General features: G+C 37.6%; 1 protein-coding gene and 6 pseudogenes across 1 annotated transcript; 3 read left to right on the plus strand and 4 right to left on the minus strand.

Moving 5' to 3' along the window:
* Nucleotides 1-20605: 20605 nt before the first annotated feature.
* On the minus strand, nt 20606-24797 carry LOC100918103 (annotated as a pseudogene).
* A 669-nt stretch (nt 24798-25466) lies between these two features.
* LOC116420830 lies at nt 25467-27092 on the plus strand (annotated as a pseudogene).
* Nucleotides 27093-30462: 3370 nt separating this feature from the next.
* On the plus strand, nt 30463-32338 carry LOC105749648 (annotated as a pseudogene).
* Nucleotides 32339-42853: 10515 nt separating this feature from the next.
* LOC100923839 lies at nt 42854-48115 on the minus strand (annotated as a pseudogene).
* Nucleotides 48116-48629: 514 nt separating this feature from the next.
* LOC100923574 (crooked neck-like protein 1) lies at nt 48630-50709 on the minus strand. The gene is given in 4 exon segments (XM_012542493.2): nt 48630-49536; nt 49539-50187; nt 50189-50649; nt 50652-50709. Coding segments are annotated over 4 exon segments (2034 nt in total). The 5' UTR covers nt 50698-50709; the 3' UTR covers nt 48630-48658.
* Nucleotides 50710-61732: 11023 nt separating this feature from the next.
* LOC116421458 lies at nt 61733-63225 on the minus strand (annotated as a pseudogene).
* A 553-nt stretch (nt 63226-63778) lies between these two features.
* On the plus strand, nt 63779-65027 carry LOC100917838 (annotated as a pseudogene).
* Nucleotides 65028-66116: the final 1089 nt, after the last annotated feature.

Genomic DNA, 66116 nt, shown 5'->3' on the forward strand with positions numbered 1-66116 from the left:
ATGCGATGCGATGCGATGCGATGCGATGCTCTTCAACAACGCGGCCTGAGACCTTCCTCAGCAACTGGAACCCCCGCCTGATTGCTGCTTATTTAAAGAGGCTACGAGTTAACACCTGGTTCTAGGAGCCTACGAGTTAACACTTTGTTCCAAGTAGCTAAGACTTAACACCTTCTGGAGAAGAACTTGGGAACCCTAACCAGAGAAATTCTAAATGGAAAGGTTTCCTCTGCCCAGATTGCTAGAAGCAACTTGCCTAAGATTCTCCTTTGTAAGTCAGAGACTTACAGGGAAAGGGACCCACATGTGCAAAAATTTTTATGACAGCTCTTTATGTAGTGGCAAAAAACTGGAAACTCTTTGGATGCCCATCACTTGGAAAATGAATGAATATGGCATGGTATATGAAAGTTAAGGAACGATTATTGTTCTATAGGAAATGATTGGCAGGATGATTTCAGAGAGGCCTGGGGAGACTTGCATGAGCTGATGCTAAGTGAAATGAGCAGGACCAGGAGATCATTATACATGGCAACAGCAATATTATACAATCACCAATTCCAGTGGAAGTGACTCTTTCCAACAATGAGATGATTGAAGCCAGTTCCAATGCTCTTGTGATGAAGAGAGCCCTCTAAAATCCAGAGAAAGTACTATGGGAACTGAGTGTAGATCACAACATAGCATTTTCACTCTGTTGTTGTTTGCTTGCATTTTGTTTTCTTACTCATTTTCTTTCCTTTTTGATCTGATTTTTCTTGTGCAGCAACATAATTGTATAAACAGGTTTTCATATATTGGATTTAACATAGATTTTAACATGTATAACATATATTGGATTACATGGGAACACAAGGGTCAATGTTGAAAAGTTATCCAATCATATGTTTTGAAATTTAAAAGCTTCAATAGAAAACTATGGGAAGGTGGAGCCAAGATGGTGGAGAAGGCACACGTGACTTTCTAAGCTCCTCTCATCCCCTCAACCAACTATTTAATTCAGCCTCAAAAATAGCTCTTCACTGCTAAAATTCATGAAGATTAGACGCATACAATTTACCAGCAGAAGATAATCTGGAAGATTGCCAGGAAAGGTTTGTCCTGAGGGGTCAGGAACAGACTAGAGCGGGCAGCAAAAGGCCAGCGCCCTGAGCAGACCAGTGGCAGGGGTGATCTCTGTGGCTAGAGAAGTTATAGAGACGACTCTGCTATAAGCTAACTGTGCTGCCTTGATTACAAAGCAATAAACTGGCAGAGAAATTAAAGCCTAAAACAGAGGGTACGCTAACAAACGCCAGAACCTAACGAGATCTGGCTGTAACCACTCAAACCCAGAAGTGACCAGGCAGACCTGTAACACAGCCTTGGAGCCACATCCTACAGTTTGGGGCTTTTGTGGAGGCAGTTACAAATCTGCACCACAGGGGCCACAGCCCAGTGAAGCCTGTAATCTGCACAGAGAGGGGCTAGGCCTGGGGCAATAGAATTTCCCCTGCAGGACTGTGCTTTCCAGAGCAGAAACGCTTCCGGTCCCTGCAGGGCCATTCACTGCTCAGCTGCTAATACCCACAGCCCCAGGTCAGGATTTGGCTTGGGGCAGTGAAACTCTCACTGCAGTTGTTATCCTACACAGCAGGTTCTTTGCAGGGCACTTTCCCAGCTCAGCCCTGCAGGCCTGAGTTACTTACCTGTAGGAAATTCTTTCCCAGAGCACTCCAGTACCTCGTTGCTTTTTGTAGCTGGCTGGCAGGAGAGCTACCGATCCATACACCTATGACTGCTCTGCAGAGGAAGCTGGTAACCTCCTGGCCCTGAAGGCAGAATCTACAGGCTTTAAAAATGAGTAAAAAAAATCAGACAGAAATCAGACAAAACCAGACAACTGTTGGTCCCCAATACAAAAGACTCTCCTAGAAGAGACTATTAAAAACCTTAAAAGAGGGGAGTTCCTGCCAAGATGGTGGAGAGAAGGCACACAGCTGTGTAAGCTCCACATTTTCTCTCAGAATTCATTTCATGACAAGCCTCTGAATTAATGTCTGACTGAAAAAAACCCACAAATAGTTACCAGGAGAAGACATCCTTGAAATTCACCACGAAAGGTCTGTTTTTGCTTGAGGATGGAGACAGTTTTAGATCATGCACAGGCTGAGGGCAGGCAGTGGCAGCGAGAGCACAGGAGGCAGCTCACAGCGGAGCAGACCGGAGCGGGGTGGGGTGTGATCTCAGTTGTCTCTGTGGGGAGAGCTTTGCTACAGTGTAATGGGCTGAAGCTCCAGTTGATGCACTGAAGTCCCAAGCACGTGAGGCTAAATAGTAATTGGACCATACTCTATTAATATATATGCTTGGAGAAAGAATGACTCCCACCCACTCTTTGTGCAAGTCCTGATGTATTGCATAGGAAATGACGATTTTGGTGGGTGGAGGCAGAGGGGAGGAAGAGAGGCAGGGAGAGACTGCTGGCTGGTTCCTGTTGCAGCTGCACACATTGCGATAGTGACCCGCCCTTCACCTCTGATCCCCCTTCACCTCCAATCCTTCTTCCCCTCTACTGAGAATAAAGATTGAAGATTTTTCCTTAATATGAATTCCTGACTCCAGCTGATTTTAAAATACACAGTCATCACACTACAGGACTGGATACTTTGCCCTGGCAGCAAGTCAGTAGCCCAGCAGAGAAGCTAAAAACACCGGGGGTGAAGATTACAACCCCAAACAGCTAGAGTCTCTCGGGACCTGGCCACCCATCCCCCACAGTGTCTCAGCATGCTCTCAGAGTCTCAAAGAGCAGGTGAGGCACATCCATTACTGTCCTGTTAGGGCCTCGCTGCTGCCCCCTGCAGTCTGTAGAGGAAGCTTGGTAACACCACCCAGCCCTTCCCCCCCAAAAAGCAGATTCCATTTGTTTGTTTTTTTCTTTTTTTCTTTTCTAATTTGTCTTTGATTCTTCTCTGACAAAATGAGCAAAAAATTGAAAAGGACCTTAACTATTGGCAGCTTCTATATGGATAGAGAGCAGACTCTAAACCCTGAAGAGACTAAAAACTGACTGTCTCCAGGTGAATCCCCAAAGGAGGAGATCATCTGTTCCTCAGCACAGATGAATCTCATAGAAGAAATTAAAAAGGCTCTCACAAGAGAGCTAGAAGAAAAATGGGGGAAAAAGAGGGAGGCTTGGCAAGAGAGTCTGGAGAAGTCATCCCACTCATTTAAAGACAGAGTGGATAAAGAAATCAAATCCTTGAAAAATAGGGTTAGTGAACTGGAAACAGAAAATAGCTCTCTAAAAAATAAAATTGGTGAAATGGAAAAAAATTCCATAGTACAAAACAACTCAATTGGACAATTAGCAAAAGATATTTTAAAAGTGAGTGAAGAAAATACTTCATTGAAAATCAGAATTGAACAAATTGAATTGAATGACTCGAGGAGACAACAAGAATCAGTCAAGCAAAACCAAAAAAATCAAACAATGGAAAAAAATATGAAATACCTTTTTAGGAAAACGACAGACCTGGAAAATAGATCTAGGAGAGACAATCTGAGAATTATTGAACTCCCAGAAAAATATGATGAAAAAAAGAACCTGGATGCTATTTTCCAGGAAATTATCAAAGAGAACTGCCCAGAAGTCATAGAAACAGAGGGTAAAATAGACATTGAAAGAATTCATCGATCACCTACTGAAAGGGATCCTAAAATGAAAACACCAAGAAATTTAGTGACCAAATGCCAGAACCCTCAGACGAAGGAAAAAATACTGCAAGCAGCTAGAAAAACCCAATTCAAATATAGAGGAGCCACAATAAAGATTACCCAGGATCTAGCAGCATCCATGTTAAAAGATTGAAGGGCCTGGAATATGATATTGTGAAAGGCTAAGAAACTTGGTATGCAACCAAAAATAACCTACCCAGCCAGAATGAGCATCTTTTTCCAGGGAAGAAGATGGTCATTCAATGAAATAAGCGAATTTCATCTATTTTTGATGAAAAAACCAGAACTTAAGAAAAAGTTTGATCTACAAATATATAACTCAAGAGAAACCTAAAAAGGTAAAAAGAAATCTTGGTAATTACATTTCTGTTATAAATATGTATAAAGAATGCATGTATACCTTGTTCTAGAAACTAGAGGTGGAAAGGACATTGTACCAGAAAAAGGATAAAGAGGGGGTACTACATCTCACGAAGAGGCAAAGGAATCCTATTATATCTGAGAGAAAGAATGGAGGGGGATGAATATAGTGGGTATCCTACTGCCATCATAATTGGCTTTAAGAGAAAAACTTTAGACATATTCAATTTATGGTGAAACTTCTCCCACCTCATTTAAAAGTAAGAAGGGAAAAGTGAAAAGGGAAGGAATACGCTAAGTGGAAGGGAATATGGAAACTGTGAGGGAAAGGAGTAAGGTGGGGGAGGAACTCTAAGGCAGGGGAGGGGAGAGATACTAAAAAGGGGAGGGCTGTGAGAAGCAAGTGGTGCTCACAAGTTTAATACTGGGGAGGGGGGTAAGGGGGAAATAAGGGAGAAAAGCATAAACAGGGGTTAACAAGATGGCAAGTAATACAGAATTGGTAATTTTAACCATAAATGTGAATGGGGTAAACTCCCCCATAAAGAGGAAGCAGTTAGCAGAATGGATTAAAAGCCAGAATCCTACAATATGTTGTTTACAGGAAACACACCTGAAGCAGGGAGATACATGCAAAGTAAAGGTAAAAGGTTGGAGCAGAATCTATTATGCTTCAGGTGAAGTAAAAAAAGCAGGCATAGCCATCATGATCTCAGATCAAGCAAAAACAAAAATTGATCTAATTAAAAGAGATAAGGAAGGGCACTATATCTTGCTAAAGGGTAGCATAGATAATGAACCATTATCAATATTAAACATATATGCACCAAGTGGTGTAGCATCCAAATTCTTAAAAGAGAAATTAAGAGAGCTGCAAGAAGAAATAGACAGCAAAACTATAATAGTGAGAGATCTCAACCTTGCACTCTCAGAATTAAATAAATCAAACCACAAAATAAATAAGAAGGAAGTCAAAGAGGTAAATAGAATACTAGAAAAGTTAGATATGATAGATCTCTGGAGAAAACGAAATGGAGACAGAAAGGAGTACACTTTCTTTTCAGCAGTTCATGGAACCTATATAAAAATAGACCATATATTAGGACATAAAAACCTCAAACTCAAATGCAGTAAGGCAGAAATAGTAAATGCATCCTTTTCAGGCCATGATGCAATGAAAATTATATTCAACAAAAGGCCCGGGGAAAGTAGACCAAAAAATAATTGGAAACTAAATAATCTCATACTAAAGAATGATTGGGTGAAATAGCAAATCATAAACAAAATTAATAACTTCACCCAAGAAAATGACAATAATGAGACATCATACCAAAATGTGTGGGATGCAGCCAAAGCAGTAATAAGGGGAAATTTCATATCTCTAGAGGCCTACTTGCATAAAATAGAGAAAGAGAAGGTCAATGAATTGAACTTACAACTAAAAATGCTAGAAAAAGAACAAATTAAAAACTCCCAAACACTAAACTTGAAATTCTAAAAATAAAAGGAGAGATCAATAAAATTGAAAGTAAAAAAAAACTATTGAATTAATTAATACAACTAAGAGTTGGTTATATGAAAAAACCAACAAAATAGACAAAACCTTAGTAAATCTGATTAAAAAAAGGAAAGAGGAAAATCAAATTGTTAGTCTTAAAAATGAAAAGGGAGAACTCGCCACTAACGAAGAGGAAATTAGAGCAATAATTAGGAGCTACTTTGCCCAACTTTATGCCAATAAATCCAACAACTTAAATGAAATGGAAGAATACCTTCAAAAATATAGCTTGCCCAGATTAACAGAGGAAGAAGTAAATATCCTAACCAGTCCCATTTTAGAAAAAGAAATAGAAGAAACCATTAACCAACTCCCTAAGAAAAAAATCCCCAGGACCAGAGGGACTTACATGTGAATTCTACCAAACATTTGAAGAACAATGAACTCCAATGCTATATAAACTATTTGAAAAAATAAGGGTTGAAGGAGTCCTACCAAACTCCTTTTATGACACAGACATGGTACTGATACCTAAACCAGGTAAGTTGAAAACAGAAAGAAAATTATAGAGCACTCTCCCTAATGAATATTGATGCTAAATTCTCAAATAAAATATTAGCAAAAAGATTACAGAAAATTATCCCCAGGATAATACACTACGACCAAGTAGGATTTACACCAGGAATGCAGGGCTGTTCAATATTAGGAATACTATTAGCATAATCGACTATATCAATAACCAAACTAACAAAAACCATATGATCATCTCAATAGATGCAGAAAAAGCATTTGATAAAATCCAACATCCATTCCTAATAAAAACACTTGAGAGTATAGGAATAAATGGACTTTTCCTTAAAATAGCAAGGAGCATGTATTTAAAATCGTCAGTAAGCATCATATGCAATGGGGAAAAACTGGAACCTTTCCCAGTAAGATCTGGAGTGAAGCAAGGTTGCCCACTCTCACCATTATTATTCAATATTGTATTAGAAATGCTAGCCTCAGCAGTAAGAGTCGAGAAAGAGATTAAATGAATTAGAGTAGGCAATGAGGAAACCAAACTATTACTCTTTGCAGATGATATGATGGTATACTTAGAGAACCCCAGAGATTCTACTAAAAAGCTATTAGAAATAATTCATAACTTTAGCAAAGTTGAAGGATACAAAATAAATCCCCATAAATCCTCAGTATTTTTATACATCACCAACAAAATCCAACAGCAAAAGATACAAAGAGAAATTCCATTCAAAATAATGTCGACAGAATAAAATATTTGGGAATCATCTACCAAAGGAAAGTCAGGAATTATATGAGCAAAATTACAAAAAGTCTTTCCACACAAGTAAAGTCAGACTTAAATAATTGGAAAAATATTAAGTGCTCTTGGATAGGCCAAGTGAATATAATAAAGATGACAATGCTCCCTAAACTAATCTGTTTATTTAGTGCTATACCAATCAGACTTCCAAGAAAATATTTTAATGATCTAGAAAAAAATAACAATAAAATTCATATGGAAGAACAAAAGGTCGAGAATCTCAAGGGAATTAATGAAAAAAAAATCAAATGAAGGTGGCCTAGCTGTACCTGATCTAAAACTATATTATAAAGCAGCAGTCACCAAAACCATTTGGTATTGGCTAAGAAATAGAGTAGTTGATCAGTGGAATATGTTAGGTTCACAAGACAGAAAAATGATAGCAATCTAGTATTTGGCAAACGCAAAGATCCCTAAATTTTGGGATAAGAATTTATTATTTGACAAAAACTGCTAGGATAACTGGAAATTAGTATGGCAGAAATTAGGCATGGATCCACACTTAACACCGTATACCAAGATAAGATCAAAATGGGTCCATGATTTAGGCATAAAGAACAAGATTATAAATAAATGAGAGGAACATAGGATAGTTTATCTTTCAGACTTGTGGAGGAAGAAGAAATTGTGACCAAAGATGAACTAGAGACCATTATTGATCACAAAATAGAAAATTTTGATTACATCAAATTAAAAAGCCTTTGTACAAACAAAACTAATGCAAACAAGATTAGAAGGGAAGCAACAAACTGGGAAAACATCTTCACAGTTAAAGGTTCTGATAAAGGCCTCATTTCCAAAATATATAGAGAACTGACTCTAATTTATAAGAAAACAAGCCATTCTCCAATTGATAAATGGTCAAAGGATATGAACAGACAATTTTCAGATGATGAAATTGAAACTATTTCCACTCATTTGAGTGTTCCAAATCACTATTGATCATAGAAATGCAAATTAAGACAACTCTGAGATAGCACTACACCTGTCAGATTGGCTAAGATGACAGGAAAAAATAATGTGAAAATAATCTTGCTGTTGTTTTTTATCCTTACTGAAGATGTCTGATAACATTACTGAAAAGCATGGGAAATACTGACTGCGAAACCCTACTTCACTTTGTGCCTTGGAAAGCATAAGAATATTGTCCTTCATCCAGAACCTATGCAAATATGCTATCATGAAACTGGTGTACGATGCTGATGAATTTCTCCAGCAAGTTAATTTTTTCCATAATCTTCCATAGGTCTCATTATTGAAAGTTTCAAAAGGCTTGGTTCAATAAACAAATGTTTTGTACAGACCACTATTTTCTCCTGAGTTATTACTCCTGGAGTTTTGGGGCAAACATCATATTGACCATAGATGACCATCTTCCTGATGAAGAATCATCCTATTAAAAAACACTTGGCAAGAATCTTGCCATTAATGACTAAGAGAGATATTCCTTCCCCTGTGGTTTTCACAGAGTAACCTGTTTCCTTTTCTAAAAAATGATAGCATCCTTAAGCTCCTGGGAGATGATTTTCTCTTACCATAGAATCAGGAAGATTTCAGACAGCCTCTGTAGGAGTAGTGGGCTTTCTGTGATGAATTTCCACTGGGATGGAGTCATCAGCAGATGCTTTTCCCTTGGGAAGAGCTTGATGGTGCTCAGTGCCTCTTCTTCAATTGGAGATTTAGCTAGAGAAGAATTGATAGCAATCTGAGGTATATGATCAGTGACTTCAGCATTGATTGATGACAGTCAGTTAAGAACACTATAGAAATAGTCATCTTATCTCTTCAGGATCATGTTTTTCTGATCATTATGACTACCGATGCTGAGTATTTCAGATGCACCAGAGAGCTTGGTCCATAACCTTCATCCTATCATAGAGGACCTTGGGATTACTGCTCTCAGCATAAATTGAATTTTCTCCACATTCTTGCTGAGCTGAGAATTCTCCATCTCTCTCTAACCTTCACTTGCACTCTTGATGGAGTTAAATGCTGTCTTTTTGGCAACGGACAAGCTATCTTGCTAATAAACCTAGGGGAATTCTTATTTCTTGCTTAATGGCTTCTGAATTTTACCATCATTTTCTTCTAACCAGGACTGGTGTTCTGGTCCAGATAAGCAAAAGTTATACAGTACACCAAGTCTCTGAAAGCTGCCCATTCCTCTTCTGCTTTACTATTGTTGACTGTGTATTGACTCAGCTTTTCCTTCAGTTCAGCAACAAACTGTTACTGCATGGGAGAATATCTCTAATCTGTTGATGTCTAATCTTCTGACAGTTATCTTGCCTAAGACATGCTGCTTTTTTCTGAATTTAAAGTTTTAGCTTGGAGAGGATGAGTCTGTGATTAGTCTAGCCCTCTGTACCACACATTGCCTTCATCATTCTCACATCATTCCTATCTCTTCTTTTTTCATCATGATTTTGGGTTTTTTTTTCTTTATTAATTTTTTTTTTTAATTTTCAAAACATATGCATGGATAATTCTTTGATATTAGCTCTTGCAAAACTTTGTGCTCCAATTTTCCCCCTTTCCCCCCACCCCTCCCCTAAATGGTAAGTAATCCAATATATGTTAAACATGGTGGAAATATACATTAAATCCAATATATGCATACATAGTTATACAATTATCTTGCTACAAAACAAAAATCCAATCAAACCAGAAAAAAATGAGGAAGAAAATAAAATACAAGCAAATAACAGCAAAAAGAGTGAAAATGCTGTGTTGTGAACCACGCTCAGTGGTTCTCACAACCATGCTAGGAAAGATTTGTCCTGAGGGGCCAGGAACAGACTAACGCAGGCAGTGAGAGACTAGTGTCCTGAGCAGACCAGGGGCGGGGGTGATCTCTGTGGCTAGAGAAGTTATAGAGACCACTCTGCTATAGGCTAACTGCTCTGCCTTGATTACAAAGCAATAAACTGGCAGAGAAATTAAAGCCTAAAACAGAGGGACAGAGGGTACTCCAAAAAACGCCAGAACCTAACAAGATCTGGCAGTAGCTACTCAAACCTGGAAGTGACTCAGGCAGATTGAAATGCAGCCCTGCAGCCACATCCTGCAGTTCGGGGCTTTTGCAGGGGCAGTTACAAACCCACGCAGCAGGGGGGCACAGCCTGGGCAGCCTCTAATCAGCACAGTGTGGGGCTCGGACTGGGGCAATATAATTTCCCCAACAGGACTGTGCTTCCCGGGACAGAGACACTTTTGGTCCCTGCAAATCCATTCACTGCTCAACTGCTAATACCCACAGCCCCAGGGTGGCATTTGGCTTGGGATAGTGAAACTCTCACTGCTCAGAGTCTAGCCCCAGGGGAGTCATTATCTCACACAGCGGGGCTTCTTTGCAGGGCACTTTCCCAGCTCTGCCCTCAGACCTGAGTTACTTCTGGGTGGGGAACTCTTTCCCAGAGCACTCCAGTACCTCGCTGCTTTTTGCAGCTGGCTAGCAGGACAGCTACCGGTCCATACACCTTTCACTGCTCTGCAGAGGAAGCTGGTAACCTCCTGACCCTGAAGGCAGACCCTACAGGCTTTAACAAAATGTGTAAGAAAATCAAAAGGACAATTGATAGTTTCTACTCAGAAAGAGAACAGCTTTTCAACCCTGAAGAGACTAATAACAGACAGTCTCCAGACAATTGTTGGTCCCCAATACAAAAGGCTCTCCTAGAAGAGACTATTAAAAACCTTAAAAGAGAACTAGAAGAAAAATGGGGAAAGGAAAGAGAAGCTATGGAAGAGAGTACAGAAAATACATATAACTCACTAAAAGAAAAATTTGATAAAGTGGAAAAAGAAAGCAACTTCTTGAAATATGAATTGGAAAAGGTAAAAAACTCCCAAGAAGTGCAGGGAAACAGAATTTGTGAATTGGAGAAAGAAAATAACTCACTAAAAAACAATTAGTGAAATGCAAAAAAATTCCATCAAGCAAAACGACTCATTTAAAAATTCAACTGGACATATACAAAAAGAAGTAAAAAAAAGCTAATGAAGAAAATAACTCACTAAAAATCAGAACTGAACAAATAGAAATGACTGATTCATTGAGACAGGAAGAATCAGTCAAGCAAAACCAAAAAAATGAAAGATTGGAAAAAAATGTCAAATATTTACTTGGAAAAACAACAGACCTGGAAAATAGATTTAGAAGAGATAACCTAAGGATCATTGGACTACCTGAAAATTATGATGAAAAAAAGAGCCTAGATACTATTATACAGGAAATCACTAGAGAGAACTGCTCAGAAGTAATAGAATCAGAAGGTAAAATAGGCGTTGAAAAAATCCATCGAATACTTTCTGAAAAAGATCCTAAAATAAAGACCCCAAGGAATATTGTGGCCAAACTTCAGAATTTTCAGACTAAAGAAAAAATTCTACAAGCAGCCAGGAAAAAACAGTTCAAATACCAAGGTGCCACAATAAGGGTCACACAAGATCTGGCTGCCTCAACATTAAAGGATCAAAGGGCCTGGAATCTGATATTCTGAAGGGCAAAAGAACTTGGATTAATTAAAAATTAAATGCAGGAAGGCAGAAATAGTAAATGCTTTCTTTTCAGATCACAATGCAATAAAAACTACATTCAACAAAAAGTTAGGTGTAAATAGATCAAAAAGTAATTGGAAACTAAATAATCTCATTTTAAAGAATGATTGGGTGAAACAGCAAATTATAGACACAATAATTTCACTCAAGATAATGACAACGGTGAGACATCATACCAAAATTTGTGGAATGCAGCCAAAGCGGTAATAAGGGGAAATTTTATATCCTTAGAGGCTTACTTGAACAAAGTAGAGAAAGAGAAGGTCAATGAATTGGGCTTGCAATTTAAAAAGCTAGAAAAACACCAAATTAAAAACCCCAATCAATTACTAAACTTGAAATTCTAAAATTAAAAGGAGAAATTAATAACATTGAAAGTAGAAAAAAACTATTGAACTAATAAATAAAACTAACAGTTGGTTTTATGAAAAAACGAATAAAATTGATAAACCTTTGGTAAATCTGATTAGAAAAAGGAGAGAGGAAAATCAAATTAGTAATCTTAAAAATGAAAAGGGAGAACTTTCAACCAATGAAGAAGAAATTAAAGAAATAATAAAGGGTTACTTTGCCCAACTTTATGCTAATAAATTTGATAACCTAAGCAAAATGGATGACTACCTCCAAAAATATAGGCTTCCCAGATTATCAGAGGAGGAAGTAAGTTGCTTAAATAGTCCCATTTCAGAAAAAGAAATAGAACAAGCTATTAATCAACTCCCTAAAAAAATCCCCAGGACCAGATGGATGTACATGTGAATTCTACCAAACATTCAAAGAACAATTAGTCCCAATGGTTTGTATACTATATGAAAAAATAGGGAATGAAGGAGTCCTACCAAATTCCTTTTATAACACAGTCATGGTACTGATACCTAAACCAGGTAGGTTGAAAACAGAGAAAGAAAATTATAGACCAATCTCCCTAATGAGTATTGATGCTAAAATCTTAAATAAAATATTAGCAAAAAGACTATGGAAAATCATCCCCAGGATAATACACCACAATCAAGTAGGATTTATACCAGAAATGCAGGGCTGGTTCAATATTAGGAAAACTATCAGTATAATTGGTCATATTAATAACCAAATTAACAAAAACTGTATGATCATCTCAATAGATACAGAAAAAGCATTTGATAAAATCCAACATCCATGCCTATTAAAAACGCTTGAGAGAAAATGTTTGTGGCAGCCCTGTTTGTAGTGGCCAGAAGCTGGAAACTGAGTGGATGCCCATCAATTGGAGAATGGTTGGGTAAATTGTGGTATATGAATGTTATGGAATATTATTGTTCTGTAAGAAATGACCAGCAAGATGAATACAGAGAGGATTGGCGAGACTTACATGAACTGATGCTGAGTGAAATGAGCAGAACCAGGAGATCATTATATACCTCAACAACGATATCGTATGAGGATGTATTCTGATGGAAGTGGATTCCTTTGACAAAGAGAAGATCTAGCTCAGTTTCAATTGATCAAGGATGGACAGAAGCAGCTACACTCAAAGAAAGAACAATGGGAAATGAATGTAAACTGCTTGCATTTTTGTTTTTCTTCCCAGGTTATTTATACCTTCTAAATACAATTCTCCCTGAGCAACAAGAGAACTGTTCGACTCTGCACACATATATTGTATCTAAGATCTACTGTAACCTATTTAACATGTATAGGACTGCTTTCTATCTTGGGGAGGGGATAGAAAGAGGGAGGGGAAAAATTGGAATAGAAGTGAGTGCAAGGGATAATGTTGTAAAAAATTACCCTGACATGGGTTCTGTCAATAAAAAGTTATTTTAAAAAATTAATTAATTAATTAAAAAAATAAAATAGCTTTTTATTTACAAGATATATGCATGGGTAGTTTTTCAGCATTGACAATTACGAAACATTTTGTTCCAATTTTCCCCCTCCTTCCCCCCATCTGCTCCCCCAGATGGAATGTAGACCAATACATGAATCATCTTATTGTTGAAGAGAGCCACATCCATCAGAATTGATCATTGTATAGTTTTTGGTTGCCATGTACAATGATTTCCAGATTCTGCTCATTCCAGTTAATGTCAGTTCATGTAAATCTCTCCAGGCCTCTCTAAAACTATTCTAATTATTATTTCTTATAGAACAATAATCATTCTTTAACATTCATATACCATAACTTATTCAGCCATTCTCCAATTGATGGGCATCCATTCAGTTTCTGGTTGCTTGCCACTACAAAAAGGGCTGCCACAAGCATTTTGGCACATACACGTCCCTTTCCTTCCTTTAAGATCTCTTTGAGATATAAGTCCAAAAGAAACACTGATGGATCAAAGGATATGCACAGTTTGATAACTCTTTCAGCATAGTTCTAAATAGCTAATCCAGAATGGTGGGATCCATTCACAATTCCACCAACAATGTATTAGTGCCCCAGTTTTCCCATATCCCCTCCAACATTCATCACTAACTTTTCCTGTCTTCTTAGCCAATTTGAGAGGTGTGTAGTAGTATCTCAGAGTTGTCTGAATTTGCATTTTTCTGATCAATAATGATTTAGAGCACCTTTTCATATGACTAAAAATGGTTTCAATTTCTTCATCTGAAAATTGTCTGTTCATATCCTTTGAACACTTATCAATTGGAGAATTTTCCTGTCCCTTCTTCTGACAATGACATAGTCTATTTAAATGCCAGTTCTTGCTACAAGAACTTACTACTGTTAGGTAGGCATAAAAACAGTGTTGGTGATGAGAATATCATGAGGTTCATAAGTCTTCAGTAGTAACCATTGCTATTTCCATTTCCAACTTTAGTCTTCTCAAGAACTTCATGTCATATCTCACAGTTTGTGCCTTCTCTCACAATAAAGTTACTCAGAATTATAAGATTGTCCTCTCTTAATACATTGATGATGAGGACCTCCAGATCTTCAGAGAATTTTTCTTTGACATTTTCAGGGTTTGTCATGGTTGAAGCATACACACATATCATGTAATGTGACACTTTTCTGCAAGTGATAATTGCATTGTCATGAGCCTGTTATTCATTGCTTCTGGGAAGCATGCATCTTACTGGCTAGATTAGCTCTGATTGCAAAAATCACCTCCTCCTTAACATGTGCTCTTCATCAAAGTGACCACTCCAAAAAAAAAATTATCTTGTTTCAACTTCAATATACTAGCTTTAATTTGTCAACCTTGTTTCATTCTGATAGCTAATTGGACACGGTATCTCTCACAACAAGAGCTGTTTGTTTCAGGTCTCCTGGATTTCATGATCATTGACAACCTTTCCAACTCTCAAATCCCATGCTGCTAAAGCCCCAAGACTAGTATTGTCATATTGCACAGATAAGCAATCAACAACGATGAGATAGACACAGGATTGGTTATTTACATATTATTTGGTTAGATTAGTTCCTGCCACAATTGAGTTAGCTAGATGGCACAGTAGATAGAGCTTTGGGCAAGGAAGTCAAAAAGACCAGAGTCCAAATCTGGTCTCAGACACTAAGTGATCTTAGGCATTTTTTTCTTTTCTTTTTTATTTGCTAAGGCATTTGGGGTTAAGTGACTTGCCCAGGGTCACACAGCTAAGAAGTGTTAAGTTTCTGAGACTAGATTTGAACTCAGGTCCTTCTGACTTAAGGGCTGGTGCTCTATCCACTGGGCCACCTACCTTCCCCTTAACCTCTTTTTCAATCCAAAAAAAAAAAAAAAAAAGAATAATAGCCCTTATTTACCAAGGTTGCTGTAAGAATCAATGAGATATTTGTAAATTGTTTAGAACAATTCCTGGCACATAATAAACACATGTATAAATGCAAGTTATTGTTGTTATCATTATTGTGCAATGCCTCGTTGGGTACTTTGCCTATCTTTGATCTTGGAGTTTCTTTTGTGTACAGAAATATCCACTTGCACATAACCAAGATGAAACCCATTTTGCTGGAAAGGGGTATTAAAGGAATTGTTGGGGTTTGGTGCAAAGGTTGAGGAATACCCTGACTTGAGTTCTTTTATAAGGCATATGGGTGGTGCAATAGATGTAAGGACTAGAATTGGAGGCGAGAACACATAGGATCAAATCTATCCTGTGACACTTAATGTCAGTGTGATCTTGTCCCTATGTCTTAATTTTAGCTTGAGGGATGTTATTTTGCTTGAAGACCAAATGAGATAAGTAAAAGCATGTTGAAATCTGACAGACATTTATTCAATCATTACTGACTTGACTAATCACAAAATCTTGGAGAATATTTCTGTACTTATTTTTAGTATGTAATCTATTGGAAAAGAAGGGATTAGATAATAAGATTATAAATGCAGACACCAGATCATGATTGGGAAACTCAACTAGATATTTCTCACTAAGAAGCTTTGCTTGAATTCCCATCTTTTAATTCCTAAAATGGAAACTCCATTAAGCTTTACAGGAAGACATCAGAGAAGAGAATTTGGTAGATCTGTAAAACAGGGTCTAAAAGATTCATTTTGTGTATTAACTCCTATCATGAAGAAGGGATGTGTACTTGAGGAATAAATTAATAGAGATGTTGATTTCTTTGAGAATTTTATGTCCTTTAGATATCTGAGGATTACAGAAACTATATTTTGGTAAGAGATAAGAATCAGTGTAGGGGTACGCATTTGAGAAGGTACATTATGGACGTGAAATACTGAATCACTGGGATTTCCCAGAAATACCTATTTAGTAATAATGCTAAGTACCTTGGAGTTTATTAAATTCTCAACCAGCTCACTTCCCAATGAAACTTATATCTCCTACTGACAGAGTGTGAATATTTCTTCTGTTAACACTTTTTTTTCTTAATACACAGAACTTGTCACATGATCTATAGAATATTTTTGCCACATAAACCTCTACTAACTTTTCTCAGAAGCCAACAAGATATAGAAGGATATTAGGACCACACAATATAAATGGGATGACCAATGATTCCAAGTAGCCATCCACAATTTTAGAAGATAGCATTCTAATCCTCTTCTCATTCTGATCACATTCTTAACTATCCTCTTTTTCAGGGCTCATTTGACGTTAATGTCCTTTACTTATTAGACACATAGAGAAGGCTAAGATTATTCTCTGGCTCCTGGTTCCTTTGAGAAAGCTAAGAAAGTGAAATCACTACCTTTTCCGGCAACAGAAAAAGTCCAGAGAAATACAACAGATTAGTCTCATAATTCTCTAGGATGTATTGTTTTTATTTAACCAACAGATCCCAAATTGAATATGAATAATCAAACAAGCAAGGGGCAAGTCTTTAAGACTTTAATAATATATGCCATGGGAAAATACATAGGAGAAAGTCTTCTTTAAGTGCTTTCAGCAGAGACTTGGTCTAATTTATCCCCCACTGTTTCAGTATTGGATACATTGAGAAAAGGGAGAGGGGAACAAGTGAATGCTGGCAGAAACTGGAAAGGCAGATTTCTGGGGAAGGTGAAATATAAAGAATTCACCAATAGCCATGTATGTGGAGTCTTTTGTTATGGGCCAGAACTCTGAACTTGAAACAAAGGAGTGTTACAAGATACTAAGTCAGTGGAATTGATAGAGACAATAGTTGTCTCATTTAGCATGGTTCAGTATGATTGATTTAATTCTACAAGGAGATGTCATGGGCCAGAACTTGAAACAAAGTACTAAGTGGAATTAAGAAGACAATGGTTAAATCTAGTTTAGCACTGATTTAATCCTACAACAAATAATGGTTTCCTAGTGATATAATGATTGGTTTGTACTCAGTGTACAGCATATAAGCAAGAAGCTCTCAGGGCCAAAGAGAGACAAGTGCATTAGAAGCTCTCAGAGCCTCAGCCAGGATTCATTTGGGGATATTCAGAAGTCAGAGAAGGCAGGTGGGAGTGTAGGCTCTCAGAAGCGAGGAGAGAGGAAGACCTAGCCAAGCCCCAAGTGAAGGAGACAAGATTCTGAAGGAGACAATAAAAGACTTGGACTTTAACTCCTGGCTGCACTTGTGTAGTGATGACTGAACTGAAAGAAAGGCTGCCTCCAGAGACCCCAAGAAAACCTTAACAAGAGAATATTATATTTTAGAGAGTATTACAGTCTTTTCCTCTCATTCTAAGAATTACAAGGGGATCCTTTTACTTTTTAAAGAAATTCTTAATGATAAACTTCTGAGGAATCACTTGGGATGAGGATCCTAGTGACCTAGAGATCATAAGAAAGGGGAAAGGACATACCTGTATAATATACATACATACATATATATATAAATATATATATATATATATATATATATATATATATATATATACATAGTAGTTCTTTGTGTGGTGGCAAAGAATTGGAAATTAAGGGATGACCATCAATCGGGAAAAGACTGAACAAGTTGTGGTGTATGGATGTAATGGAATAGTATTGTGCTATAAGAAATGATTAGCAAGAAGATTTCAAGAAAAACCTTGAAAGACTTACACATGAACTGATGCCGAGTGAAGTGAACAGAACTAGGAGAATATTTATATAGTAACAGTAATATTATGTGATGATCAACTGTGAATGGCTTCAGCAATACACTGATGCAAGACAATTCCAAAAGACTCATAATAGAAAATACTATCTTCATCAAGAGAAAGATTATGGAATCAGAATGTAAATCAAACCACACTTTTTTTCATTTTATTATCTATTTTTGTGTGTGTATGTATATGATTTTCTCTTTTGTTCTGTTTCTTCTTTCACAACATGACTAATGTGAAAATATGTTTAAAATGATTCAATATTTATAACTTAGATTATATTTTTTGCTATATTAGGGAAGGGGACTGAAAGGGAGGGAGGAAGGGAGAAAAATTTTGAAACTCAAAATTTTATAAAAATGAATATTGAAAACTAAATAAAATAAAATAAATAAAATCTTGCAGAGAAGAGATGGGTAAAGCCTTAATTATTTCCAATTCCATAAGAAATTTGTTAGCTGATGTAATGTTTTGTAGTACCCAGGTCATTGTTTAAAGAAGGAAAAGAATCATACATGGTAGCTTTCACTATTTATACAGATCAATCAATACATTTTAATTAAATATCTCCTATGCTTTAGGCATTGGAACACTCACAACAGAAACATCTGCCTCAATTGACCACAAGCTTCTTGAAGATAAGGAATTTTATAAATGAAAAATGAACAAATTTATTCAAAATATCCTTAGAGGGGAAGACTGACATTGATTGTATGTATGTATATGTGTGTGTTTTGGGGATTAGGAAATGAGGACTAAGGAAAGGCTCCTATAAGATGTTGAATTGAATTCTAAAGAAAAAGCAAGGAAGGAAGTAAAGTATACATGGAATGGGGGTGTCCCATGAAAAAGAACAATTGAAGAAGATGAGGGAAAGATCATTATGGTTGGACCATAGATTACACAGAAGCTGACATTGTATGAGAAGTATGGCCATGTTATTGAATTAAGTCACATATGAAATCAAATTGAAATGCTTTCCACATTACTTTGTCCAATTCTTCCTTTCCTCTCTTTTCAGAGACCCGCTACCTATCACTGCTATTTTGAAGGCTGCCTGCCTATCTATTCCTTCTCTGCTTATACCATAACCAATCTATATTGGATAATCATCCAATTAGTGTTCTAATACTTTTATGATCTTATCACAGAAATAACGGGAGGTTATGCCAGGGAACAAGGGTGAAGGTGAGGCAGGCTGGAGGGTAATATCATATGGAGGCATAGGAGAGGATTCATACAACTGGAGGTCCTTCTCAGGACAGGGCCTTTGATTTTTGCCTTTGTAGCTTTGATGAATGCTAAGATAAAAAATGTGATAACTCATGCTTTGAGAATTATTTCCCATAGCAGAATTCTATTCTGGGTACTTGGCCTGAGCCATGCTTCCAGCAAAAATATGACTTTATTTTCTTCATTTAGTGCATTGGTACCAAAGTAGCCAAGTCTCAATGTAGTGATTAATCAGTATAGCTTTCTAGTCTCATTGAAGACAAAGCAATTTGTTACATATAACCAGAATTTGTTTTACTCTGCTCATACTAATCTACAAATGTACTAGAGATTATCAGATTTATTTAGGCTTTCTGACTGATTTTGAACAGAGTTTGTGATCATTTACCACTGCTTTGGGTATCTTACTAATCATTTCTTGACACAAATATTTCCTCTTGTCTCCTGTGTCACAATTTTCATCGCTGTTTCAGCTACCAGAGAATCTGTCCTTGTGGGCTACCTGTGTGGGCTACAATGAAGGAGAATTTCATGAGAATTCACTTTTTTCTTCCTGTGGCTTGATCTTGGGAATTTTATTCATTTTGATTTTGAATTTGATGAATCAATTTGATTCACTGATATTTGGAACTCCTGGATTAAAAATATGAAAATCTTGACTCACCCATATTCCTCATTAACTTCTATGACTCTTCAAGGGGCAGGGAGAACATGGTTATTATCTCTTGGTATTGAAATGCTTTACCTATGTCTGTTTTTTATAAGAAAAAAATAACTACTATCTTTACCTCTAATCTTTTCCATTTTTCCTATTGCCCCATTAACTTTGTCAAAGCCCTTGGGTATACTCATAGCCCATCTCATTGTCTGGAGAAGACTAATTGCTTGGCAGACTCTTCTCTCCTATTTCCTTTTATTCTGTCTCAGAGATCTTAGTAAGTAATGAGTATATGTCAATATTCATAAGCTCTAAAGGTAAAGTTCAATGTGAAGTCATCCTTTAAAATTGAATAGCTCATCCCTAAATTGCCTGCTCCTACCATTTCTTTTGACACAGATACTATATCTTTCTTGGAGACCTCATGCTATTCCTGAAATTTTGATTGGCATCTTAATATGCTTCTAAGGTTCTATCCACTTGTCTCTCTCTCCAGCAAAGAGAAAGGTTCTGTTCTTAGGGAACATGAACCAAAGGATTCAGAGAATATAGTTGTAACTCTCCATTCATTTTGGCTATATATTGAAAAGGAGACCTAGAAGAGCAGGACATTAAATACTCGTAGAAAGGTATAGTTTCCTTTTAGGTTGTTATTTGTTACTAGGCTATTGCTAAGGAGAATTTCTGGTAGAGGTTTAAGAATAGAAGGCCATGTGCTGATCAGTTTGACAATCTATCGGAATTTTTTTTCTGATTTAACGTTCAATGCTGATAGGATGAGTGATGCCAGTTCCAATGATGTAAGGATTGAAGAGAACCATCTAGACCCAGAGACAGGAACAGAATGTGGATCACAACATAACATTCACACTTTTTTGTTGTATATTTGTATTTTGTTTTCTTATTCATTTACTTTCTTTTTTGATCTGATTTTTCTTGTGCAGCAAGAGAATAGTATAAATATGTTTATACATATTGGATTTAACATATATTTTAACATGATTAACATGTTTGTTATCCAAGTGATGGATTGGGAGGGAAGGAGGGGAAATCTGAAACACAAGGCTATGCAAGGGTCAGTGTTGTCAAATTATCTGTGCATGTTTTGAAAATAAAAAGCTTTTCTGTACCAGATCTAAAACTATATTATAGAGCAGCAGTTACCAAAACCATTTGGTACTGGCTAAGGAATAGATTAGTTGATCAGTGGAATAGGTTAGGTTCAAGGGATAAAACAGTCAACAAATATAGCAACCTAGTCTTTGACAAACCCAAAGACCCCAGCTTTTGGGATAAGAACTTACTGTTTGATAATAATTGCTGGGAAAATTGGAAACTAATATGGCAGAAACTACACATTGATCCACATTTAACACCGTACACCAAGATAAGGTCAAAATGGGTTCATGACCTAGGCATAAAGAATGAAATTATTAATAAATTAGAGGAACACAGGATAGTTTACCTCTCAGACCTGTGGAAGGGGAAGGACTTTATGACCAAAGAAGAACTAGAGATCATTACTGATCACAAAATAGAAAATTTCGACTATACCAAACTGAAAAGTTTTGTACAAACAAAACTAAGGCAGACAAGATTAGAAGGGAAGCAATAAACTGGGAAAATATTTTTATAGTCAAAGGTTCTGATAAAGGCCTCATTTCCAAAATATATAGAGAATTAACTCTAATTTATAAAAAATCAAGCCATTCTCCAATTGAAAAATGGTCAAAGGATATGAACAGACAATTCTCAGATGAAGAAATTGAAACTATTTTCTAGTCATATGAAAAGATGTTCCAAGTTATTATTAATCAGAGAAATGCAAATTAAGACAACTCTAAGATACCACTACACACCTGTCAGATTGGCTAAGATGATAGGAAAAAATAATGATGATTGTTGGAGGGGATGCGGGAAAACTGGAACACTGATGCATTGTTGGTAGAGTTGTGAACGAATCCAACCATTCTGGAGAGTAGTTTGGAACTATGCTCAAAAAGTTATCAAATGGTGCATACCCTTTGATCCAGCAGTGTTACTACTGGGCTTATATCCCAAAGAGATACTAAAGAAGGGAATGGGACCTGTATGTGCATGAATGTTTGTGGCATCCCTTTTTGTAGTGGCTAGAAACTGGAAACTGAATGGATGCCCATCAATTTGAGAATGGCTGAATAAATTGTGGTATATGAATATTATGGAATATTATTGTTCTGTAAGAAATGACCAACAGGATGATTTCAGAAAGGCCTGGAGAGACTTACACGAACTGATGCTGAGTGAAATGAGCAGGACCAAGAGATCATTATATACTTCAGCAACAATACTATATGATGACCAGTTCTGATGGACCTGGCCATCCTCAGCAATGAGATCAACCAAATCATTTCCAATGGAGCAGTAATGAACTGAACCAGCTATGCCCAGAGAAAGAACTCTGGGTGATGATTAAAAACCATTACATTGAACTCCCAATCCCTATATTTATGCCCACCTGCATTTTTGATTTCCTTCACAAGCTACAGCCTCCTTCACAAGTACAATATTTCAGAGTCTGATTCTTTTTTGTACAGCAAAATAACGGTTTGGTCATGTATACTTATTGTGTATCTAATTTATATTTTAATATATTTAACATCTACTGGTCATCCTGCCATCTGGGGGAGGGGGTGGGGGGGTAAGAGGTGAAAAATTGGAACAAGAGGTTTGGCAATTGTTAATGCTGTAAAGTTACCCATGCATATAACCTGTAAATAAAAGGCTATTAAATAAATAAAAAGAAAATAAAAAGCTTTTTTAAAAAAAAATAAGAAATGCTTTAAATCATTTCTGATCAGAGAAATGCAAATTAATTAAAACATAATCTTACACCTATTAGATTGGTTAAAATGATAGAAGGAGGAAATGACAATTGTTAGAGGTGATATGGGGAAATTGGGGCACTAAAACACTGTTGATAGAATAGTGAACTCATCCAAGCATTTTATAGAGCTATCTAATCACAGAATTATAACAGTGCATTTACTCTTTGACTCCAGAGTAAGAATATTAGCTGTGTTTCCTGGAGTGATCAGGGGAGAAGGGAAAAGACCTATATATTCTAAAATATTTATAGCAACTCTCTTTGTGGTGGCAAAGAATTGTAAATTGAAGGGATGCCCTTCAATTGTGAAATGGCTTAAAGAATTATGGTATATGATTGTGATGGAACAGTACTACACTACACTGTGAGAAATGATCAACTGCTTGTTGATTTTGGAAAACCATGGAAAAATATATGAAATAAGGATTTGTGAAGTGAGCTGAACTCAGAGAATGTTGTATACAGTAACATCAATAATGTTCAAAGAATACTTTGGCACAATCAGGTTATCTCAAATATTATAAATACTCAGCTCAACTATAAAGGACCTGTGAAGTAAGGTGCTATCTATCTCCAGAGAAAGAACTGATAAATAGAAATAAGCAAAACATGGTTGGAAAAATTGGTTTATTAAATGTTGTCCTAGAAGAAAATTTACAGGAATTTGTAAGTATATATAAACATATATTATTTTCCAAGTTCTTGTTTACATTTCCTTGTTTCTCCTCCCCCCCCCTTCCAAAAACAACTCCCACCCCCATCTCTTGCTTAATACTCTGAAAACCATCAATGATATCCCGACTTGTTTCACACTGGAGGGACTGAATTGCAGTTGGGCCATGATAATAGCGATCCTTCATCTTCAGGCTAAGTGCATTGTTTTGACGCTGTTACATCCCCCCTCCCCCCAAGTCTTAATAGTCCATGGATTCTTGGAACTTCATCCTTTTGACTGGGGGTTGATAGAAGTCTGAAACCAGAGAGTTCCCCTCCGTGCTGCCGTTTTCACTGTTGTTCTCGTTTGGGGCTTCACGTTTCCTGAGAGTCGTTGCCAGGACCATAGCACTGTGGTGGTTAATTCTCTTGATGATGGCGGCATTTCTCTTCTGCTTTATGGATTTTGAAGAGTCGGAAGTAGATGGCACAGGGGACACCCCATAGCCCTCATCTAAGGATGTATCGTCCATAGCTGTCAAATCTAGTAGTGGGTTTTTCACTCCTAGTGACAGCATCGTTTCCCAACTCTTTTCATCCATTTGGGCACATTCTGCAAAGAGATCCCGTGAGCCCATGTAAAGCCGATCTCTATGAAAGTAATGGGATTGCAAAAACCGTGCCCAGAACTCCTTTTTTGTCATGTTCTTTGGAACGTTTTCTGCATATTTCGTTTTCACTGCTGGGTAGGTCCTCAATACGGACTCAATGATGTCAGAAGTCAAGTTATACTTCAGGCCATCACGACCCTCTTTTGGAGGGCGGACATCAGCCAGAAACGCCGCCGAAATGCCCACATCCTGTTTGTGATTGGATGCCGCAGGGCTCTCCACAGCATTCCCGCTGAAACGATTGGCCCAGAATTCGTCAGCACTGATCACCTGACTCACAACCAGGTCTTTATAAAGCTGAAACAAAACGGGATCTTCTTGCAGCCTTCTGTTTTTCTCTTTCAGTTCTTTCCTGGCTTTCCTGTGGAATTTGGGCAGCAACTGCTGAAGAAGGTCCTTCACGGTATTTCGATCGCTTACAGCTGTGCTTCCATTGGAAAAATGGAAGTTAATTTTGCCTCCCGCATGTAGGACCAGCTGAAGTTGGATTTTAGCTTTTTCTTCTCGGCTGATTTTCTGGCATTTAATGTGCCTATACATATGGCTGATTGTAAATGTGTCTTTGCCTTCAGGCGCCCAAGCGATCCTTTCTGGCATGAGATACAAGGCTCCATCTTGCTTCTTCTGACGCACCTTCTTTATGATCAGTAAAACTTCTTCTGATGAAGTTGCCATGTTGGCGGGAAGGTGTGTGCACAAGCTCCTGCCTGGGCCCTGAGGGAGGGCGGTGGGAGACCTCCCCTCAGTTGGTGAAGGAAGTTCTGTGGGGAGAGCTCCTCTCCGTTCTAGTCCTGAGGGAGGGTGGGTAGGGAGAACCTCTCCACTCCAAAGGGAGGATCAGTGGAAAGGTTCAGTCGCTAGAGCTCTGCTCCTCTCCGCACTTCACTACAACTGCCTAGGATCTTTCCCAGCTACTAGAGACCCAGCCTTGTTGCTGGTTATTTAAAGAGGCTATGAGTTAACACCTGGTAATAGGAAGCTACGAGTTAACACCTGGTAATAGGAGGTTACGAGTTAACGCCTGGTTCTAGGAACCTACGAGTTACCGCCTGGTTTGATTCGGGGAAGAGTTACCACTTTCTTGAGAAGAGCCTGGGAATCTTACCCAGAGAAATTCTAAATAGAAAAGTTTCCTTTGCCCAGATTGCTCGAGGCAAATTGACTAAGTGTCTCCTTTGTAAGTCAGACAATCCCAAACTTTGAGGGAGGGAGCAAAAAATTGTGGGTTGCTGCTAGTGATGTGGAGGAGCTCAGGTAGACCTCTGTTATTGGGGAAAAAAGAGAGGACCAGCCCAGTCCAGCGTCAGAATGGAATGCTATGTGTCAGCTAAAATGGATGCAAAAGGGTTTCTTTTGAAATTAGCAGAAGAAATGACTCTGGATGGAGAAGAAAATATTATCACGCATATTTTATTATATCATATTAATTAAAACATAATTAATTATTAATGGAGAGGAGAGGAGTCATCATTGAGAGGTGTTGCTAAGTACTTGGTGAGGTGGAAGGATTCTAACTCAGGAAAACTTTTCATTAAGAACAAACTTATTTCAAGAAATGAATGGGAATGAAGAAACTTCCAGTTCTTCAGAAATTTTGGCAAACCAAAGTTTGGACTACAGAAAACCATGCTGGTTCTGGCATAAATAAGCTTTATCTAAGACACCTTCACTTTTAGATGGCATGGATCTAATTACTGAATCCAAGTATTGCTGAGAGGGTGCCAGGTTCATCTTCGATGTAGGAATGCATTTTGGACTACACTATGTTACGGTGGCTACCGGAATAATTTATTTTCCCGGTTTTTACATGTTTCATTCATTCAAGCAAATCCCAAGTTATGTGACAGGAGTGTGTGCTCTTTTTTGGCAGGGAAAGTAGAAGAAACTCCTAAAAGATGTAACAATATTCTCAAAACAGATCGCAGCTTATTAAATGAAGCACACTTTGGTCAATTTGGAGACGATCCAAAGGAAGAAATTATGGCTTTGGAGCGTGTCTTATTACAGACCATAAAGTTTGATTTCCAAGAGGAACATCCCTACAAATTCCTCTTAAAATATGTCAAACAATTCAAAGGTGATAAAAACCAAATTCAAAAGTTAGTGCAAATGGCATGGACATTTGTAAATGACAGCTTGTGTACTACATTATCATTACAGCAGGAACCTGATATCATAGCAGTCTCAGTGATGTACTAGGCAGGTCACTCATGCAAAGTTGAAATACAGGAATGGATATCAAAACCAATGTACAGGAGATGGTGGGAACAGTTTGTTCCAGATGTATCTGTTAATGTATTAGAAGATATTGGCCATCAGATCCTGGATCTCCATTCACAAGAACACCACCAGAGAGCTCTCCATACAGCTCAGCAATTGCAGCAACCAGAGTCTCTTCGGTCAAGGCCTCAAGTGCCCTCATTCCATGCGGTGACAACAGTCAGAGCATTATCAAAATTCCGAACGTGGCAGCCCCAAAAGAAAGAGACCCAGCAGAGAACAGCAGCAGCAACAGCAGCAAGCACAACAATCTAAGAAACCATCTCTTCAGCCTAACCCTCCTAGGAAGGTTAAACCGTCATTGGTTGTTTCTTCCAAGTAAGATTCCAAGGCAGCAGAATCATCACCATCTAAAATTTCCCAAATTGAGACCATACACACACCAACATTACCTTTACATCCACCTCAGGAATGTAAGCCACTGCTCACAAGTGCAGTTGCAATAAGAGAGGGAGAGCAGAATAACAGATTGGAGGTTGGAGATCTTCCAAAAGTCCAGATTCCTCTGCCCCTGTGTATCAGCCACCTCTTCTTCCTCACCATCCCCCACTACCCTCCTCAGGCTACCTCACTGCAATGTCAAATACAAGTTCCTATATGTCAGGAGAAGGTTGTAAAAATATGCAGTCCATTATGAAGACAGAACTCGCTGGGGTTCTGCCCCAGCATCTAGACAACCCATTCATTTGCCATACCCTCGTTACATACATCCTCTTAATTCTCTTTCACTTTTTCCACCTCCTCCCCTTGCATCATTTCCACCACCCATAATTCTGACACCAACATATGTATATTTCCCCCCACCAGCATACAACTTTTATTTTCACCCTCCACAATTGCCTCCAGCTCACGGTAATCCTTCCTTTTCTTGTCCAAGGCTTTGCATGCTACCTCCTAGTTGCCCTCCTCCATTTGTTCCCCAAGATGGACAACCTCCCACACCCCCACTTCGAATGTCTATTGTAAAAGAATTAAGTCATTCAATTTGGCTGAAATAACACCCCCCATTTCTTTTCTTTTTAAATCAAAAACATTTTTTTTCACGTTTTAAAAGTCACCTACAGTGAAGTTTTGTTTCAACATTAAAAGAGTTGAACATCAGGGTACCTTGTATAATATTACATAGTTGTAGTACACAAAGTGAGTAGAATTGTGAATTTGAGCTCTAGTGAATCTTCCAGGGTATTGACTTCTTGTATAAGTATTTCAAAGGCAATTATAACCAATCTTTACATATTTGATGAATTATAAGGCACTTGCTGCTCCACCAGATTGCTTTCTATCAATGAATATACAAACCAACCATATTGGCTCAATAATTACATGTAAAGAACCCATTTCCTTTTAGAAATCAATGCCTACTTTTACTGAAAAGTAAATTCTAAATAATCCAATATCATTTAAAGTCAAAATTTTATTTTCCATGCAGTAACATGTTCCAGTGGTACATGACATCATACTTTCATGGTTTAACTATTGTTTTCAGTCTTTTAATGTTAAAATTGTTTTGGACAGGCTAACCTTGTTAAATTTGCTGCTGTTTTGTGGTGTCGTTTTTTAAAAGGGGGAGGCTAGGAGAAAGAAGGAAACTTAAACAATAACTTGGAAAATAATGTATGTTTATATATACACTTACAAATCCTGCAATCTTGATATCTTTTAGAAATGCAAATGTAACATCATTCTGCTAGTTTAAATTTTGGTCACAAAGGATACACCTTGAGTCAGTTACTTCCTTGAATAAAATCATAAAAAAAAAAAAAACTTTGTTCCAGGCATTGAAATTCATGATATTGTGAATGTTATTACATTATTCTAGGATTCTGGGATTATTGTAATTCTGGAATGACTTTTTAAATTAATTTATTTTACTTTTTTAAATAATTATAACTTTTATTGACAGAGCCTATGCCTGGGTAATTTTTTACAACAGTATCCCTTGCACTCACTTCTGTTCTGACTTTTCCCCTCCCTCCCTCCACCCACTCCCCCAGATGGCAAGCAGTCCTATACATGTTAAATAGGTCACAATATATCCTAGATACGATATATGTGTGCAGAACTGAACAGTTCTCTTGTTACACAGGAAGAATGGGATTCTGAAGGTAAAAATAACCTGGGAAGAAAAACCAAAATGCAAGCAGTTTACATTCATTTCCCAGTGTTCTTTCTTTGGGTGTAACTGTTTCTGTCCCTCGCTGATCAATTGAAACAGTTAGTCTTCTCTTTGTCAAAGAAATTCACTTCCATCAGAATAAATCCTCATACAGTATCATTGTTAAAGTATATAATGATCTCCTCGTTCTGCTCATTTGACTTAGCATCAGTTCATGTAACTCTCTCCAAGCATCTCTGTATTCATCCTGCTGGTCATTTCTTACAGAACAATAATATTCCATAACATTCATATATCACAATTTACCCAACCATTCTCCAATTGATGGGGATGCACTCAGTTTCCAGTTTCTGGCCACTACAAAGAGGGCTGCCACAAATATTGTTGAACATACAGGTCTTTTTCCTTTCTTTAAAATCTCTTTGGGATATGAGCCCAGTAGTAACACTGCTGGCTCAAAGGGTCTGCACAGTTTGATACCTTTTTGAGCATAGTTCCAAATTACTCTCCAGAATGGCTGGATGTATTCATATTTCCACCAACAATGTATCACTGTCCCTGTTTTCCCACATCCCCTGCAACGTTCCCCATTATCTTTCCCTGTCATTCTAGCCAATCTGACACGTGTGTAGTGGTATCTCAGAGTTCTCTTAATTTGCATTTCTCTGATTAATAATGACTTGGAGCATCTTTTCATATGGCTAGAAGTAGTTTCAATTTCTTCATCTGAGAATTCAGACTGTCATTTTAAATGGGAAAAAATCTTGAATACTAAAGTCTGTAAATTCCGATGTATATGGATCCCAAACTAAAGTTTGTAAATTATATTCAAATGAATATTGAGAACTTCTTGGCCTCTGGGACAACAAAGTTGGATTAAAAATGTTAACCCTTTCCTGATTCATGAAAAGCTAAAATTTATTGAAAGAAGGACATAAAATTCATGAAATTTATTGGTTTAGGAAACTTTGGTCATTGCTCTTCTTTGAAAATCTGAGGTCCTCTCTCTTTTCCCCTTTAACAGAAACCAACTTGAGCTCATCCACACCAGTAGCAGCAACCCACGAATTTGCTCTCTCTTCCTTTGGATGGCCTGACTTACAAAGGAAAAATTTAGGAAATCTTAGGCAAACTTAAATTGTCTCTAGCAATCTGGGCAGAGGAAACCTTTCCATTTAGAATTTCTCTGGTTAAGGTTCCCAAGTTCTTCTCTAGAAGGTGTTAAGTCTTAGTCGCTTGGAACAAAGTGTTAACGCGTAGCCTCCTAGAACCAAGTGTTAACGCGTAGCCTCCTAGAACCAAGTGTTAACTCGTAGCCTCTTTAAATAAGCAGCAATCAGGCGGGGGTTCCAGTTGCTGAGGAAGGTCTCAGGCCGCGTTGTTGAAGAGCATCGCATCGCATCGCATCGCATCGCATCGCATCGCATCGCATCGCATCGCATCGCATCGCATCGCATCGCATCGCATCGCATCGCATCGCATCGCATCGCATCGCATCGCATCGCATCGCATCGCAGAGCTTTCCCCACCGAGCTTTCTTAGAAGCTGAGAGGAGCTTTCTCCACCGACCTTCCCTCAGGGCCCAGGCGGAGGCTTCCGCAAGCACCTCGTGGTGCAGAAGGAAAGAGGTAAGGAGGGAGAATAAGAAAACAGGAGGGAGTGAGAGAGGAAACAGGGAAGGAGGGAGAGAGAGAGGAAAGCATAGCTGGGACATATTTTACCATCCAGGCTTAACTAGGATTGAGGGATTGACAACTTGGAAGAACTAGCTTCGCACCATGTTAGAATGGGGAGGTTTATGAATTAGAGAAATTCCCAAGTGGAAGAGCGAGCTTCACACAGAGGGGTGAGAAGTTTATCAGTCTCCTCACATTAAGCATCAGCTTATTCTAAGGAAGCAGCTTCCAACAAATTCGGACAAACTATCTTCATATCAACCACACATGATAGCCTATTCTTGTATAAGACAATATAGAAATACATCTGATTAAATTAATAATATTGAATTGTACCGATTTTTTTTTTTGTTCCAGGCTTTCTGGCACCCCACGTGCAAAATCGCTGCGGTCTGCATTGAAGGAGGACTTGGTGAGGTGGAAGATTCCAACTTACTCAGGAAAAGTTTTCACTAAGAACAAGTTGACTTCAAGAAATGAAGGGGAATAAAGAAACTTCCAGTTCTTCAGAAACTTTGGCAGACCAAAGTCTGGACTACGGAAAGCCATGCTGGTACTGGGATAAAAAAAATTTACTTAAAACGCCTTCACTGTTAGAGGGCCTGGATCCAGCTATTGAAGCCCAATACCGACGAGACGGTGCCAGGTTCATCTTTGATGTAGGAAAACGTTTGCAACTGCCCTACGTCACGGTGGCTACTGGAATAATGTTTTTTCACCGTTTCTACATGTTTCGTTCGTTTAAGAAATTCCCGAGATATGTGACAGGAGCGTGTGCTCTCTTTTTGGCAGGAAAAGTAGAAGAAACTCCTAAAAGATGTATTGATATTCTCAAAACAGTTCGCAGCTTATTAAATGACGAACAGTTCAGTAAATTTGGAAGTGACCCTAAGGAAGAAATTTTTACTTTGGAGATGGAATTATTAGAGAGCATAAAGTTTGATTTTCAGGTGGAACATCCCTACGAATTCCTGTTAAAATATGCCAAACAACTCAAAGGTGATCAAAACCAAATCCAAAAGTTACTTCAAATGGCATGGACATTTCTAAATGACAGCTTGTGCACTACGTTATCGTTACAGTGGAAACCTGACATCATAGCAGTCTCAGTGATGCACTTGGCAGGTCGCTCATGCAAACTTGAAATAGAGAAATGGACAGCAAACCCATTGTACAGGAGATGGTGGGAACAGTTTGTTCCAGATATATCTGATGAGGTATTAGAAGATATTGGCCATCAGATCCTGGATCTCCATTCACAAGAACACCAGCAGAGAACTCTCCATACAGTTCAGCAATTGCAGCAACCAGAGTCTCTTCGGTCAAGATCTCAAGTGCCCTCACTCCAGTGCTATGACAACAGTCAGAGCTTTCTCAGAATTCCGAACGGTGGCAGCCTCAAAAGAAAGAGACCCAGAAGTGAAGAGCAGCAGCAAGAGCAGCAAGCACAACAATCTAAGACACCATCTCCTCAGCCTAACCCTCCCAAGAAGCTTAAACAATCACTCGCTGTTTCTTCCAGGGAAGATAACAAGGCAGCAGAGTCATCACCATCTAAAATCTTCCAAATCGAGACCATACACACATCAAGATTACCTGCACATCAACCTTTGGAATGGAAGCCAGTGCTCATAGGTGCAGTTTCAACAGGAGAAGGAGATGAGAGCAGCACAGTGGAGATTGGAGAGCTCCCAAACGTCCAGATTGCTCCTCAAAGTTATTCTGCCCCTGTATATCAGCCACCTCCTCTTCCTCACCATCCCTCACTACCACCTTCAAGCTACCTCACTTCAATGTCAAATACAAGTGCCTACATGTCAGGAGAAGGTTATGAAAATATGCAATTCATAAGGAACACAGACAGACCATTCCATGGGGTTCTGCCCCCAGAATATGGACAAGCCACTCATTTGCAATACCCTCCGCACATATATCCTCTTAACCCTCCATCACTTGTCCCACCTGCCCTAGCATCATCCTTTCCACCATCCATAATTCCTACACCAACATCTGCATATTTCCCCGCGCCAGCATATAACTTTAACTTTCACCCTCCACAATTACCTCCAGCTCATACTGATCTTTCCTATTTTGGTCCAGGGCTTTCGATGCCACCTCCTAGTTACCCTCCTCCATTTGCGCCCCAAGATGGACAACCTCCAGTGCCACATCCCTTCTTTATACCTGGTATGTCTATGTCACAAGGATTAAATCATTCAACTTAGATGAAATAACATCCCTCATTCTTGTTAATTTAAACATTTTTTTCATTAAAAAAATCACCTACATTGAAATTTTGTTTAAACATTAAAATAGTTGAACATCAAGGTACCATGTACTACATACCTGCAGTGCATAAAGTGAGTAGAATTGTGAACTTCAGCTCTAGTGAACCTTCAAGAGTGTGGCTTCTTGTATAACTATTACAAAGACAATTGTACAAAGACATTTGTGCAAAGACAAACATTTACACATTTGGTGAATTTAAAGACACTTGTTGCTACAGTGGATTACTTTTTACCAATGAATATCCAAAGCAACCATATTGGCTCAATAATTATTTGTGAAGAACACAGTTCCTTGCAGACATCAGTGTGTACTTTTACTTAAAAGTAAGTTCTAAATAATCCAGTATCATCAAAAATCAAAATTTCTTTTTCCATTCACTAACACTCTATTGGTACATATCCTCATACTTTTGTGGTTTAACTATTGTTTTCAATCCTTTGATTATAAAATTGTTTTGGATAAGGCTGGCCTTGTTGAATTTTCTGTTATTGGGGGTGGTGGTGGTGGAAGGAGCAGGGGAGGAGAAACAAGGAAATGTAAACAAGAACTTGGAAAATAATGTATCTTTATATATACTTACAAATTCCTGTAAATTTTCTTCTGGGATGACACTTAAATCAATTTTTCAAACCATGTTTTGCTTACTTCTATTTTTCAGTTTTTTCTCTGGAAGTAGATAGCACTTACTTCATAAGTCCTTTATAATTGAGCTGAGTATTCATAATATTCGAAATAACCTGATTGTTCCCAATTATTTTTTGAACAATATTGATGTTACTGTATACAACGTTCTCTGAGTTCTGCTCACTTTGCAATTCATTATTTCATATTTCTTTCTTTGGTTTTCTAAAAGCAACAAGCTTATTTCTTGCAGTGTAGTACTATTCCATCACAATCATATACCACAACTTGTTTAGCCATTCCACAATTGAAGGACATCCCCCAATTTACAATTCTTTGCCACAACAAAGAAAGTTGCAATAAATATTTTTGAATATATATTATTAGAATACATATTAGATTAGATTAGATATATTATTAGATTATTAGAATATATATTAGTCCTTTTCCTTTTCCCCTGATCACTCTGGGAAACACAGCTAATAGTCTTATTCTGGAGTCAAAGAGTAAATGCACTTTTATCATTCTTTGGGCAGATAGCTGTATAAAACGAGTTCACACTTCTATCAACAGTGTTTTAGTGCCCCAATTTTCCCACATCACCTCTAACAATTGTCATTTCCTCTTTCTATCATTTTAACCAATCTAATAGGTGTGAGATTATGTTTTGCTTACTTTTCATTTGCATTGCATCTCTCTGATAAAAACTGATTTAGAATATTTCTTATTTTTAAAAAAGCTTTTTATTTTCAAAACAAGCACGAATAGTTTGACAACACTGACCCTTGCATAGCCTTTTGTTTCGGATTTTCCCCTCCTCTTCCCTATCCACTCCCGTAGATGGCACACAATTCAGTTTATCTTAATCATGTTAAAATATATGTTAAATCCGATATATATATATATATAAACATATTAATACCTAGTTTTGCACAAGAAAAATCAGGTCAAATAAAAGAAAGTATTTGAACTTTCGTTCAAGCAACAACAAAAAGAGTGAGAATATTATGTTGTGATTCACATTCAGTTCCCACAGTCCTCTCTCTGGGTGTAGATGGCTCTCTTTATCTCAAGATCATTGGACCTGGCAACAATCATCTCATCAGACTGACTGTTATATAATATTGATGTTGCCATGTACAATGATGTCCTGGTTCTGCTCATTTCACCTAGCATCACTTCATGTAAGTCTCTCCAGGTCCCTTTGAAATTATCCTGCTGATCGTTTCTTGCAGCACAATCATACTCCGAAAAATTCGTATACCATAATTATCCAGCCATTCTCCAACTAATAGGCATCCATTTAGGTTCCAGTTCGAAAATGGCTGCCACAAATATTTTTTTCCATATGAGGGTCGCTTTCCTTCTTTAGATCAAATGCCATGTACAGTTTGATTTTTTTTGAGCACATTTCCAAACTGAAGAGCATTTCTTATGACTAGAAGTAGTTTTGGGTTTTTTTTTCATGGAAACACATCCTTTTCACTCAAAATTCCTCGCAATCGCATACATTTCACAAAGTTCTCCATTTGAGATAGGAGACCTTTATCCAACAAACTGTCTATAAAATTGGTATTACTAAAATGTCTTTAACATTTTTTCATTAGTACCTTTGATATTCTTTTTTTTTTTTTTTTTTTATTTAATAGCCTTTTATTTACAGGATATATACATGGGTAACTTTACAGCATTAACAATTGCCAAACCTCTTGTTCCAATTTTTCACCTCTTACCCCCCCCACCCCCTCCCCTAAATGGCAGGATGACCAGTAGATGTTAAATATATTAAAATATAACTTAGATACATAATAAGTATACATGACCAAAACATTATTTTGCTGTACAAAAAGAATCAGACTCTGAATTATTGTATAATTAGCTTGTGAAGGAAATCAAAGATGCAGGTGTGCATAAATATAGGGATTGGGAATTCAATGTAATGGTTTTTAGTCATCTCCCAGAGTTCTTTTTCTGGGTATAGCTAGTTCAGTTCATTACTGCTCCATTAGAAATGATGGTTGATCTCGTTGCTGAGGATGGCCAGGTCCATCAGAACTGGTCATCATATAGTATTGTTGTTGAAGTATATAATGATCTCCTGGTCCTGCTCATTTCACTCAGCATCAGTTCGTGTAAGTCTCTCCAGGCCTTTCTGAAATCATCCTGTTGGTCATTTCTTACAGAACAGTAATATTCCATAATTTTCATATACCACAATTTATTCAGCCATTCTCCAACTGATGGACATCCATTCAGTTTCCAGTTTCTAGCCACTACAAAAAGGGCTGCCACAAACATTCGTGCACATACAGGTCCCTTTCCCTTCTTTATAATCTCTTTGGGATATAATCCCAGTAGTAACACTGCTGGATCAAAGGGTATGCACAGTTTGATAACTTTTTGAGCATAGTTCCAAACTACTCTCCAAAATGGTTGGATTCGTTCACAACTCCACCAACAATGCATCAATGTCCCAGTTTTCCCACATCCCCTCCAACAATCATCATTATTTTTTCCTGTCATCTTAGCCAATCTGACAGGTGTGTAGTGGTATCTTAGAGTTGTCTTAATTTGCATTTCTCTGATTAATAATGACTTGGAGCATCTTTTCATATGACTAGAAATAGTTTCAATTTCTTCATCTGAGAATTGTCTGTTCATATCCTTTGACCATTTTTCAATTGGAGAATGGCTTGATTTTTTATAAATTAGAGTTAATTCTCTATATATTTTGGAAATGAGGCCTTTATCAGAACCTTTGACTGTAAAAATATTTTCCCAGTTTATTGCTTCCCTTCTAATCTTGTCTGCATTAGTTTTGTTTGTACAAAAACTTTTCAGTTTGGTATAATCGAAATTTTCTATTTTGTGATCAGTAATGATCTCTAGTTCTGCTTTGGTCATAAAGTCCTTCCCCTTCCACAGGTCTGAGAGGTAAACTATCCTATGTTCCTCTAATTTATTAATAATTTCATTCTTTATGCCTAGGTCATGAACCCATTTTGACCTTATCTTGGTGTACGGCGTTAAGTATGGATCAATGCCTAGTTTCTGCCATATTAGTTTCCAATTTTCCCAGCAATTTTTATCAAACAGTAAGTTCTTATCCCAAAAGCTGGGATCTTTGGGTTTGTCAAAGACTAGGTTGCTATATTTGTTGACTGTTTTATCCCTTGAACCCAATCTATTCCACTGATCAACTAATCTATTCCTTAGCCAATACCAAATAGTTTTGGTAACTGCTGCTCTATAATATAATTTTAGATCTGAGTACCTTTGATATTCTTGACCTTTTGTTCTTCCCAATGAATTTTATTACTACTTTTTCTAATTAAAGAAAATGGTTTTTGGTAGTTCAATTGCGATAGCATTGAATAAGTACGTTACTTTAAGTAGAATTTTCATTTTCTAATATTGCTTCTGCCCATCTTTAAACAATCACTATTTCTTCAAGTAGTTAAGTCTCACTTTATTTGTATCAAAAACATGCTGTAATTATATTCATGGAATTTTTTATGTTATACCATTCTTGGTATAATCCAATTTAGTGATCATCTATAATCTGTGATATACTCTTGTAGTCTCCAGGCTAGTATTTTCTTTACAATTGTTGCACCCATATATATTAATGAAATTTGTCTATAATTTTCTTTCTGTATTCATGTTCTCTCTTATTTATATGTCATTATCATATTTTTTTACTTAAAATGTTTGGTAGTACTTGTTCTTTCATTTACTCCTTATTGGAATTAGCTGATGTTTAAATTTTTGGAGAATTTGCTTACAAATCGATCTATCTGGTCTTCTTCCCTCCTCCCCTCCCTTAGAAAGCTCATTTATGATTCCTTTGTATAAAATAGGCTTATTTTAATATTCATTTTTTGTTCACTTGGAAGAACAAAAGATCAAGAATTTCAAGGGAAATCATAAAAAAAAAATGCTAATAAAGGTGACTTAGCTGTACCAGACCCAAAACTATATTAGAAAGCAGTAATCACCAAATGCATTTTGTACTGGCTAACAAAGAGAGTAGTCTGTCGTTACAATAGGTTAGATTCACAGAACAAAATAGTCAATGACTACAGGCATTTAGTATTTGACAAACCCCAGCTTTTGGCATAATTAGCTACTATTTGACAAAAACTGGGGAAAACTGAAAATTCCTGTGGCAGAAACTAGGTATTTACTCACACCTAACACAGTATACACAGTATCTAAGGTCTAAATGGGTTCATTACATAAACTGATATGAATGATATTATAAGTAAATTAGAAGAACAAAGAATAGTTTACCTCTCAGATCTTGGGAGAGGGAAGGAATTTGCAGCGAAAGAAGAACTGGAGTACATTACTGAATACAAAAAAATAATTTTGATTATATTAAGTTTTAAAAGTTTCTGTATAAACATAACCATGCAGACAAGATTGAAAGGGAAGCAATAAACTGGAAAACAATTATTACATTCAAGGATTCTGATAAAGGCCTCATTTCTAAAATATATAGAGAATTAACTCAAATTTATAAGAACTGAAGTCATTCTCCAATTGATAAATTGTCAGAGGATATGAAGAGACAATTTTCAGGTGAACGAATTGGAACCATTCTTAGTCATATGAAAAGGTGCTCTAAATCACTATTGATCAGAGATATGCAAATTAAGACAACTCTGACTTACCACTACACACCTCTCAGATTGGCTAAGATGAGAGGAAAAGCTGACAAATGTTGGAGAGAATGTGGGAAAACTGGGACACTAATACATTGTTGGTGGAGTTGTGAACTGATTGAACCATGTTGGAGAGCAATTTGAAACTATGCCCAAAGCTCTAGCAAACTGCATATACCCTTTGATCCAGCAGTGTTTCTACTGGGATTGTATCCCAAAGAGATCACATGGGAGGGAATGGACCCACGTGTGCAAAAATATTTGTGGCAGCAGCCCTTTATATAGAGGCAAGAAACTGCCCATCAGTTGGGGAATGGCTGAATGAGTTATGGTTTATGAATGTAATGGAATATTATTGTTCTCTAAAAAAACCATCAGCAGGATGATTTCAGAGAAGCCTGGAAAGATTTACATGAACTGATGCTGAACTGAGCCGAACTAGCAGATCGTTGTACACAGCAAGAAGGAGAGCATGTTGATTCTGACGAATATGGCTCTTTTCAACAATTAGATGATTTTGGTCAGTTCTAATGTTCTTGTGAAGAGGGCTCTCTCTCTGAACCCAAAGAGAGACTGTGGGGACTGAGTATGGATCACAACATAGTGTTTTTACTCTTTGTTATTGCTTGCTTTTATTTTTTTTCCTTAATTTTTTTCATTTGTGATTTAATTTTTCTTGTGCAGCATTATAATAGGGGAAATATGCATAGAAGAATTGCAAATGCATATCCAGTATACATTGGATTACAAGATATCTAGGGAAGGTAGTGGGGGAAAGAAGGGAAAAAATGGAAGATAAGATTTTTCAAGGGTTAATGTGTAAAATTGTGCATATGTTTTAAAAATCAAAAACTTTAAAAAAAGAAAAAAATATTCTTTTTTCCTTGTCAATCTAAACAGTTTAGATTCTTTGAATTCAGGTCCTTCTGACCCCAGGATGGAATCTTTTGTCTTTTGAAATGTGCTATAGAGTTTGGTGCATATGGGTTCAGTAGCATTGATTCGAAGTATTTTTAAAAAATCAAAATGTCGTTTCCTTGTTTATCACTTAAAACTGTTTTATCCATGAATTTGTCTGAGATCGTAATTGCTAATCCACATAAGTTGAAACATAATAACATTTACTCTTGGGGACTGCACTGTCTGTGCTCCATTCTCATTGGAGTGTGCATTCCTGATTGGGTCTGAAAATCACCACTTCTTACAATGATTAGGTGGCCAGCCCTGCTCCTGTTTTCCTGAGACCTGGTCGCTGGGGTAGTGACCATTCTCACTGTGGTGCAATCAACCTTTCATGCCGAGATCCCCCACCCCACCTTTATTAAATTGATAAATTAAAATCACTTTATTCAGTATCCATTAAACAAAGACAACTTGCTAAACCTGCCAAACTTTTAAGTTATCTTGGCCTGGAAAAAGATTTCCCTCTATCTTCGTGTGGGTTCTGGAGGTTTAGTGTTTGCTTAGAGTCATTATCTTGAAGGGGTTTGGGGAATGGTTCAGGCAAATCTTTGCCTTTGCCATTTTGGCTCTAGCTCCCAATCTTCGATTTTAACTCTGTGCTTCTCTCATTCTTAAATGTCTTTCTTGTATACAGCATATTGCTGGACTTTCATTTTTAATCCATTCTGCTATATATTTCTGTTTTATATCCTATTCACATCCAAAGTAATCATTATTATTTCTTCATTTCCTTCCATCTCATTTTTACTTACAATTTCCCTTCTCAGGCAAGACTTCTATGCTCTTCTAGATATTCATGTTATTTCATTTTCAATCCAAATCTGATGAGAATAAGGTTTTAATATGATCAGCCCTCTATCAGCTTATTTCTTCTATATTAATTCTTCCTTTCACATCCAAGCTGTAGAATCGTTCCTTTTTAATTTTTCTTATCTAATTTGGTTTTTTTAGTCTCACTGCAACATACAAACTCAGCCCCAATCTCTCTTTCAAACTACATTAATGATGACTGCTGTAAGAATGATGCTAGTATTTTCCTACATATGAAGAAAACAGATTTACCTTAAAGACTGCTTATTACAATAATTTTTAATATTTTCCTCATATTTCTTCTGGATCCTGTATATCAATATTTCCATTGAGTTCTGGTCTTTTTGTCACAAATATCTAAAAGTCTTTCAATTCACCCTACGTCCTTTTAAAATTATTATTCAGAATCATACTCAACTTTGCTCTGGAAGTGATTTTTGGACACAACCCCAGCTCTTTTTCTCTTCAAAATATAATGATCCAAGATCTACAGTTTTATTATAGTAGCTGCTGGGTCTTCTGAAATCCTGATTATGTCTGCAATATTTACATTGTTTTCTTTTCTGGTTGCTTGCCCTATTTTCTACTTGGGGAGTTTTGAAATTTGGCTAAGACATTCCTGTATGTTTTCTTCCTGGAATCTCTTTTAGGTGGTGAACAGTAGTTTTTTTTTCCTCCTATTTTTTATTTTATACACTTGTTCTTCAACTTCAGGGAAATTTTCTTTTATAATTTCCTATAAAATTGTATCCAGATTTTTAAATCATTACTTTCAAAAACTCCAAAAATTGTATATTCTCTCCTCAATCTGTTTTCCTCATCCTTTATTTTTCTAAGAAGATTTTCCAGATATTCTTCTATTTTCCCTAGTTTTATTATCTCTTGGTGTTTTAAAATATCATTCAGTTCCACTTGCCCAATTTTAATTTTCAAGGATTTAATTTTCTTTCTATGATTTTGTATCTCTTTTCCCAATTGGGTAGCTTTCTTTTCACAATTTTTTTAGATTGCTTTTAGTTCCCTCCCTCCCCCCACTTCATCCCCCTGTTTTGATTTCCAAGTTCTTTTTTCAGTTCTTCTCAGTAGTTTTGGGTTTTTTTTTTTGTTGTTGTTGTTATTTTGTTTTGTTTTTGGTTTTTGGTTCTGATGATTTGACATTACTCTTTGTGGTAGGAGTGTTTTGTTTTGTTTTGTTTTGTTTTTTAATCTGTCTTCCTCTGAATATAAACCCTGCTCTTCATAGTTTATCTAGGGTTATTTTTCCTTTGCTTGCTCATTTTTGTTTTTATTTATTTCTTAGCAATTTATTGTTATAATTAAGTTTTAATCCCGAATATGGTTAATATAGTCCTCAGATCTTTCTTTCTGAATTATGTTCAGGAGCTCAATTTCAGACACTCCTCTTTTCCCATCAGCCACAATTAGGGCCCCAGCCACAATATCCTGAAAATGCTTCTTCAGTTTCTCTATGAAACTGAAGTCACCTGGCATGTGATTGCTGCTCAGCCAACAACCCCTGATCGCTTCTAGTCAGCACTGCTAAAGCTGGCATCAGGAAATCCTGGGAGTCCTTCAATCTTCTCCCACTCAGCTGTCTGCTACTCTTCAGATCAAAGTTCAAGAGGCACAAGTTTGCGAGTTGAAAGTTTCTGAGGTGAAATTTCCTTGAAGTTTAGAGTGAGGAGAAAGTTGAAAGGAAATTTCGGGAGAATTAGTCTGCCTGCTGACAGAGCTGCCCCAGGGCTTGATTTGTTATGTTTGTAGACCCATGAAGGAGTCAGTCTAGAGGTGTCTATCCTTCACTCTGGCTAAGTCTCAGTCCTTGAAATTTCTGTCTTTTCTGAGGTCCTCTCATTTTGTCCTAGGAAGACCACTACTTTACCCCTTTATTTTTGCTTGTCTATATTTATTTTGTTCTAATTTCCTTTCTGTTCATGGGGAATCTGGAGCTCTGCCATCTTCTCAGAAGGCATCAATGTAACTATTTTAATTTCACCATCTTCTTCTGAATTTGAATCCAGATCTTCTGTGTAACCATAGAAGTAATCTATGGATGGATTCTTAGTCTTCTTTTTCATCATCAGTAGTAGTAGTAGCAGCAGCAGCAGCTGCATATTTCCTGTTTGTGGACTTTGTATTAAAGTTACTCTTTAGTCCTGAGGTGTTGGGGATATCTCAGGCCAAATCCAGGTTTTTTGTGGTATTGTTTCATCTCCTGAGCCACAAACCATGAGCACTGCCAATGCTATTGCTCCCTCCAGTCTCTAGAGGCTACAAGCTTCAGCTCACCCCTCTACCTTGCAACCCACATCAGGGATTCAGAGAATGACCACCACCAGCAACTTTCTTTTTGACCACACCATCCAGCATGAAATCTCACCCCCCTTTACCCCCAGCCACAGTCAGGGACCAAATCTGTTCATCTCATCTTGACAAGGTTCAGCTAGAGGGTCCTGCCATTTTCCATGGTCATCTTTCCAAAACCAATTTTGTCCAGGCAAAACTTGCTGGAGTCTAAACTGATGCCTACAAAGTTTCCCTCGAGGCTTATTTTTTGTCTCTTCTTAGCCTCTGTTCCAGAAGTATTTGTACTTCAATCAGTTCAAAGCACTAACCTGGGTTTGCAGCAGCTCTTTTTCTGGTGGCAAAGAAAGGAAAGTGAGTAAATGCCATCAACTGGGGAATGGCTGAATAAATTATGTTACATGAAAGTAATGCTATATGAAAGAAATTGTTCTAATGAAAATGACGAATAAGCTGAAATTATAAAGACCTGGAAAGACCTGGAGTTATAGTAAAGTAATAATTTACATGTTAACATATAAAAATTTACACTATTATATAGTAGTATTTTGAAATGTTCTGGATGTTTTCACCAAGCATCCCACATTTTAAAAATCCCTAATTATAAGCAATCAGTAAGTTACTAAATAGTTTAATTCTTAGAATTTCTAAGACTTTGTAGGATTTTTAGACGTAGGGCAGAGTAATTAGGAAAAACTAATGAAATCACTTAAGTGACATTCTAACTAAAACATAAAAGCAAAAAATGTGACCAAACCTGTGATTCTTAATACAAATCAATGTAGCAGAGGGAAAAAAACCGGATAAACCCTATATTTGCACTATAGAAATCCTTTCAATAGTTTTCCATTATTTTCTATTTCCCCTTGATGACAAATGCGGTTTTGCTGTGATTTCATGATATCCTTTCTGTGGACTAAATTTTAACATGAAAATAGGAAATCAGGAGTTGAGATTAAGAAAAGGAACCTTATTCTAATGGGATCCTATGCTGTTCGCCACAGGCTTCTGAAATCCCTCACCATTTAGTCAAATCATTTTCTCATTCCTTTGCTTTAAGAGGAGATGAAACAATAGGTTGCAATCTTAGCTTTGATAATCATAAATAAAACTGCCCCTTCCATCATGGGGTTCTAGCTTTTGTAAAGCACGGGTGAAAGCTCTTTGGATCTCTTATCCATTAGTCTTTTGGAAAGACTTGGAAACAAAAGATCAAGGAATGGCTTGTAAGCAGGTGATCATTTAGAGAAGGCTCGAGGTCACTATTCAAGTGTAGTAAAGCACTCAAGCCCCTTTCAAACACTTCACCATCTGAATAAGTCAGAGCTGCCGTCAAGACAGGACTCAGCCTGGATAACAATGGCACGGTTTTTTCTGCAGCATCTTCAACCTTCTTTAAATTCAACTAATTCTTGAAAACCTTCATTTGATACAAATGTATATAGGTGTTTAGTCTCTCTCAGACCCTCTGCTAAAGTAATAAGAAGAAGATCAAATGGATCAGTTTCAGAAAGTCAGTCACTGTAACCTGTTTTACTCTTTTACCCACCTGCAAGGAATACCTCCTTTACAGTGAGTAGCAGCAAAAGCAGAAGAGACACGTGGCTGCTCACTGAATCGATCAAGAGTTTTGGGATTCTTTGTCACTTAGCCGAAAGTGAGTTTCCCCCCCACCCCCAGGCAATTGGAGTTAAGTGACTTGTCCAGGGTCACAAAACTAGAAAATGTTAAGGGTCTGAGATCAAATTTGGACTCAGGTCCACCTGGCTTTAGAGCTGATGTTCTATCCACTGCACCATCTAGTTGCCCCCGAGGGTGAGTTTTTTTTTTTCAATGTTTGGAGAATTGTTGGATGATGTAAATTGGTGCAGGAGTAAAACACAGATTTACTTGGAACCCGATGACGTTCTTTATTCAGAGGTGTTTGTTACTCGGTTTCTCACCAGCAGGCTTCCATGACTCTCTGATTTCTGCATTCACCCCTAATGGTTGCTCCTGCAGGAGCGCCGGCCTCTGCCGCGGTGGTCCTACCTCATAGGTCCGGACCCTGAAACTCTAGGGACCCTCTCACAGGCAGTCAGTTTACGGACACCTGGCCCGGGGCCTCGGACACGCTAGCGCGCGAGCCCTGCGGAAGGCGCGAAAGAAGAGCAGGAGGGAGGTGTTCTTTTTTTTTTTTTTTTAAACCTATGTTCTTCTAAATATAAACCCCGATCTGCATAGTTATGTATGGTTCTGTTTTTCCTTTGCGTGCTCATTTTTACTTATATTTTATTTTTATCAGTTATAATCAAATTCTAATCATGAGTCTGAATAAAGCTTCTCCTTTCTGAATTGTGTTCAGAAGCTCAGTCTCCAGGTGTTCCCCCTAATCTGGAGAGGCTGCAAGCTTCAGCTCATCCCTCCACCTTGCAACGCAAATCAGGGACTCAGAAAGTGACCACAACCAGCAGTTTTCTCTTGGACCAGATCCAGCATAAAACCGCCCTTCCTCACCTACAGTCACAGTCAGGGACCAGATCTGCTCATATCACTTTGACCATGTTCAACTAGAGGGTCCTGCAATCTTTCACTGGTCATCTGTCCAATCCACACTTTGGCCTTCAGGCAAATGTTCTTCAAGTACATTCTGAAGTCTCCAAAGCTGACCCCAGGAGTTATTTTTTTGTGTGTGGTTTCCTTAGCTTCTGCCCCAGAAGTTTTTGCCCTTCAGTCAGATCAAACCACGAACCTGTATTTGTAGCAAAGCTTTTTGTGGTGACAAAGCATTGGAAAGTGAGTGGATAATTATCAGTACACGAAAGTAATGGAATATTATTTTCTATAAAAAATGATGACAAGACTTTAAGAAAGGCCTGGAAAGAGTTACACAAACTGAGGATGAGCGAAACAAATAGTACCATGAATATGTCATACACTGTAACAACAAGATTGTGAGATGAACAGCTATGAAAGACTTGGTTCTTCTGAGCTGTTTAGTGATCCAAGGCAATCCAGGAAAGTTTGGATAGAAAATACCATTTGCATCCAGAGAGAGAAGTCTGGAAAATGCATGTACATCAAGACAAACCATGTTCACTTTTTCCTTTTCTTTCTGCTTTTTTTCTCTCCCGTGTTATTTCCCCTTTGTTCTGATTTTTCTCTCCCAATATGATTCATAAGAAATGTGTATTTAAAAAGTAATATACATATATAATCAGAAAAAGAAATCAATAAAAAATTAAAATAAAAAAAATTACTAACTTGGAAAGTAGGGTTTTTCCTAAACTCCAACAAGGTTGTTTTAGGTGGAGAATTTCTTGACCCTGACTTTAAATTATTTCTGTCCCTTCAAGCGAGCTTTGAATTGTTATTTTGTATTAACACCTCCTATTTATGACTTAGACTAACAGATATTAACATTGTTCATGTTTAATTGCATTTTTATTTATTTTATTAAATATTCCCCAATTACATTTAAAAAAAAGTTCTCATTTCTAAAATATGTAAAGAACTGTATCGATATTTTAAGTATATGTCATTCCCCAATTGATAAATGGTCAAATGATATGAACAGACAATTTTCAGATGAAGAAATTAAGGTCATCAGTAGTCACATAAAAATGGTCTAAATCACTATTGCTCAGAAAAATATAAATTAAAACAGTTCTGAGTTATCACCTCATACCTATCATATTGGCTAAGATGACAGGAAAAGATAATGATAAATGTTGGAGGTAATGTTATAAAACTGGTACATTAAAGCATTATTGGTGGAGTTGTGAAACGCTCCAACCATTATGAAGATTTGAAACTATGCCCAAAGGCTTATAAAACTGTGCATGCCCGTTGAATCAGTAGTGCCACTGCTGGATCTGTATCTCAAAGAAACCAAAAAAAGAGGAGAAAAACCCTACATCTGCAAAAATATTGGTAGCAGCTCTTTTTGTGGTGGTAAAGAGTAGATCCCCATCAATTGGTGAATGGCTGAACAACATAGCATATGAAAGTAATAGAATATTGTTGTTCTATTAAAAATGATGAACAGGCTCATTTGAGAAAGGCCTGGAAAGATTTGCATGAACCAATGCTAAGTGAAAGAAACGGAACAAAGAAAACATGTGAGATGATCAACGATGACAGATTTGATTCTTTGCAGCAGATCAGTAGTGATCAAACACAATCCCAATAAACTTTGGATGGAAAATGTCATCAACATTCTGAGAAAGAAATATGGAGACTGAATGTAAATCAACAAATGCTATATTCACTTTTTTCTATTTGTATTTGTTCTAATTTTCCTTTCCTAATGAGATTAATAAGGAAATGGGGGGAGGGGTGAATGTATAACACAAAAGTTTTTATGTGTAACTGGGGAAAATTAAAATTAATAAAATATTGCCATAATGATGCTTTTGAAAGTTATTCCTTGATTAAAAAGAAAAAAAATAGATGGGGATACAATCCTCTTCCATATTTCTTTCTTACTAGTTCCATGAATCTGCTTATATCATGAGTGTCATTGACAATATTTGATAATGCTTGTTATATGTGTAAATTTTTGGAATCCAGTTTTGCTGAGAAATAGGAATGCAAATTGAATATTTGAAATAATGTCAGTTTTAATAAAATGAAATTTGTAGTAGCTCTTTTTGTGATGTCAAGGAAATGGAAATTGGATGAATATCCATAAGTTGGGGAATGGCTGAATAAGTTATGGTATATGAATCTAATGCAGTTGTATTGTTATGTAAGAAACATGAGCAGACCAATTTCAAAAAAGTCTGGAAAGATTTTTTTTTAACAGCCTTTTATTTACAGGATATATACATGGGTAACTTTACAGCATTAACAATCGCCAAACCTCTTGTTCCAATTTTTCACCTCTTACCCCCCCCAACCCCTCCCCTTTATGGCAGGATGACCAGTAGATGTTAAATATACTAAAATATAAATTAGATACACAATAAGTATACCTGACCAAAACGTTATTTTGCTGTAGAAAAAGAATCAGACTCTGAAACATTGTACAATTAGCTTGTGAAGGAAATCAAAAATGCAGGTGGGCATAAATATAGGGATTGGGAATTCAATGTAATGGTTTTTAGTCATCTCAGTCTGGAAAGATTTACATGAATTGATGTTGTAGGGAGTAAGCAGAACCGGGAGACCACTGTACCCAGTAACAGCAAGATTATGTGATGATCAACTATGAGAGACTTTGCTCTTCTCAGCAATGCCATGATCCAAGATAATTCCAATAAGCTTGGAATGAAAAATGTCATCGACAATCGGAGAGAGAATTAGGATGAATTAACGTGAGCTGCAGAATGCTGTTTTCATCCTTTTTTGTTGCTCCTTTTTCTTTCCTTATGCGTTTTCCCATTTGTTCTAATATTTCTTTCAAAACATGACTTTAATCTAACCTATATGAGATTGCTTGCTCTCTTGTGGAGGACAGGTTAGGGAGGGAGGAAAAGATTTGGGGGCTCAAAGTCTTACAAAAATGAATTTTGAATATGATCTTTATATAAAACTGGAAAAATAAAATAGGATTGAATTTGTTTAAAGGGGGAGGGCAGGAAATTTATTAAGGACACCCTGTTCAAAACAATTTTCAACAACTTTTTAAGGACTGATAGTACCAAGTAAATTTAAAAAAAGTCTAACAATATCATGTATCACTACCGTATTACTGAGGGAAAAAATGAGTTTTGACTTTAGATGATATTCGATAGTTTGAAACTTATTTTTCAATAAAAAGAACCCACTGCTTTCTAATAGGAAATGATACTCTTTGCCTATAACTATTAAGCCAAGATGGCCCGTTCCTGTGTGCACTAGTAAAAAGGAATCCAGTGCTACTACAAGTGACTTAAATTCATCAAGTGTACAAAAATTAGACCGTAATAGGCTTTACAGGAAAACAGTTTTGAAAGCCCACTGAAGTTCAAATTCTCCCCTCCATTCTCATTCTGTAGACGTAGTTTGAGGACCCCTGCAGGGTAGAGGAACTGGATAGCACTATGCAAGATACCTTGTTGTTCAATTATGTTTTAATTTAAACCAGACTTCAAAGATGACTAAAATAATGATAAATAAAAATATTTATTTTTTAAAATTTTAGAATAGGAGTGATGTTATCTTATCCAAGCTGCATGTTCCAATCCCGCCCCCTTCTCCCCTCCCCCCCCATGAGTCGTCTCAGGAATAAAACTGGAGGTGGCACAGGAGATCGCTCACCTGGGGACACAGCTGGGCAAGCCACAGGTGGCATCCAAAGGCCTGAAGGAAGGCTGGGAGGCAATTGTGAAAGTGGAAAATTGGGGTTGTGTGGTGGGTCCCGTTAAGGGGGAGGGAGCAGCCCATTGGTGGTGGACATCTTGAACACAGGATCCTAAGGAGGCTGAAGCAAAAGCCAAGACTCTTTCGACATTGTTAATTTAGCCAGGTGTATTTCTAAATGACTATACAGAGGAAATCATGCGATCACACATGGCTTGAATACAGGTGAACAACATGAGGGAAACTTCCTTTCTTAGCATAATCTGACCTTTAATGGGAACTGATTGTTGTAGGTGTGTGGCTACCTCTTTCACTTGTGAATCTCTCTGATTCATAAACTTTCTTTTTGACATGTATACATTTCTGTATTTTGAAGACCTAAAATATCATCTCCACGATAGACAAAGGTTTGTTGTGACCAAGAAATGTCGTGCCCTTTATTTAAAGTCTCCTCAATGATAACTCAGCAATATCCTAAAGCCCCAGCACAGCAAAGACAGAGGAGTCAATACTGATTAAAGAAAAAAAAAATCTGCACAAAGATTTCTCATCTCACTTTGATTTATTCAATATACAATTTATTCAAATAACCCAAATACAACAACATGGAAAAAGTCCAGATTCGATCTAATGCGTGTCTTTCTCGGGATCTTGTTCTGCAGCCTCCTCTTGTCGTTGCCGTTTCTTCCAAAGTTTGGCTTCAGCTAGCAGTTTGAGGTGCGGCTGGTTTTCTTCCTCTTCTGGAAAGATGTAATGGGAACACTCTTCCCAGCCAGCATCAGACCCATCTTCCGCCTGTACTTTTCTTCTTTTGCGAGCTCTCTGTGCCAAGAGCTGGTCCACCCTTGCCTTTTGAGATTCGGTTCCAAATTCATGTTCAAAGTTTTTCCAGGATTGTAAGAGCAGAAATCTCTGTTCCTGCTCTTTATTATTTTTCCTTCTTTTGTTGGCTTCTTCATAAATCTGTCTGCAGCAAGTGAGGCTCTCTTCTTTTCCTTCAGATAGCTCAAACTGGGCAAAACCGAGCCATACCTTGACATGCTGCGTGCGTTGGAGCAATCTCCGGTAGAGACTTCTTGTTTTCTCCGATTCTTCTTGCTCGGTTTTAAAATCAATATAGGCTTTCCAAAGCACCTCTGGAGTGTCTAAGCACGGCTGGTCGACAGCCAACTCGTAGATCGCCCGGGCTCTGTCCACGTCACCAAGAATTGTCTCTAACTCGGCAAACTGGATCCGTGTCGGGCAACTTTCTGGCGCGAGTTCCAGGAACTTTTCCTAAAGTTGGCGGCACCGCTGGAATTCTCGAAACCGCAGCTCCAGTTCAATGTATCCCCGAAAGAGTTTGCTTTTGGGACACTTGCCAATAGAGGTCCCCAAGGCTCTCCTGGCAAGCGGTAGATTTTTTTGTCGTATTTCAAACTGGGCATAGAGTAGCCACATTTTCGCAAAGGTGAATTTTTGGTGAGGAATCAGTTTCAGACAAGCCTGATAGACCTGCCTGGTCTGTCCGGATCCTTGGCCTCCAACTCTTGGTGCAGGGCATAGTGGATCCAGAGGTTTATGTATCTCCTCCAGTGCCTCTTCTCTTGGTTCGGCAGCACGTTGGCAATGGCCCTTTCGTACGCATCTCGCAGGGCGTCTGGTTCCTCCCCATGCGTCTCCAGCAAGTGCAAATAATCAAACCAGGCGTCATAATTGTGTGGGTTGGTCTTCACCTCTTCTTCATACTGGAATCTCCTTCTGCTCACGATGACGTCTTCAATGCCCCGCGTCGTCCCGAATTTCTTTTCAAAGATGCTATAATTCCGCAAGAGCTCCTGGGCTGCTTGCTTGGGGATCCTGTGCAGGGCATATCGGTAGATGACTCGGGCCCTTTCGAACTCTTTCCGATTTTCCTCAGACTTGGCAAAGGCCACATAGAGACATTCGTCCATGCGCTCCTCTCCGAAGTAGTCCCCAGCCCTTTCATAGACTTTCCTGGCGTGAGCAAAAGTGCCCTGTTTTTCTTGGTGTGGGGCGTACTTGATCCAGTTCTTCACCTCAGGGTGCACGAGGACGAACCTTTGGTAAAGGCCTTCCGCCCGATCCACCTCTCTGTATCTCAGCTCAAAGCTGATATAGGAGTGCCAGGCTTGCTCGTCAGGCTGCCATTGCAATCCAGCGTTCGAACACTTGCCGGGCTCCCGCCACGTTCCCCAACCTCTCCTCCATGTACGTGTATTTGTGCCACAGCAGGTTGACCCGGGGAAGAATCTGCACGGCCCGATCCCAGATATTTCGGGCATGATTGACTTGTCTGTTCCTCATCTCCATTTCTGCATATCGGAGCCAGAGGGGGATATTTCGGCAGTCCAAGTCTAAGGCCCGCTCGTATATGGAACGAGCTCTTTGAATTTCCTTCAGCCTCTCTTCCCATTGGGCGTATTTGATCCAGTTGCAAATTGCGGTTCTGTTCCTTCTTAGGTTGTCCTCAAAAGTCCGTCTCTTCCGGAGTTTGTAGTCGCTGAATTCTTCTTCACTGGTGATTTTCTGGCGAGGACCTGGCGGCAGAAGTTCAAGGTCTCTTTCTTTAGCTTCCCTCAGAAGCTGTTCTGCTGTGATCTGCACTTCGGCAGGGGTTTGTTTTTCACCTTCACCGCTCTGGGGATCCATTGCTTTCCCGACATGGTGGAGGAATTCAGGTTAGGGGAAAATCGTCAGTCTTTATTCTCAGTGAAGAAAGATCGGAGGTAGAAGAGAATGGGCAATAGCAATGTGTGTAGCTGAGTCAAGAAGCTAGCTAGACCAGCAGCCACAAGAACAGCAGCTAGGAGCATAGAACCCAGGCCCAATCTCTCCCAGCCTCTCTTCCTGTCTCTCTGCCTCGACCCACCCAAATCATCATTTCCTATACAACACATCAGGACTTGCACAGAGAGTGGGCGGGGGCCATTCTTTATCCAATCATGTATATTAATAGAGTATAGTCCAATTACTATTTAGCCTCACGTGCTTGGGACCTCAGTGCATCAACTCAAGCCTCAGCCCATAACACTGAATGGCAATCCTTGAAGGTGGAAACATAAGGAGGAGATGTGCTGAGTCTGTACCTTTTCCTAGAAAGGGAGGGGGTGTGAAATCACAGTGGTCGGGGTGGGGGAGCGAGTAAAAACACTCCATTAAATCTTTGTTTCTTCAAAGTCAAATGCCAGGCAGAATATAAGATCCCAGGCCTCTCCTTTTTGGGTTTCACTTGTGAATCTTTGATTCATAAACTCTTTCGTTCTAATTAAGTGTGAAGCTAGGTCTTCAACTTGTGAATTATCTCAGCTGTCAATGTTTAGGTATGAGAGGACCTTATGCCATGTCACTAACAGAACTGAAAGAAATCATAGCGATGTCCAAAGAGCAAGTCTCCAACGTTTTATCAGGTAAAAACAATGAAGAACTTTTTTGGAAACCATTATTATCAGTCTAACGAAATGAAGTACAGTTAGCATTGTTGCTAATTCAGCAGCTTTTAAATAAGTTTCTAACAAACGAGTTTGTAAGTTAACAGTATCTAAATTACAAGAGAAGTTGTTTTTCCAGCTCTATTGGTGTTACTAATGCACTGCATTGAACATTAATAGAAGAGGGAAATACATTTCCCAAGCTTTCCCAGTTGGAATTCACAACTGATTACTGCATTGATCTCAGTGTACAATGTGCTGTTAGCCAGTACTTTTGAAGTTTTACAATCCATGGAGGAGAACTTCTTACAAATGATGCTGAAAAGTGAATGGGCACAAGTATAGATGCTTATCTGATCTCATTTGCTAGAAACTAAGAAGTTAAAGTTTCAGAAAATTCCTAGGGCAAGATTTTATAATGAGTATCTTTTCACTTTAGAATGTTTGGTTATCAACCCTATGTAAATCACTGATTTTACATACATGTAATTTCATCATGAGATTATATTTCAAGGTTCTTAAAATAATGACATTCTGTTTAGATGTTAGCCTGCTGCCTGAGTTCAGCCCTCATCACTATTTCTTAAAACTATTTCAAACTGACAGAATTGATATTAATGTCTAATATTTTGAATATTTAAAAAATACATTTACATCTGTTTTTAATAATTACATTCTAATTGATCTACCGTCACCAAATCTTAATGGTTGATTACTAACAATTCGTTTTTTTTCCTAGAAGATCAAATTGTTTCTTTCCTTCCCCCCAAAGAAAATAAAAACTGCACTGTTTATTCTGAGTCCTGCTTTATTGAAGATGTTTGCTGGATAAACTCCTCAAAAATCCATTAAGACGAAGGGCAGCTAGGTGGTGCAGTAGATAGGTCACCAAACCTGAAGTCAGGAGGATCTGAGTTCAAATCTGGTCTGAGACACTTTATATCTTCTAACGGTGTGACTCTGGGTAAGTCACTTTAACCCCATTTGCCTCAGCAAAAAAACAAACAAACAAACAAACAAAGACATCCATTTAGATGTTCTGAGTAATTTAAAAATAAAAAAAATAGTGGCCCAGTTTGACGCACAGGATGGGGAGTTCTGAAGTCTCTGTCAGCTCTAGTTAGCAACTTACAAAAAATTGGACAGCTCAATTGGCACTTGAGGTCCCGTATGTCTTTTATAAAGATAAACTTGAAATATTTTAAAGAATAAACTGTACTTAATCACTTTATTTTATCTTCACTTTTCAGAATCTGGAGAGAGCTAATATTCTTTTCTAAATCCAGAGTTGTAGTGTCAAATTCTGAACATTTCTTCTACAAATACTTCTTTACAAGAATCAGATGCATATGGCCACTATAGAGAAGTCTTTATCAAAGAATTCCTTAAGGAACGCACAAAAAATTTACTTTTGCAGTATTGAAGGCACTGCCCCGAAGTCAGATATCAAGTGAGCAATTTTAGGGATCAGAATAATATCAGAGAGCAAGGAACTGTAGCCCTAAGTTTGCATAAGGATTTTCTCCTTAGGTTTTCAAGGCAATTTAGACACCAGGAGAAAGGAGCTGTTCTACAGAAAAGATAAAGGAACCCAGAGAGGCTATACTAGGCTATCCTAGTATATCCTGGGGCTATCCTGAAACCTCCAATAACATTTAAAATTTAGAGATGTCTTTATCAACAATTCCAATCTTAAGCCTAACATGAGGTTATAACAAGAGATTAGGACCTCAGATTCTGAAAGAACAGCAACAACCAAAGTTTCCTAAACCAATAAATTTCATGAATCTCGAAGGTCCTTTTTTTTTTTCAAATTTTATAGCTTTTTATTTACAAAACAGGCAGTAGAGATGAAATACTTGGTACCTTGGTTTGAGAAAAACTCCTCAGTCTTGTATTTTATCCCACCAGATGATCTTCGGCATCTTAAGACAATTGAAATGGAGGCAATTGTCTTTTCCTAGCAGGTGCTGGTAGACTGTCCAGATTTCATAGGCATACAACAATGAGGTTAATACAATGGCTCTGTAGATCTTCAGTTTGGTAGGGAGTGCAATAAGTGAAACCTTCTCAGAGTCATAAAATAAATTGGTTCAAACCCTAAACCTCAGGTTCATTTACAAAATGTCATCTCATTCACAAGAAATAGGACCCTCAGGAAGTCCCCCTCCCCTGAGAGCTTTTGTAAGACACTGCCACATCAGCAAGGCTATGCCAAACAAGGTTAAGAATGCTTTTATGTGTTTTATTGCCTTACTTTTTGTATCTGAGGCAGTTTTCTATGTTTAGATTGTGAGTCTACTTTGAAGTCACTGGGACTGGAGGGTATGAGATTTCGGGGTTAGGAGAATATATAACTTGGTCTCTTTACACTGTAACTTGCTCCTTCTTGCCTCATGGCTTGTTAGGAAGGAGTCACCTTTCTTGTGAGATGGCAAAAAATTTCCTTTCGGCTTTCATTTTGAGAAATCTTCCTGATTATTTGAGTCAGTGGTCTCTGTTCCATGTTATACTCAGTCTAATGCCTCTCCTCTCCCACACTTTCCTTTGAAGCCTTCCAAATATTAAGCTAACTCTGGCAATTCCAGTGTCAATCTCATTGTCAAGGTATACGTCTCTGGAAAGTATAATGTCAAGGTTAATGAACTTATTTACCGAATTCAAAACTTTGCCATTTACTGTAACTGATGGTTCCACATATGGATGATATGCTTCTAGCTGATGGAGGACCTGTGGGGTTTTTTGGTGGGGTTTTTGGTGTCAATTGTTAGACCAAAATTACCTCAAGCAGCAGAAAACTGATCCATACTTTGTTGCATTGCTGCTTTGAAGAGTGCATTGAGTGCACAATTATTTGCAAACAAAAAATCATGCAGCGACACTCCTTCCATTTCCACAAAACTTCCACATTTTGGCTTGTAACTTTTTTACAACCTAGCAACCAGGTTAGTGGGGATTTTATATATATATTTCTTTTTTGTTGTATTCTTTTTTCTGACTACACACGTACATTCTTTTTAAAAACACATTTCTTTATGAATCATGTTGGGAGAGAAAAATCAGAAGAAAACAGAAAAACCATGAGAGGGGAAAAAAGCAGAAGAAAAAGAAAAAAAAAAGTAACCATGGCTTTTGTTGTTTTACATTCATTCTCCATACTTCTCTCTCTGGATGCAGAAGGTATACCCCTGGATGTGGCTGGGGGTAAGGAGGAGTGATTTCATGCTGGATGGTATATTCAAAGAGAAAGCTGCTGGTTGTGATCACTCTCTGAATCCTTGATTTGGATTGCAAAGTAGAGAGGTGAGCTGAAACTTGCAGCCTCAAGAGACTGGAGGGAGCAATAGCTTTGGTTGTGGCTTATGGCTTGTGGTTCAGGAGATGAAAACAACAGCAGAAAAAAACCTAAATAAAGCCTGACATCCCAAACACCGGGACTAAAGGCCAACTTTAATACAAAGTCTACAGACAGAAAGTTTGCTGCTGCTGCTACTGATAATAATAGTGATGATGAAGATGATGCAAAAGAAGAATAAGAATCAACCCATAGATTACGTCTATGGTTATGCAGAAGATCTGCATTCAAGTTTAGAAGAAGATGATGAAATAAAAATAGTTACTTTGATGCATTCTGAGAATATGGCAGAGCTCCAGGTTCTACATGAACAGATAAGAAGTTACCGAAAAATTAATATAGAGAAGCAAAATTAAAGAGGTAAAGCAGTCACCTTCCTGGGACTAGGACAGAAAAGATAGGACTTCCAAGGGCTAACATTTTGCCATAGTGAAGGATTGACAACTCTTGACTGATTTCTTTATGGGTCTACAAATAACAAATCAAGCCCTGGAGCAGTTTTGTCAGCAGGCAGATTTAGGCTCCCGAAATTTCATCTCAACTTTCTCCTCACTCTAAGCTTCAAGGAAATTTCACCTCAGAAACTTTCCTCTCACAAACTTTTACCTCTTGAACTTTGATCTAAAGAGTAGCAGACAGCTGAGTAGGAGAAGATTGAAGGACTCCCAGTATTTCCTGATGCCAGCTTTAGCAGTGCTGACTAGAAGCGATCTGGGGTTATTGGCTGAGCAGCAATTATATGCCAGGTGAGTTCAGTTTCATAGAGAACAAGAACATTTTCAGTATATTGTGGCTGGGGCCCTAATTGTGGCTAATGGAAAAAGAGGAGTCCCTGAGATTGAGCTCCAGTACTTAATTCAGAAAGAAGAATCCAGGGCCCACATTACCCAAACTTGGGATTAAAACGTAAGTATAACAATAAATTGCTAAGAAATAAAATAAAAACAAAAATGAGAAAGCAAAGGAAAAAAGAACTCTAGATAACTATGAATATCAGGCTTTATATTCAGAGGAAGATAGATTAAAAAAAAAAACTGTCATACCACAAAGAGTAATTCAAATAACAACCACAACCACCACCACAACCACAACCACCACAACCACAACAACCACAACCACCACCACCACAACCACCACCAACACAACCACCACCACAAAAATTCTGAGAACTAAAAAAAGAACTTTAAAATTAAAAAAGAGAGATTAAGAGAAAAAAAATAAAAGAATTCAAAAAAAAAAAATAGTGAAAAGAAACCTACCCAATTGGGAAAAGAGATACAAAATCTTAGAAAGAAAATAAATCCTTGAAAATTAGATTTGGGCACGTGGAATTGAATGATATTTTAAAACAACAAGAAATAATAATTAGGAAAAATAGAAGAGAATCTGAAAAATCTTCTTAGAAAAATAAAGAACAGATTGCGGAGAGACAAAATTAACTTGTCGGAATTCTTGAAAGTTATGATTTTAAAAATCTGGATACAATTTTACAGGAAATTATTAAAGAAAATTTCCCTGAAGTTGAAGAACAAGTGTTTAAAGTGAAAAATAGGAGGAAATAAAAGTACTGTTCACCTCCTAAAAGAATCCCTGGAAGAAAACTTACAGGAATGTCTTAGCCAAGTTTCAAAACTCGCCAAGTAGAAAATAGGGCAAGCAACAAGAAAAGAAAACAATTTAAATATTGCAGAAATGATCAGGATTTCAGAAGACCCAGCCGCTACTATACTAAAAGACTGCAGATCTTGGATCATTATATTTTGAAGAGAAAAAGAGCTGGGGCTGTGTCCAAAAATAACTTCCAGAGCAAAGTTGAGTATGATTCTGAATAATAATTTTAAAAGGACATTTGATGAATTGAAAGACTTTTAGATATTTGTGATAAAATGACCAGAACTCAGTGGAAAAATTGATATACAGGATCCAGAAGAAATATGAAGAAAATATTAAAAACCATTAACAAGGCAGTCTTTAAGTCTTTAATACTGAAAACCTTAGTTTTCTTATATGTAGGAAAATGCTATCAGTAGTTATCATTACTAAAGTAGTTTGAAAGAAAGATTGGGGCTGAGTATGTATGATGCAGTGAGTCTAAAAAAACAAAATCGGATAAGCAAAGTGAAAAAGGAGCAACTATAAAGATTGGATGTGAAAGGAAGAATTAATACCGAAGAAATAAGCTGATCAAGGGCTGATAATATTAAAACCTTATTCTCATCAGATCTGTATTGAAAAAGAAATAGCATGCATATCTAGAAAAATATAGAGGTCTTTTTAACTTGTAGAGAGATTAAATATTTGGGAGATATGGACTATAGTTAAGCTATATGAATGTAGGAGGGACAGATGAAGAAGCTTCCCTTTTAGAGGAGTGGGAAAAAGAAGGAAAAGGAGAAAATAAGGAATAGGAGAAAATAAGGAATAGGCGGGTAAGGGGAAAATAAGCCTGAGCAGGGAAATTATAAGTAAAAATAAGATGGAAATAAATGAACAACTAATAATTATTACTTTGAATGTGAATAAGTTGAACTTACCCATAAAACAAAAACACATAGCAAAATGCATTATAAGTCAGAGTCCAGTAATATGTTGTTTACAAGACTTTTAAAAATGAGAGAAGCATGGAAAGTTAAAATGGAAGATTGGGAATCAGAGCCAAGATGTCAAAGGTCTGAGCATTCCCTATTGAAAATAATGACTAGCCAAATAGTAGAGCTCCAGAACCAATAAGAAGATAGAGGGAAGTACTTTTCCAGCCCAAGGGAGGTTTAGGGAGTTTAGTAAGTTATCTTTGTTTAATGCATATTGAATAAAGTGATTTTAATTTATCAATTAAAAAAAAGGGGGGGGTGTTTGTAATGAAAGTCAGTTGCACTAGAGTCCAACTCATTATATGCTGCTCCAGTGACCAGATCTCAGGAAACCAGGAACAGCCATCAGGGTCACTTAATCATTGGAAGTAGTGTTGATTTTCAGATCTCTCAATTCACAGATCCCAAAGAAAATAGGTCATCAGCAATGCACACTCCAGTGAGAGTGGAACACAGACAGTGCAGCCCCTAAGAGTAAAACTTATTATGTTTCAACTGATATGGATTAGCAATTATGATCTCAGAAAAAATCATGGATAAAATAGATTTAATTAAAAGTCATAAACAAAGTTTATTTTTATTTAAAAAATACCATAGACAACGAATCAATGCTACTGAACTCAAATGTACCAAATGTTATAGAACCCACATTTTAAAAGAAATGTTTAAATGAATTCAAGAGGAAGATAGATAATAGTTCTATATTTTACACACACACACACACACACACACACAAACATATATATATATATATATCAATAAAAAAAATGTTAATGAGACTGTTGCAGGACTTCAAAATCTGCAAGAATCTTTGGATTCCGTGACATATGATGAGACTGATGCAGTACTTCAAAATCAGGAATTTTGGATTCCTGATCCTCAGGAATCATTGGATTCCCTGACACGTGAAGTAATGGAAAATAGATTGGTTTTGGACTATCTCTTGGCTGCTGAAGGAGGTGGGTGTGTGATTGTTATTTATATACCCTCCTTCTAGGAAGCATGGAAATCTTATAATACCATGTAGATTCATATTGTTTGTTACATTACTACTTGCTTTTCAATACCTCTCATGCTGATGGATTTATGTATACCTCTTTCAACTGAATCAAAAGTACAGGGCTGCAGATTATAGGTGAACTCTGAGTAAATTATAAAACCTTTCAGCCCAGAGGGAACCTGCTGACAATGTCAGGTTTGATTCCCCATTTCCTTTCGGTATTTCTCATAATGAGAAAAATTTAAATTCCCTCCCCCCCCCCCAAAAAAAAGGATAGAAATCAAGGAACCAAATAGAATTTTATACAAGTGAAATATAATAGATATCTAGAGAGAATTGAATGAAAATAGAAAGGAATACACCCTTTTTGAGTCATACATGGTAAAGATATAAAAATTTTATAGTTAAAGACAGAAATATTAAAAATATTCTTTTCAGATTAAAATGTAGTAAAAATGTATTTATTTATGGACAATGAAAACATTAAAGACTAGTTTGAGGTTAAACACCCTAATCTTAAAGAATGATTTGGAGCAGCCCGTGGGAGCTTGCCATTTACAGCAGCCAGTAGGAACAATGGGAACAGTTGAAAGACCCCATCGGGGATCAGGAGTTCAAAGAATCTACATTGCTTAAACTGACAGGGGAAAAAAGAATATTTCTTTTTTTTTCTTTTTAAAATTAAAGCTTTTGTTTTTCAAAAACATATGCATACATGATTTTCAACATCAACCCTTGCAAAACCTTGTATTCAAAATTTTTTCCCTCCATTCCTCCCATTACCTCCCCTAGATGGCATGTAATCTAATATATGTTAAACATGTCCAGTTCTTCTATACATATTTCCACAATTATCGTGCTGCACACGAAATATCAAATCCCAAAGGAAAAAATTAAGAAAAAAATACAAGCAAACAACAACAAAAAAAGTTGAAAATCCTCTGTTGTGATCCACACTCAGTTCCCACAATGCTCTCTCTGGGTTCAGATCACAAGACCATCTAAACTGACCTGAATCATCTCAATGATGAAAAGAGCATGTCCATCAGAATTGATCATTGCATAGTCTCCTTCTTGCCATTTAAAATTCTAACTTAATATAATTAAAATATCTCAGATGGGAGGTAAATTATCATTTGTTCTTCTAATTTGCTTATAATATTATTCTTTATGTCTATATAATCAACCCATTTGGACTTTATCTTGGTATACAATATTAGGTGTGAGTAAATACCTAGTTTCTGCCATACTAATTTCCAATTTTCCCAGCAGTTTTTGTCAAATAGTAGGTTTTTATTCCAAAAGCTGGAATTTATCGAACACTAGATTCCTGTAGTCATTGCTTATTTTATTCTGTGAATCTAACCTATTGTTGCGATTGACTACCCTTTTTCTTAGCCAGTACAAAATGGTTTTGCTGATGAGTGCTTTCTAATATAGTTTTAGGTCTAGTACAGCTAGGTGACCTTTATTAGTATTTTTTTTCATTAATTCACTTGAATTTTCGACCTTTTGTTCTTTCAGATGAACAACAACGACAAAAAAGAATATTTAAATTAGCCTATTTATACAAAGGAACCATAAATGAGCTTTATAAGGGGAATAAAAAAAGAATGAAGACCAGATGGATTTACAAGTAAATTCTATCAAATATTTAAAGATCAGCTAATTCCAGTATTGAGTAAATTATTTGGAATAATAAGTAAAGAAAGAGTATTCCCAAATGTTTTCATGAAATAAATATGATATTGACCTATAAACAAGGAAGAACATAAATAGAGAAAGAAAATTACAGACAAATTTCCATAATGGATATGGATGCAACAAGTGGAAATAAAATACTCGCTAGAAGACTGCAAGAGTATATCACAGATTATACATAACGACTAAATTAAATTATTCCAAGAATGGTGTCACATAAGAAATCCATTAATATAATTATAATATGTTTTTGGTACAAATAAAGTCAGGTTTAACTAATTGAAGAAATAATGATTGCTCAAATATGGACATAAGCAATATAAAAATAGCGAGGGGAAAAGTCAGAACAGAAGTGAGTGCAAGAAAAAAAAATGACAATTCTACTTAAACTAGGCTACTTATTCAATGCCATCACACTTCGACTACCAAAAACCATTTTATTTAACTAGAAAAAGTAATAAAATTCACTGGGAAGAACAAAAGGTCAAGAATAACAAAAGGTATTAATGAACAAAAAATTTAATGACATTTTATATACATTCTTGAATAAGGGTCTCATTTCAAATAGAGAACTTTTATGTGATTATTAGGAATTCTCAACGAACAGGCTGCTTTTCTATGAAAAAAAAACAACTACTTCCAGTAATAAAAAATGCTCTAAATCATTACTAATCAGAGAAATGCAAATTAAAACTAATTAAAACATCATATCACACCTATTAGATTGACTAAAATGATAGAAAGAGGAAATGACAAATGTTGGAGATGATGTGGGAAAATTGGGGCATTAAAACACTGTTGATAGAACTGTGATTTGACGCTTTCTGCCCACAGAATTAGAAAAGTGCATTTAATCTTTGACTCCAGAGCAAGACTATTAGATCTGTTTAATGGAATGATAAGGGAAGAAGAAAAGAATCTATATGTTTTAAATTAATTATAATAATTCTCTTTATGGGGCAAAGAATTGTAAATTCGGGGGATGTCCTTCAATTGTGGAATGGCTAAACAAGCTGTGGCATATGATTGTCATGGAATTGTACTACTGTACTGCAAGAAATGACAAGTTGGTTGCTTTTAGAAAACCATGGAAAGACATATGAAATAATGAATTGTGAAGTGAGTAGAACTAAGAGAATGTGGTATACAATAACATCAATATTGTTCAAAGAATAATTGAGAACAATCAGCTTATTTCAAATATTATAAATATTCAGCTCAACGATAAAGGACCTATGAAGTAAGATGCTATCTACTTCCAGAGAAAGAACTCAAACAGAAGTAAGCCTAGTATGTTTTGACATTTTGGTTTATTAAATGTCACTTTAGAAGAAAATTTGGAAATATTATAATACCATTCACAATATCATGAATTTAAATGCCTGGAACAAAGTTCTTTTTTAAAATGATTTTATTCACAGAGGTAACTGACTCAGGGAGTATAATTTGTGACTAAGATGGAATTTTGCAGCATGATATATTGACATTTTTAAAAGATATGGATATTACAGGAATTTGTAAGTATATATAAACATACATTATTTTCCAAGTTCTTGTTTACATTTCCTTGTTTCTCCTCCCCTCCCCCTTCCAAAAAAATATTCCCCCACCCCCATCTCTTCCTTAATACTCGGAAAACAATCAATGACATCCTGACTTGTTTCACACCGGAGGGCCATGATAATAGCGATCCTTCATCTTCAGGCTAAGTGCATTGTTTTGACGCTGTTACATCCTCCCCCCAAGTCTTAATAGTCCATGGATTCTTGGAACTTCATCCTTTTGACTGGGGGTTGATAGAAGTCTGAAACCAGAGAGTTCCCTTCCATGCTGCCGTTTTCACTGTTGTTCTCGTTTGGGGCTTCACGTTTCCTGAGAGTCGTTGCCAGGACCATAGCACTGTGGTGGTTAATTCTCTTGATGATGGCGGCATTTCTCTTCTGCTTTATGGATTTTGAAGAGTCGGAAGTAGATGGCACAGGGGACACCCCATAGCCCTCATCTAAGGATGTATCGTCCATAGCTGTCAAATCTAGTAGTGGGTTTTTCACTCCTAGTGACAGCATCGTTTCCCAACTCTTTTCATCCATTTGGGCACATTCTGCAAAGAGATCCCGTGAGCCCATGTAAAGCCGATCTCTATGAAAGTAATGGGATTGCAAAAACCGTGCCCAGAACTCCTTTTTTGTCATGTTCTTTGGAACGTTTTCTGCATATTTCGTTTTCACTGCTGGGTAGGTCCTCAATACGGACTCAATGATGTCAGAAGTCAAGTTATACTTCAGGCCATCACAACCCTCTTTTGGGGGGCGGACATCAGCCAGAAACGCCGCCGAAATGCCCACATCCTGTTTGTGATTGGATGCCGCAGGGCTCTCCACAGCATTCCCGCTGAAACGATTGGCCCAGAATTCGTCAGCACTGATCACCTGACTCACAACCAGGTCTTTATAAAGCTGAAACAAAACGGGATCTTCTTGCAGCCTTCTGTTTTTCTCTTTCAGTTCTTTCCTGGCTTTCCTGTGGAATTTGGGCAGCAACTGCTGAAGAAGGTCCTTCACGGTATTTCGATCGCTTACAGCTGTGCTTCCATTGGAAAAATGGAAGTTAATTTTGCCTCCCGCATGTAGGACCAGCTGAAGTTGGATTTTAGCTTTTTCTTCTCGGCTGATTTTCTGGCATTTAATGTGCCTATACATATGGCTGATTGTAAATGTGTCTTTGCCTTCAGGCGCCCAAGCGATCCTTTCTGGCATGAGATACAAGGCTCCATCTTGCTTCTTCTGACGCACCTTCTTTATGATCAGTAAAACTTCTTCTGATGAAGTTGCCATGTTGGCGGGAAGGTGTGTGCACAAGCTCCTGCCTGGGCCCTGAGGGAGGGCGGTGGGAGACCTCCCCTCAGTTGGTGAAGGAAGTTCTGTGGGGAGAGCTCCTCTCCGTTCTAGTCCTGAGGGAGGGTGGGTAGGGAGAGCCTCTCCACTCCAAAGGGAGGATCAGTGGAAAGGTTCAGTCGCTAGAGCTCTGCTCCTCTCCGCACTTCACTACAACTGCCTAGGATCTTTCCCAGCTACTAGAGACCCAGCCTTGTTGCTGGTTATTTAAAGAGGCTACGAGTTAACACCTGGTAATAGGAAGCTACGAGTTAACACCTGGTAAGAGGAGGTTACGAGTTAACGCCTGGTTCTAGGAACCTACGAGTTACCGCCTGGTTTGATTCGGGGAAGAGTTACCACTTTCTTGAGAAGAGCCTGGGAATCTTACCCAGAGAAATTCTAAATAGAAAAGTTTCCTTTGCCCAGATTGCTCGAGGCAAATTGACTAAGTGTCTCCTTTGTAAGTCAGACAATCCCAAACTTTGAGGGAGGGAGCAAAAAATTGTGGGTTGCTGCTAGTGATGTGGAGGAGCTCAGGTAGACCTCTGTTATTGGGGAAAAAAGAGAGGACCAGCCCAGTCCAGCGTCAGAATGGAATGCTATGTGTCAGCTAAAATGGATGCAAAAGGGTTTCTTTTGAAATTAGCAGAAGAAATGACTCTGGATGGAGAAGAAAATATTATCACGCATATTTTATTATATCATATTAATTAAAACATAATTAATTATTAATGGAGAGGAGGAGGAGTCATCATTGAGAGGTGTTGCTAAGTACTTGGTGAGGTGGAAGGATTCTAACTCAGGAAAACTTTTCATTAAGAACAAACTTATTTCAAGAAATGAATGGGAATGAAGAAACTTCCAGTTCTTCAGAAATTTTGGCAAACCAAAGTTTGGACTACAGAAAACCATGCTGGTTCTGGCATAAATAAGCTTTATCTAAGACACCTTCACTTTTAGATGGCATGGATCTAATTACTGAATCCAAGTATTGCTGAGAGGGTGCCAGGTTCATCTTCGATGTAGGAATGCATTTTGGACTACACTATGTTACGGTGGCTACCGGAATAATTTATTTTCCCGGTTTTTACATGTTTCATTCATTCAAGCAAATCCCAAGTTATGTGACAGGAGTGTGTGCTCTTTTTTGGCAGGGAAAGTAGAAGAAACTCCTAAAAGATGTAACAATATTCTCAAAACAGATCGCAGCTTATTAAATGAAGCACACTTTGGTCAATTTGGAGACGATCCAAAGGAAGAAATTATGGCTTTGGAGCGTGTCTTATTACAGACCATAAAGTTTGATTTCCAAGTGGAACATCCCTACGAATTCCTCTTAAAATATGCCAAGGAACTCAAAGGTAATAAAAACCAAATTCAAAAGTCAATTCAAATGGCATGGACATTTGTAAATGACAGTTTGTGTACTACATTATCATTACTGTGGGAACCTGATATCATAGCAGTCTCAGTGATGTAATTGGCAGGTCATTTATGCAAATTTGAAATGCAGGAATGGACATCAAAACTAATGTACAGGAGATGGAGGGAACAGTTTGTTCCAGTCGTATCTGATGATGTATTAGAAGATATTTGCCATCAGATCCTGGATCTCCATTCCCAAGAGCACCAACAGATAGCTCTCCATACATCTCATCAGTTGAACCAACCAGAATCTCTTCAATCAGTAGCTGAAGTGCCCTCACTTGTGGGCTCTCTATTTAAAATACGAGATGTTTATGAGACAACAGTCACAGCAATCTCAAAATTCTGAACAATGGCAGCCCCAAAAGAAAGAGACCCAGAAGTGAACAGCAGCAGCAACAAGCACAACATCTCCTCAGCCTAACCCTCCTAGGCAGGTTAAACAATCACCGGTTGTTTCTTCCAAGGAAGATAACAAGGCCACATTATCATCACCATCTAAAATCTCCCAAATTGAGACCATACACACATCAACATTATCTGTATATCCACCTCTCCAGTGCCCCCAGGTGCAGTTTAATAGGAGAGGGAGAGCAGATCTGTGAAGACCGCGTATTTTTAAATCAGCAGGAGTCAGGAATTCAGGTAGGGGAAAATCGTCAGTCTTTATTCTCAGTGAAGAAGGATCGGAGGTGGAAGAGAATCGGCAATAGCAATGTATGCAGCTGAGTCAAGAAGCTAGCTAGACCAGCAGCCATACGACCAGCAGCTAGGAGTATCGAACCTAGGCCCAATCTCCCCCAGCTTCTCTTCCTGTCTCTCTCTGCCTCCACCCGCCAAAACCGTCATTTCCTATACAACACATCAGGACTTGCATGGAGAATGGGTGGGGGCCATTCTTTATCCAATCATGTATATTAATAGAGTATAGCCCAATTAGTATTTAATCAACCACAGATCAAGTCCAGATCATTCAAACACCATACCAATGTCAAACAAGGCCGTAAAAACAGCAGTCCATGAAGATAGGTCCCTGCTGCCCCACATCTGACAAACCCATTCATACATGATCTGTTCTTTTTCCACCTCCTCCCCTTGCATCATTTCCACCACCCATAATTCTGACACCAACATATGTATATTTCCCCCCACCAGAATACATTTTTTTACTTTCAACCTCCACAATTGCCTACAGATCATGCTGATCCTCCCTATTCTTCTCTAGGACTTTGGATGCCACCTCCTACTTACCCTCCTCCATTTGTTTTTTTTTTTTTTTTAATAACTTTTTATTGACAGAACCCATGCCAGGGTAATTTTTTACAACATTATCCCTTGCACTCACTTCTGTTCTGATTTTCCCCTCCTCCTTTCCCCCCTCCTCCAGATGGCAAGCAGTCCTATACATGTTAAATAGGTTACTGTATATCCTAGATACAATATATGTGTGCAGAACCGAACAGTTCTCTTGTTGCACAGGGAGAATTGGATTCAGAAGGTGTAAATAACTGGGGAAGAAAAAAAATGCAAGCAGTTTACATTCATTTCCCAGTGTTCTTTCTTTGGGTGTAGGTGCTTCTGTCCCTTGTTGATCAATTGAAACCAAGTTAGATCTTCTCTTTGTCAAATGAATCCACTTCCATCAGAATACATCCTCATACAGTATCATTGTTGAGGTATATAATGATCTCCTGGTTCTGCTCATT

The sequence above is a fragment of the Sarcophilus harrisii genome, chromosome 1 (genome assembly GCF_902635505.1).
Source record: "Sarcophilus harrisii chromosome 1, mSarHar1.11, whole genome shotgun sequence".
Lineage (NCBI taxonomy): Eukaryota > Metazoa > Chordata > Mammalia > Dasyuromorphia > Dasyuridae > Sarcophilus > Sarcophilus harrisii.